General features: G+C 33.3%; 1 protein-coding gene, 2 long non-coding RNA genes and 1 pseudogene across 3 annotated transcripts; 3 read left to right on the top strand and 1 right to left on the bottom strand.

Moving 5' to 3' along the window:
* The first annotated feature begins 15,239 nt into the window (after positions 1-15,239).
* On the top strand, positions 15,240-31,430 carry LOC134700493 (uncharacterized). Its single transcript, XR_010103897.1, has 3 exons — positions 15,240-15,332; positions 28,683-28,744; positions 31,368-31,430. It is a non-coding gene; the product is annotated as an uncharacterized LOC134700493 (long non-coding RNA).
* Positions 31,431-46,231: 14,801 nt separating this feature from the next.
* Positions 46,232-49,416, top strand: LOC134700465 (uncharacterized). The gene is made up of 3 exons (XR_010103882.1): positions 46,232-46,410; positions 46,966-46,989; positions 49,349-49,416. It is a non-coding gene; the product is annotated as an uncharacterized LOC134700465 (long non-coding RNA).
* Positions 49,417-51,377: 1,961 nt separating this feature from the next.
* LOC134700543 (ankyrin repeat domain-containing protein 17-like) lies at positions 51,378-68,607 on the top strand. Its single transcript, XM_063561924.1, has 8 exons — positions 51,378-51,497; positions 52,059-52,157; positions 52,548-52,649; positions 53,039-53,143; positions 53,782-53,889; positions 58,758-58,829; positions 66,695-66,746; positions 68,591-68,607. Exons 1-8 carry the CDS (start codon positions 51,378-51,380, stop codon positions 68,605-68,607), a joined length of 675 nt encoding a protein of 224 aa, XP_063417994.1.
* Positions 68,608-69,359: 752 nt separating this feature from the next.
* On the bottom strand, positions 69,360-71,319 carry LOC134700541 (uncharacterized; annotated as a pseudogene).
* Positions 71,320-72,089: the final 770 nt, after the last annotated feature.

The following is a 72,089-nucleotide window of genomic DNA, read 5'->3' as shown; positions in this document are numbered from 1 at the left end:
TAAAAGATGGAAAACATAGCCTTAGAATATGACTTATCAACACACCTGGATATATAAATCGTCTAGAATATATAAGACTTCGATCGTCTTCTATATATAAGACTTCGATCGTCTTCTATATAAATACACAAATTAAATTAAAACATCGTGAATATAAATAGCCGGGAAGTCGAAAAGTAACGACAAAACGGTAAATAAAGTATCCTCGAAAATAAGTTTGTTTAAAGTATTTTCATTGAAGTTCGTAGGTTTTACCTGACCTGATCCAAAACGCATTCTTAATCCTGACAGTACCTAGTAAAAAGGTAAACGACGAAAAAACAATAGTAGTCAACCTCACGAAATTTACTACAATGAGACCAAATGACACAATCGACATCAAGGTACGATTTACGCAGTACGCAGACTTTGCTCTTGTTTTTCTGCTCGTGGAATTTACGAATTGGGTAGCAACTCTGTTTTCGTGTTGACGGACTAATAGTACACGTAAAGTAAAGATTACTATTCTCTCAAATTTACTATAAGGACCCTTGTTATGACTATATACTCTTTTTTTCTCGAAAATTGAGGTAGTAAATAAAGAATTAAGTATCGCAGCCATCTGGTTTGGGATCTTCATCCCCTTATTACTTATACGAAGCACCTGGGTTACCTTACAATTTGCGTGTTGTTATTTTGTTTATTATTGTGTTTTGTTTGTGTTTTGTATTTTTTATAGTTCAATTTAGTGTGCCAAAAAATATGAAAACTTAAATTTCATGACTTTATATACAAAACAATGACATGATTCAATAAATTGTACCTTTTTTTAGGACTATTTTTAAGCCAAAAGAAACCCCAAAAAACTGACTTTATGTAAAAGTTAAAAAAAAAAGAGGGGTGTGATGAAGGATGAGGGTGTGATAAAGGTTATGCGATAAAGGGAAGGGATGTGATAAAGGGTATGCGATAAAGGGTAGGGATGTGATACAGGGTATGCGATTTTGGGTGCGCATCAAAGTTGCGCGATATGGATTGAACAGCAGGCTATTTATCAAATATGCAAAACTACTGTATTTACGACTAAACATAGATAAATACTCATAATAGACATACATACTATGATAGTTAGTCCAATCACCATTTTGGACAATTTTATGTTTGGGTCGAGCATCGCAATATTAAAGGCCATTGGTAATTAACGAGCTAAATAAGGAAAACGTTTAGAAAGCGGACATGAAAGTATGGTAAATTATGATGCACTATTCAAAAACGAAATCAGAATCATAAAAAAAAAATTGGTTGTTTGTGTTAGCGATGGTTTAAACATTTCTCTTTGCAGAGTTTTATTCAAAAACACTACATAAATAGGACAGCTTCAACTGGTAGTTAGAAATGTATAATTTCGGAAATTTTCAGGATTACAGTAAATCTCTATTTATTGTCATGAACCATTCAGTATGATCATTTCTGTAAAACTGTTGACTTTATAAATCAGTTTAGTTAACGTCAGGAGATGGCATATAGTGACTGATTGTAATTCTTTGTTAATTGTTGTTAATATTTGTTATTGTACTAACTTTTTTAATATCGAACTCTTTGTTGTCGTATTCCTGTGTGTTTCCTGGTTTCGCAATGGCTATATCGCCGCTGGGATTCCACAATGTCGTAAATGACTTTTTTACTAAAATTAATCGTCTTGGCCAAAGGTAATCTTTGATCTTCCAAAATAGCATACAGTTATACCAATCAAATTATTTGAAATAAGGCATTTGACAAAACTGCCTACCCCACTTGTTTTTAAAGTTTGCATTCAAAATGTTGTGTACATGTATGTTAACTTGAGAAAAAAAAATTTGTATGGTCATACTGGATAGCAACCACTTGTACATTTCCACATTTCTGTTTAGGTTTTAAGTAATACACGTACGTCTTAGATTTAACTGCCATTTACAAAATTTTAAAATTCAATTACTATATGTTGGGAGCATGCATTTTAACTACATTTTCAATGCCTGTTTGTTAGAGATGTTTTTGCTGTAAATTTTATCCTCTTTATTATTTCAAAAGCCTTGCGACGATATGTATAAAAAGGTAGATCCATCAAAACACGACTAACATCCCTGCATGTTTGATATTCCCGTGCTTGTATTTTCTTTCATGATTTTCTTGATAGAGGATTACTGCTCAAAAGGAAGCTATTAAACCAAGAGTTCCAACTGGTGAAGTTGAAATCATCCCTTCGTAAATTTTACGGACGCATTCCCGAGTTGGTTGACCCGTATGGAATAACCGTTTCACAAATGATATTGGATATGTTCCTTATGTCGTAACTACAATCCCCTTCCCTTTCATGAATGTGACCTACCGAATAAGACAATTTACCGGATTTGTAACCAAATAAGCAACACGACGGGTACCACATGTGGAGCAGGATCTGCTTACCCTTCAGGAGCACCTGAGATCACCCCTAGTTTTTGGTGGGGTTCGTGTTGTTTATTCTTGAGTTTTAAATGTTGTGACATGTGTACTATTGTTGTTCTGTTTGTCTTCTTCATTTTTTAGCCATGGCGTTGTCAATTTGTTTTAGATTAATTAGTTTGACTGTCCCTTTGGTATCTTTCGTCCCTCTTTTTTTTGAATCTCCCAATTTAGGAACGTCTAGCCTTTTTTAGTTTCATGTGCTGCTTTTTCGTGTGAATGTGTTTTTTTTTTTATTTCAGTGCAGTGTCTTTTTGCTAAACTAGTATAACTTTGTGTATGGTATTGTTAATACTCGAAAAGAACTAGAAAGGAATTGATTAATCCATACACCAGTGATATGTTATTCGTCTTGGTTATGACTATATACTCTTTTTTTCTCGAAAATTGAGATAGCAAATACAGTCTTTATTATCGTAGCCATCTGGTTTGAGATGAAATACCGCTGCATCCCCCTATGAAAACTTAACTTTTTCCGGTTGTTTGACGGAGTGTCCATGTCCATGGGACTTGGTTTATCTATAGCAAGTGTCGTGGACAGGGCCTGAAGCTAATTTCCCCTTTCTGAGTACTTGGCTCGCAATCAACCAAATGTCTGCTAAACTGGAATAATTTGTGTACATCAACGTCATGGTTAGTGTGACGTTACACAACAATCAAAACGTTCTACTGAATACTGATGATATTTAAACTGTATATGCTTTTGATTTACGTTAACGTTTAGGTTTGTATACGCTGTAAGATATTGGATAATCAAAGTGTATATGTCTTTATTTTACGTCAACGTTAAGGTTTGTATACGCTGTAAGATATTGGATGATCAAAGTGTATATGCCTTTGTTTTACGTCAACGTTAAGGTTTGTATACGCTGTAAATAGTTATCAGAGGTACCAGGATTATAATTTAATCCGCCATACGCACGTTTCGTCTACATAAGACTCATAAGTGACGCTCATATAAAAATTTGTTAACTGGAAATTTATAAAAATGACCACATTATTGGTATTCATGTCAGCACCGACGTGTTGACTACTGGGCTGGTGATACCCTCGAGGACGAAACGTCCACCAGCAGTGGCATCGACCCAGTGGTGTAGATAGTTATCAAAGGTATTAGGATTATAATTTAGTACGCCATACGCGCGTTTCGTCTACATAAGACTAAACAGTGTCGTTCATATCAAAATATTTATCAAGCTAAACAAGTAAAAAGTTGAAGAGCATTGAGGATCCAAAATTCCAAAAAGTTATACCAAATACGGTAAGGTAATCTATGCCTGGGATAAGAAAATCCTTATTTTTTTTCGAAAAATTCAATGTTTTGTAAACTGGAAATTTATAAAAATGACCACATTATTGGTATTCATGTCAGCACCGACGTGTTGACTACTGGGCTGGCTGGTGATACCCTCGGGGACGAAACGTCCACCAGCAGTGGCATATTCAAGATATTCATGTAATTGTAGTTTTTCCGAATATATTCATGGACACATTTCCCGTGTTATAACAGGAGACCTGAACAGTCTTTAAGACCAAGAGTTAAAATCAATCCTCCGTAAACATTGTAAAGGAGCTAAATATCGTCCCCGTCAATTATTAATTGGAATAAGTGTCCTTATATCACCCACGACCCACTTCATACTTACTGTATCAAATAGATAAAACGGGAAAAAGCTGACAAAAATTTTTGGACTCTTTTTTATATTAGTAATACAAATAGTTGGTATACGTATTCAATATTTTAAAGAACATTTTCCTATTAAAAATAAACCAATCAAACCTATTTCTCGTATCAAACATAAACTAAAATAACTAGCCAAGGAATTTGTTTTTGTCGATCAAACATATTCTTTATATTCTTTATCAAGCTCAAAGGTGTCAGTATTCACCTCAGAAACTAACAAAACCTTTGAATAGACTTATTTAGAAGGAATATAGTTACGATACTGTTGTCATGTCATTAAAGATTGCATATTTTAGCGTTAATATTGATTCCCTTATAGGGTCTTTGCATCGGAACTAAACACATGTATTCAAAAACCAGTTGTTGGCATGACACGGGTTATGTTCTTCTAATATATGTTATAATGGTATGAAACTAAACCCCTAACGGAAATTATTGTGCCTGATGTTCATATGATGAAACCACAATCTTTCAGTCAGTTTAATTGAAGTCTGGAGCTGGCATGTCAATTAACTGCTAGTAGTCTGTTATTATCTATGTATTATTGTCATTTTGTTTATTTTCTTTGGTTATATTTTCTGACATCGGACTTCTCTCGTACTGAATTTTTAATGTGCGTATTGTTATGCGTTTACTTTTCTACATTGGCTAGAGGGATAGGGGGAGGGATGATATCTCACAAGCGTGTTTAACCCCGTCGCATTTTTTGAAATTTTTTGTACAATTTTGAAATTAGTATGGCGTTCATTATCACTGAACTAGTATATATTTGTGTAGGGGCCAGCTGAAAGACGCCCCCGGGTGCGGGAATTTCTCGCTACATTGAAGACCTGTTGGTGACCTTCTGCTGATGTTTTTTCTATGGTCGTCTATTTGACATATTCCCCATTTCAATTCTCAATTTTACTTTGATCATCCAATATCTTACAGCGTATACAAACCTAAACGTTGACGTAAAATAAAGGCATATACACTTTGATCATCCAACATTTTGTATTTATAAATGTATTTTTATTTGAAACAGGGTCATATCCGCTATAATCAAAATGGTTTTATTTTTCTGTTAACAAGATATCTTCCAATGGAGTAATCAAATATTTGAATCGAAGTAACAGAATGACGGACAGACCAACACGTAATATATTAAAGCTTTTAATGTATTTGTCGTGATCAATCATCAGGTTAATTGCATCGTATTAAAAAAACAATATAAAAATATGCGTTCAACAAGAAACGACAAATATGTCAAACTTTAACACGTTTAATTATAATTTCAGAACATTACATTACAGCGTAAACAGTATATACTTATATTATAAAATACAACTTCTCATAATTGGACAATTGAAAATTAAAACTGAAAGGTAGTATTAGTCTGCATAGCTCAAATGCGAAAACATACCTTTAAATGTACAGTTTAGTTTTGTTTCTTAGTGTATCGAAATTCACCATATAGAATATAATAGTTATTATAAAAATTAAAACAGATACAGCCAAATAAAAAAAAATGCTGGTTTTAAAAAAAGAATATCTAAATCTATATAAGTTGATTTGTGATTAAAACAAAATGTGGTTGTAGATTGAATAAAATTGCATGTTTACAAAGGGAAGAGCGGTATCATACATGTAATATGATTGGATGACAAATTAGATTCTACAATAAATATGATCTCACCAACTGTATATTAACAAATTGTAGTAGTCAGCTTACAAATGCACAAGTACTGCTTCAGTTTGAGAATGTTTAGCGATTAAACGATAAAGAGTAGTCATATTTTAGAGTCCTACACAGTAACTTAACATACTTTGTAAAATAAATTAACAAGTATATGTACCATGTGTTAACCATATAGACTATCTGACAACCATATATACCATATGTTAAACAAACATACCCAACGGTCTTTTTGTGCTTGTTGTTATGGGTATTTTGTTTTAATTTTAGGTACATTCCTATGCAATAATCAGAAAGAAAGAAAAGAGTGTAAATTGTCTTCAAGGACAGTCTCTTTATGGTAATTGAAGAAAAATATCAATTGATTTATCCTTTTTATTTAAAAAAAAACACATAAAAGGCTACATCCATCTTGTTTCTAGTCATAATTTGTACCTGCTACATTTAAAAGTAACACATGTCCTTATTGGTGGATGGCATTATGTTCATTATAGTTTAAATTTTTTGCAACCTATATTTAAAATATAAATTGAGAAAGTATCCTTTTATTTGTTTTTATTTGAACTTGTATATACATTGTAATGATTCCTGTTTCTCCTTCTTCTTTGATTTGCAACTTTGGTATACCATTTTAACTGTTGGCATTAGCCTTGTCAACAGCTGCTAGAAGTGATTAGGTTACACATGCAATACATATGTTACATGTTTTTTGTAAAAATGTTTTAGCACTGAAAACTTGATTGATCCACCTCCTTTAAAACCAATTTTTAATCTTTAACTTTATTTACAGGACATATTTAGCAAGACCAGAAGTTTTACAGAAGTGTCTTTATCCTATGTATGATCCTAATCCACGAGTTATATGGCCCTCTGTAGCTCCACAAAGTTTGGTATGTAATATAATACTTCTCTTTTAATTTAATTTAATTAAGCGTATACAAATGTCATATCTGAAGTACCCTGAAAAGTCGTTTTTTTATGCTCCACCTAGCGGCATTATATTTTTCAGTTTGTGCGTCCATTTGTCTGCATGTTAAAGTTTTTGAAGAAGTTGAAGTCCAATTAACTTGAAACTTAGTACACATCCTATGCTATGATCTTTCTAATTTAAATGCCAAAGAGTTTTCCCCCAAATTTTGAGGTCCACTGTAGTAGTTTGGGTGGGACATCTGTATTCTATGGACACATTCTTGTTTGTAAAAATACTTACTTCTTTACCTGTCGTAAGTGTATTAAATTATACATCCTCACACACTTTATCGGATTTCTGTCTATTCAAGATATTCAGTTATTTTTGTTTTTTTAGGTGTTGTGGTATGGGTATAACCAGAGATCAATAATTGACCAATCAAAACAGAATGAGGCTTGGTAGGAAGTCAGTAAAATTAGAGAGTATGACAAGGAACTAGGGTCAAAGGTCCCCAAACTAAGGAGGTAACCATACATACTATATAGTGATATTAAATAGATATAGATATAAAGTTAAAGCTCATATTTGTCTCATTTTGTTGTTTTGTGAAACATGAAGAAATTATTATACCAAACAACCATTAAACATGATAACCACTGAAAAATAACATAAAAGATTGAAGGCAAATATACAGTTATGACTTTTGTGAATTCTGCTCCATGATTCCACATAGCTGTTACCATCTATAAAAATTGTAATATATTTAATAAAAAGTTATAATAATTACTGTAAAGTTTCAATTGTAACCAATTTAACCGTCTCCATATTACCTTCAACAATGAGCAAAACCCATACCCCATAGTCAGCTATGAAAGACCTTGAAATGTCAAATGTAAAACAACTAAAACGAAAAAAAATAACTAAAATTTTTATACCGGTATCTAAAAGTAAATATGTAACACAGCAACAGCAATAAGGAAGGGTACTTGTACATCCCAACAACAAAAAGACACTAAGTACAGATCTGAAAGTTCTTGCAGACTTGGGACAGACACATACATATAGAATGTTGCGGAATTAAACATGTAAGTGGGATTTCAACCCTCCCCTAACTTTGAAAGTATAAAAGAAGAATGAAGTATAAAAAGCAGTCAAAAAAGGCTTAACTCATCAGATGTATACAAATAGAAATATATCTAACAAAAACAAAGGTACTTGTACATTCCAACAACAAAAAGTAAAAATAGGTGCCAGACAAGTTGTATCACCACATTAGATGTCCAATGGGACAAGTGAGTTGATAATTATCAAATTATAATTTATTTCCTTTATTATTATTGATGGTTTGATGGTAGCAAATTAAGTTTATTGGCTACATGTTAGCCATTCAATGCCATCAGAGCTCAAAATTAATTATTTTTACCTTCATTATAAAGAAATTGACAGAAACCAACGTCAAATCATGCATTTAAAATCTGTCATAAGTTGCCTTTGTTTGCTAATACATTTTCATAGCATCAATTTTGAATTGACACCATGAAAATTGATAACATATCCAATGAAATTGAACAATGTTGCATTAGAATGATTAATTGATTGATTGATTTTTGGTTGGTTGTTATTGCTGATAATATATGACTGCTGTTATTTTATTTCAGAAAACTTGCCTCATTTGAAAGAGAAGCACTAGGAGTTGGACTGATTCTTCCCTCAGAACTTGGTGTTGATTGTATACCAGAATGAGGTCAATATTCAGGACAAACTTTGCTGGACTAATTTATGATATATATCTACAGATTTTAAAACAGGATAGACACTTTAACATTCCATCTTGTCTTATGGATGTAAATAGGTGAAATAAAAAAATACTGAATTGAAATTGATACTATAAGTTGGAAGTTAAAAAAACCAAAATAAGCTAAAAATATTCATAGGTTATGGAGCTCCTTATCAAGAAATAGATTTTTTTTTTAAATTGCAAGAAAACTTTTTAAGGCTGACTAAGACTTTGATATTTTTGCATTGGTATTATTTGGTGGGTCTCGAAAGAACATAATTCTAAAATCTCCTTAAATATTGGTGTATGACTATTAAAGTCTTATATGAACATTAAAATTGGTGTTATGGAGCAAAATAATTCATCCTGTGTTGAAGGAAAAAAACATCAAATTATCTTTTTACATGGTAGATTAAAAGTAATTATTATTATAATAATGCAGTATACTGCAATTTAAAGTCATATAATTAGTTTACAGGTCAGCACTGTGAATTTATATAATTTGAACTCTAATAGAGGAATATAAATATTTTCAATTGATGAAATATTTTTGACAATATGTGCAATATTTAATTGTTGATGTAATCATGTGTATGTATGTACTTCTGTGATAAATAATAAAGTTTATTATGTCTGCTATGTTAAAGTGTCAATCAGTGACACTTAAATGCTGGCCTGTGAATTCCAAACTTTTTCTTAATTCTGCTAGCAACATACAATTGAGTAGTGGTATGTGAATATCAAGGTTGTCCCTGATTCTGCTAGCAACAGACAATTGAGTAGTGGTATGTGAATATCAAGGTTGTCCTGTAGATTCGATTTTTTTCCTTGATTGTGCCAACACCTGAATATATTTAGAGGCGTTCTGTGAATTCCATAAAGAAGGACAAAAGATACCAGAGTCACAGTCAAACTCATAAATCAAAAATAAACTGACAACGCCATGGCTAAAAATGAAAAAGACAAACAGACAAACAATAGAACACATGACACAACATAGAAAACTAAAGCATAAGCAACACCAACCCCACCAAAAACTAGGGGGGATCTCAGGTGCTCCGGTAGGGTGAGCAGATCCTGCTCCACATGTGGCACTGGTCGTGTTGCTTATGTTATAACACATTTGGTAAATAGTCTAATTTGGTAGGTCACATTCATGAAAGGGAAGGGGATATTAGTTACGACGTAAGGAACATATCCGATACTATTGTGAAACTGTTATTCCATAACCGTCAACCAACTTGTAATGGCATTCGTAAAATTTACGAAGGGATGATTTCAACTTCACCATTTGGAACTCTTGGTTTAATAGCTGCCTTGTGAGCAGCAACCCTCTACCAAGACAATCATGATAGGAAATGCAAGCAGAGCATATCGTATCAATTGGGAAATATATACCCATTATGCAGGTGCTGCTGGAATGTTGCTACTTAGAAATGGAAAGTTCACAATCGGAATAGTTATCAAAGGTACCAGGACTATAATTTAGTACGCCAGACACACATTTAGTCTTCATAAGACTCATCAGTGACGCTCATATCAAAATATTTTTAAAGCCAAAAGAGGTACAAAGTTGAACAGCATTGAGGATCGAAAATTCCAAAAAAGTTGTGCCAAATACGGCTAAGGTAATCCTTGCCTTGGATAAGAAAATCCTTAGTTTTTCGAAAAAGTTTTGTAAACAGAAAATTTATAAAAATGACCACATTATTGATATACTGGGCTGGTGATACCCTCGGGGACGAAATGTCCAAAGCTGAAATCATATCTGTTTTCGTAAAGTTTTGTTTTCAACCGACCCTCATTGTCAATTTCTAGATGTTAGTCAAGATATGAGCCCGACTTAACTGTATCTGTAGTATCCTTTATCTCTAGTTCGATGGGATAGATGCGTTCCACAAAGTCACCAAATTTTGAATTCTTTAGTGAAAGAACATCATCTATATAGCGGAAAGTAGAGTTAAAGGATATCGCTAACTTCTTGTCTTTCTTCCTAAGAAGTTCCTGTATGAAGTAAGCCTCATACTAATAAAGAAACAAGTCGACAAGAAGAGGGTCACAATTTGTTTCCACTGGAATGCCGACAGTTGAAAAACATGTCCTCCGAACGTAACAAATATGTTGTCAATCAAGAAATCAAGCATCTTGATAATGTCAGTTTCAGAGAATTTTTTGTTTGAATCAGAGTGATCCTTTACAGAGTAGGAATTATCCCTCTTTAAGACAAGATACTTGTATCTACCTACGTTGGCCATTCTTAAGTTACACCAAAAAGGTTATCTTGATATAAAATTTAAAGGTGTCCAGTAAAACCCGAAGTAACGTCCTCCGTGATTCTGCTCAACTAATATCAGCACAATTGATAATCGATAATTGTAAAACGAGGAACACTTGCAGTAATTAATTACATGACGTTTTCTCCCTTTCGAATGATGTGTTTGAGCTTTTGGTTTTGCCATTTGATAAGGAAATATCTGTTTTACATTTTCGGCGATTATTTTTTTATAAAAAGTACAAAGATTATTAATGTTATATATTTCACAAAAATGTTGCATTGGTTACACATGATTATACAGCGTCACCATTTGGTTTAGATTTTTTTTCGAATCGCCTTAAAACATAATGCAGGGAAAGTTTAAATAGAGATGTTGAACCAACTCAAAATTGCAATACATGAAAATATTCGTGACAACCACGCTCGATTCAAACAAAACAAACTATGTGCAGATCAATTAGAAACGTGAAGTATCATTCTTAAACAAGCCTGAATATATATGGAAGTGTTTAACGACCTTGACTGGCCTTTCAGCCCTCGCACGGTCGGCTCGGTGCCCGAAGGCGTTTGGTGAGCTTTAAATGATTTGATGCCATGTGTCAGGAACAAGTAGTGGAGGTCGCAATATGTAGGCCGCCATCTTGGTTTTGGTGAGTAGATTTTTGTTTGTTTACTATTTTTATGATTTTCTTCACTAACGGCTGCTTTCAGGGCCAGTTTGGTCAGCTTGGCAGCCCGCTAGCCTCGATGAAGGAGTACTGGTAGATGATCTCGGACGTAGTTACAAAGATGACAGGAAGCGTTATCAAGACCAAAGCCGTGAGGCAGTGAAATGAAGGTCGTATCACCCAACAGCCTAGGATACAGCCCTCGGACGTTAATCGGCATGACACTCCCCATAATATACAATGGTTTTGGAGGCATGTTAACGCGGGTACGCCAACTACTACGTCTCTCTGTACGGCATGGATTGGTTTCTGTCATCTTAAGTAGTAAGTCGTTGAACATCTAACTGTATACCCTCATCGAAGATAGCGGGTAAAGGAGAGCTGGCCCAGCACGTCCGTTCAGCTGTAATGACTGAGACGTGACTGAATGGATTGATGGATTGGAAGCCTGAAAGAGTTCAATTCATCACTTTATTCTGTTTTTGTCGACTTTGCTAAAACCTCCGACAACTTAGATAGAGGTGTGTTGTGGCAGTTGATGAGACACTATGGCATTCCTCTGACAAGTTAGATAGAGGTGTGTTGTGGCAGTTGATGAGACACTATGGCATTCCTCTGACAACTTAGATAGAGGTGTGTTGTGGCAGTTGATGAGACACTATGGCATTCCTCTGACAACTTAGATAGATGTGTGTTGTGGCAGTTGATGAGACACTATGGCATTCCTCTGACAACTTAGATAGAGGTGTGTTGTGGCAGTTGATGAGACACTATGGCATTCCTCTGACAACTTAGATAGAGGTGTGTTGTGGCAGTGGATGAGACACTATGGCATTCATGAATATTTGTTACAATCATCTGAAACACCTATACATCTGAAACACCTATACATCTGAAACACCTATACATCTGAAACACCTCTACAGGAATGCAGAGTAAGATCATCCACGGAGGCGAACAAATAGAGGCATTTGATATTACAACTGGGTAAATATAAAAAAAAAAAAAAGTTGTAGTATGATTGCCAATGAGACAACTGTCCACAAGAGACCAAAATGACACAGACATTAACAACTACAGGTCACCGTACGGCCTTCAACAATTACAAGACTGTCTTTTTTCACCTATGCTATTCCTCCTGTCAGTTGACTGGATCATGAAGCATGCCACAGACGACAGAATAAACGGTATTCAATGGACTATGTTCACCCAGCTGAATGACCTACACTTTGCCGATGACGTTGTGTTGCTGTCCCAAAACCACCACCAAATGCAGGACAAACTAGCAGGATGAAAAGAGAGCATCAGAAACAGGCCTTTCCATAAATCCCAACAAAATCAATGTTTTAAAGTCAAATACAAGGTCTCTATATAGCAAGTCTGATGGTTAACACCAAATCTTAAGAAAAAATGGTTTCTTTTACATACATTGGAAGCGTAGTGGATAATTTTGGCGGCTCAGATCGATAAAGATGAAAAAAAATCAGAATTGGCAAAGCTAGAACTGCATTTAATATGATGGGATCAATTTAATTTGGAAAGCGCGAAACATCACTCACGACACCAAAATACGCGTTATAATTCCAATGTGAAAACCATACTCTTATTATTGAGCTGAGACTTGGAAAACAACAAAAAGTCTGTTTCAAAACTCCAAGTCTTCATCAACAACAGTCTCAGGTTCATGCTTAACATCAGATGGTCTGAGATGATTTCAAACAAAGATCTATGAGTAAAAAAGATCAACCAATATCCAGTTGATGAAGAGGGAAAAAAAAGAGAAAATGGCGATGGAAAGGACACACACTTAGGAAGCCAAACAACATTACAAGGCAATACATGTATATGATTTAGCAGGTAAGGGAGCCTTAAAATAGACAATATATCAATCTTTCGACTTTCAAATGAATTACAAAAAAGAAAAATATCAGTGAATTTTAAAGTTAGAAAGAACATCCTGTCGATGCCGTTTACTTTCACTTTTATATTACTTTGATAAAAAAAAACTACCTTCAAGCGAAGAGATAGTTAAAGGATTTTTTTAAATTCAAAATAGATGCTTAATCTTGTTTTTGCTATTGGAATTCCTAAAAAAAAAAAATATATATATCTTGACACACTATGTGTTGAACACAATTAGTAAGTTCTTATGTTCATGATATTCAAAAAATAAACAATTTTTATTGTTATGAGTAACAATGCCTAGTGTTTTCGGCATGTAGACACAGGGGTTTCCAGAAACCCGCTATCCACACCTTGAGGTCAAACTCCATTGTTATTTGTAGCGATAGATCTATTCAGTTTACACTTGTTTCAGACATATAGGAACTCAGTCGAAGTATAACAATAGAACTGGGGTCAGTTAAAACGAAGATAAATATATTTGAATGTCCATCTAACAACGAAGTATAACAATAGAACTGGGGTTTAAAACGCAGATAAATATATTTGAATGTCCATCTAACAACGAAGTAGACATAACTTCCTTATTCTTTTAATATGCACAGGTATCATTGATTATACGACATTTGAATGATCCAGTCAGGTAATTAAGACAATAAATATATATTCATGTTTCCGCATGCCAAACCCTGCACTAAAAACATAAAACTTTCGACATACACTTTTTTTTTTAGAAGAATAGTTTAGTTATCAAAATTTAAAAAAAGGTACTCAAAATTAAAATGGCATAGTATACTTATAGTAAAGATTTCGTTTATAGAAAATCACCACTTAGAGTGTTCTTTTAGTAGAAGGCGACTTCCGGAATGCTTTGAACTCACCGACAGGACATTTACCTTATCCTCCGTCTCGTTTCCCCACAAATCCGTAATTTTACTATAATTCATGGTAAATTCTCCATTTAATGTTGTTTTAGTAAATTTGTTGAAATATTACAAAGAGAAAAAAATATGAAAATAATTGAAATGAAAAGAAAATGGATTTTTGAAAAAAAAAGGAGGAGGACAAAAAAAAACTTGTCCTGTCTCCAAGTACATTTAGACTCATATAAGTAAAAGTCCACATAAGAATCAAACAAAATGTGATTCATTGACGAACACCTGCACATTTATATTTCTTGTATTTTATTCAGAATGAAAAGTTTTAATTTTATTCGTGGTCATGACATACATGAGTAATCAGTGGTGTAGCAACTAAGCAGACGAGCGTTTTCTTTGAATCTAACCTATAAAATAAAAGGCTAATATAAACGCTTGTTTTGTATCTAACCAATCCTGCACAAGTCTTATACGACCGCTTGTTATATATAATAATGACTATTTATTAAAATGTCCAAAAGACATGGCAACAAAAAAGAAAAGAATAAAGTAAAGTAGGGCAAACAAAAAGAAGAGAGAATAATTGGTTGCTATAAAACATAGAGCATAAATAGAAAACAAATAAAGGACCCCATACAGATCCTCATTAACAATAAGATTTTAAATTTGTTTTTTAAATTTCTTTGTTCCGCTCATCACCATGCCATCAATATTTACTTAAGACTCCAACATTTTACCTTGCAATAAGTGAATAAACAGATAAAGGGTAATGCATGCAGCTTACTTCATTCTAACAACAGCTACCTTTGCAATTTAAATATGAAAAACATGACTCAACTGTTTGCATTATTTCATAAAGATTCGCATTATAAGTAAATGCTAACATATGAAAAATCACAAACTAGTTTGCATTATGTACAAAAGCCTTTTAAAAGTTGATCTTTGGTATCGGTTCAATAAACATATATATGTTATATTGCATTGATGGGTCTTGTATTACATACTAGATACCCGTATGTAGAAATGAAGTGTCGACAATCGGCAATGTTTATAAAGGAAACGAAAATGGAAATTCTCTTTAACCAACAGGACTACTTTTAAAGGTAATTTTAGTAAGCTCTCTTGAATATTTTTTTGAAATATCAATATGATATGAAGTTGTTTTCCATTTGTTTGATGTTTTTAGCTTTTGGTTTTGCCTTTTGATGAGGGACTCTCGAGGGCCATCATGGGGTTTTTGATTATGTGATTACTTGGCCGTTTTTTTAATGATTATTTGATTATTAAGCCAAATATTTCATGATTATTTGATTACTTAGGACTGTATTTTTAGTTTATGATTATTTGATTACTAAATATAAGCAAATATTTAATGATTATGTGATTATATTGGCAAAAAAATGGTGATTATGTGATTACTAGGACCCCCCCCCCCACGAGGGGCCTCACTCTCCGATTTAAAATTTTCTTTGAGTTCGGCAGTTTGGTTACTTCTTTTTCATTATTCAGACAGAACTTTAGGTAAAGTTATTTTCTATAATTGTGTTTTACATTAAATGACCTTTATGAGTAAAATATTATTGTAGATTTTTGTGAACATGGGCGTATCAGGGATATATCTTCTTTTGAAACATGTGTTTTAAGTTTTAATTTTTTTTTTAATATTGAGCGCCTGCTTCAAATAATTTACACCTCTATTTCCTCCTCCCTCTATGAAAGCCTCCATCTGCTACTGCATGGTGCTAAATACCATATGTTACAAGTATGTTTACCCTTTGAGCACCTCATTCTGGAATATGAGAAGACAACTATTCAAGTTATTATTTTACTAAGTTATTTAAATCATAGTATATCAAATAGAAAAGTCTTACAGGTATTTCAATCGTCTTTGTGTATCGCGCAATGAATGATTTGAAATAACTATCGGTGCTATTTCAATGGGTTGCTAACACTGAAAGGTTAATCTATTTAAAGGTCCAACTAAATAAGAATACATACTTCCTAATTCATTGCACACGCAATGTGAATGATCCAGTAAAGTGACCTAGACAAAAAAGTCCCAAATGAAACCTACCGAATTAGACTTATTACCGGATTTGTACTAACATGAGCTACACGACGGGTGCCAAATGTGGAACAGGATCTGTTTACCCTTCCGGAGCACCTGATATAAACCTCAGTTTTTATGGGGTTGCTCAGTGTTTAGTTTTCTATGTTGTTTTATGTACTATTATTTGTCCGTTGGTCTTTTCATTTTTAGCCATGGCGTTGTCAGTTTGTTTTTGGCTTATGAGTTTGAATGATCCTCTGGTATCTTTCGCCTCTCTTTTATTGATTTATTTCCTCTGGATGACAACACTTACACTAAAACAACAATTAAAACTTTTCACAAATCATTCGTCTTTTTCTGAGGTATAATAGTTAAACATTGTTCATTAAAAAAAAAATTTAAAAAGTAAACAACATTGACATGACATAAAATGCTTAGTTAAGAGAAAATCAGCATCCATCCAGAGTACTATTTGTAGTAGCAGGCGCCTTCCGGAGTGTCATTGAACTTATAGACAGGACATTTTTTTTTTGCCCTCCACCTTATTTCAAAATCCCTTATTTTTTGTTTTCTTTTAATTGTAATTATTTTTTTTTGTGTTTTTCTGTGTTATAATTCCATAAATTGTCGACAGCGGTCACTTTTAATTTATTTGTATAAGTATTGCCGATTGACGACCAAATGATAGATTTTTCTTAATTTTTTCTATGTGATCTTCATACTGCAAAGCAAATAATGTTTTGGAATGCAACATTTTTTGTTTTCTTTCAAGAAAACTGTTCGCATGATCACATTTAGTACTAGTACAATTCAGACTCATTTAATATATCTTAAAAGAGGTGGATGTTTTTTTTCTGAGGGACATCAAAAGCCATTTCTTAGGCCCGATTGGCTCAAATAACTATCTGAAGGGTGTCCATATTTGTTTCTGATGGATCTTTTGTTGTCTTAATATGTAAAATTGAGGAAATACTGGCACAGTTTGGCATCTGAGGGGTTTAGAAAAAAAAAAGCATGAGATTGATTGAAATTTGCCTGAAATTTTTCTTAGGGGTCTTTGACAAGGTATAATCCCCCCCCCCTGCTTTTCATATATTAAATGGAATGTCCCATTACGAAATTGTTTCTATGCAGCTTTTTTGTTTACCAAATAAGACTATGGATCAGTCAATATACAAGACTCAGGGCGGGTCCAGGATTTTTCACACGAGGGTGCGGCGTTATTTCAGAAAACGAAATCTATCTACTACTGACGAGCGGAAACTCAACTTTGCTGACTATGCGGTATGGGCTTTGCTCATTGTTGAAGGCCGTACGGTGACCTATAGTTGTTAATGTTTGTGTCATTTTGTTTTTTTGTGGATAGTTGTCTCATTGGCAATCATACCACATCTTCTTTTTTTTATATTTTGGAATTTATAGACGATGTTACTTTAAATATTGAAAACTCAAAACAAACAGATGTACTTATAATGGACTTCTCTAAAGCTTTTGATAAAGTCAGTCATAACTTGTTAACACTCAAACTAAATTACTATGGGATACATGGGAAAGCAAATGCATGGATACAGGGCTTTTTATCATGTCGCACCCAAGCAGTTATTCTAGAGGGTGAGACTTCAGGCTATGTCCATGTGAGGTCAGGAGTGCCTCAAGGATCTGTTCTGGGTCCAAGTCTATTTTTATTTGAAACCCTACAAAAAGACCTTGACACACTAGGCATTTGGGAAAATACATGGAAAATGGCTTTTCACCCTGACAATTAAGTGTATTAATGTTATGTCCATCAACCGAAATAAAAATCCATTCGCATATAACTACACTCTATACATGGCCACATTCTTGAACATGTTGATAAGGCAAAATACCTAGGCGTGACAATTCAATCAGACCTAAAATAGCAGTCACATAAACACCATCTGTAACAAGAATGTGTCCTAAGTACACGGATGCCCCACTCGCACTATCATTTTCCATGTTCAATGGACCGTGAAATTGGGTAGAAAATCTAATTTGGCATTAAAATTAGAAAGATCATATCATAAGCAACAAGTGTACTCAGTTTCAAGTTAATTGAACTTCAGCTTCATCAAAAACTACCTTGACCAAAAACTTTAACCTGAAACTCGCACTTTCATTTTCTATGTTCAGTGGACCATGAAATTGGGGTCAAATGTCTAATTTGGCTTTAAAATTAGAAAGATTATATCATAAGCAACAAGTGTACTAAGTTTCAAATTGATTGGACTTCAGCTTCATCAAAAACTACCTCGACCAAAAACTTTAACCTGGAGCGGGACGAACGAACGGACGAACGAACGGAGGCACAGACCAGAAAACATAATGCCCCTCTACTATCGTAGGTGGGCCATAACAAAGCCAACAGTACAAGTTTTACTGGGAAGGAATCTTAACATCAGTTTCACCTCAGTAAAGGAACAGGCATATAAATCTTTAGTAAGACCATCACTAGAATATGCCTATTCAGTCTGGAACCCTTACTTTACTGAGGATATTAACAAAATAGAAAAAGTACAGAGAAGGGCTGCTAGATATGTCACTAACCGAAACAGAAACACCTCAAGCGTTAGTGACATGATAGAACATCTAACATGGGGAGACCTACCACACAGAAGAACAGAAAACAGTTTTTGCCGCAATATGTATCACATAATCAAAAACCCCATGAGAAGCTCCTTTTATAAGGTGTATTTGTAAATGCTTTTTTGTTCCGACGTTGGAAAGTTCCGGGCGGAAAGAAGTAACTAGTCGAAAAGTTCCGGAGGAACTTATTAACAGTTATTTTGTTTTCCTCTGGTTTAAAAGTTCCACCGGAACAAAGTGTCTAGTTGAAAAGTTCCAACGGAACATATCAACTAGTTAGAAAGTTCCTTTTTGCCAAATTAATCAAAACCGGAACTAACAAACTAGCACATAAGTTCCAACGGAACTTTTCAAAAAGTTCCATTTGGAGAATTGATGCAAAGTAAAAGCGCAACATATTATATTTGAACATTTCAAAGGGGAACCAAGATACTGATTACAAAAGTCAAAAGGAACTTATCAACTAGCCACAAAGTTCCTCTTTGGCAAATAAGTCAAAACCGGAACTAACAAACTAGCCCAAAAGGTTCCAACGGAACTTATCAACCATTGTCAACCAGTCACAAAGTCAAAGGCGGATTTAGGGGGGGGGGGGGGGGGGGGCTGCCTCCCCCCTTTTTGGGAAAACATTTGGTTGCTTATATAGGGAATCACTGAAGCGTGACTGGAGCGGGCCCCCTCTTAGGTCAGTCAGTGGGCCCCCACTTATGAAAATTTCTGGATCCGCCACTGAAAGTTCCATTTGAAGAATTGATGTAAAGTAAATGCGCAACATATCATCTTTGAACCTTTTCAAAGGGGAACAAAGATACCAGCCACAAAAGTCAAACGGAACTTATTAAGGTAGCACAATACAAAGATTTTTCATCCCCAATCAGACACCTTTAAACTGATGTAATTCCTCTCATCCTTTTTTAAATTTAATAAATGAGGTACCAAAAGAAAGAAGAAGGATATATCTTTCAAATTATGATAATTTCATTATGAAATAATTATTACATAGTATCCCAAAATATTTTATCGAATCTTGTACAACACAGTTTGACCTCAAAAACTGTGTCTCAGATTTTTTCCTAAATGTATTTCATTCTCTCATAAATCTTCAATGAAGTTTGCAACATCAATTCACAAGAGATCACTAAATTTAATTTGGTATAAAATTTGTTCTATTGATGTTTTTGGAAATCTGAGACACAGTTTAGGAGGTCAAGCTGTGTTGTACAAGAATCTATAAAATGTTTTGTGATGCTATGAATAACAAAGAAGCTAATTTCATTCAAGTGTGGACATCACAATATAGCAACTGATTACATAACAATTAATTATGTAATAATTATATGTCATAATGAAATTGTCACAATTTGAAAGATTAATCTTTCTTCTTTCTTTTGGTACCTCATTTATAAAATTTAAAGAAGGATGAAATGAAATACATGTACATCAGTTTAAAGTTGTCTGATTGGGAGTGAAAACATCTTTGTAGTGTGCTACCTTAACTAGTCACAAAGTTCCTCTTTGTTAGGGTTAGGGTTAGGGTTTGGGTTTACTATTCAACTAGCTACATTGTTCCGGGACTTTTCAACTAGCTACTTTTTTCCGGAACTTTTCGACTTTTTTTCCATCGGAACGAAATAACTAGTTGAAAAGTTCCGCCGGAACAAAGTAACTGACGGAACATTACATATTTAGAGCGGATTTTTTTTCAAAATTTTATAATCATATAAATCGTGAGAACAATGAGAAACTGTTTTGACGATCGTGTAGCGTACGCCCTCTACGTACCCCTGGATCAACCAGTACGACTGCAACCTGTCTTACTTTAAAAAAAATCCTATCAGAAAAATTTCCGGAAACAAGTCCTGTAACGAGTTGTATATTATGCATAGTACAATAGTTTCCCGCCACTTGTCAAAGTATGTTTCCTGTAACGATTGGATAGAAAATGGTAAGAATAGACGGTTTTGTCAAACATACTCGAAGATATATCAAATATGTTGTGAATACACAAAGAAGTATGTTAAAATAAGATGTGCAAGTTGAAATGCTGGTCCCAGCTGGTGCAGTAGTGGTCCTAGTTCCAAACAACAGTAAAATATACACATGTAATTAATGTAATACTAAATAGTCATAGTTTACAAGCAGTGGCGGATCCACTGACTGCCTAAGAGGGGGCCCACTTCCACTCATGCTCCAGTGATTCCCTAAATAACCAAGTTTTTCCCACAAAAAAGGGGGAGGGGGACCCCATGCCCCCCCACACACCAATGGCACTGGCTACACTTGAAACCAGTGTCAGTGACATACCTCGTGTTACTGCCTGCAAAAGAATAGCTACAAAGATTTCAGAATTAATACAACTATTCATTATCTTTTAAATTTTGTCTGTTACACTAAGAAAGGTAGCATTTCTTTCATTCATTTAAAATTACTTATTTGTTTACTTTTTTTCATGATAAAGGCCGATCGTTAACAAAAAGAAAATGACTCCTGAGTGTTGGTACTAGTATATTTTATATGGTCTTTCTGGTTGTTGTAATACTAGATTTTCATCTGTGCTGTATGACTTCCATCTAATTCAAGTTGTATCGCCTACTTGTGGTTTTGACAGTGGAAGAATAAACGCACCCAAATTGTAGTGGTCATTTACAGTACCTCAAAATGCACCTTGCTACATTTTTGATAATTTACTAAAGTGTTATAATTTGAGGCCACCGTACAGCATTCAACAATGAGCAAAAACCCATACCGTACAGTTTAGTAGTAAATACAGTAGTTTTGAATATTTGATTAAAAAATCCATATCGCGCAACTTTAATGCACACCCTTTATCGCATACCCTTTATCACACCCCTACTTTTCATATTTTTGGCACACTATATATGCAACTATAAAAATTACAAAACACACAAAAAAATACAATAATAAACAAAATATTTTTAAAACAACAGCACGCAAATTGTAAGGTAACCCAGGTGCTTTGAATAAGTAATTGAGCAGTCCTTTTAAGGCCAAAGACAAAAGTAGAACTGGAAGTAACCCAGTGCTATGGATAAAAAAACAGTTCATATAATATAATACTCCTGTTGAAATATATGATAAAGCGTATAAAACATGGCAAAATCTGTATCACATGCCCTCGACCAATATCATCCCTCAGGCTTAAAGGCCCTTGGGCTGATATTGGTGTCTCGGGATGATACGACATATGATACAGATTTTGCCATGTATTATTCTCTATAATATGTATGCGATATTGTATCATTGAATTGTTTATGAATAAAAATGTTCAAGTTGTATAATCAGGGGTTCAAATTTACTTTAAGCAATGGAAGGTCCAGGACCTTTGACCAAAGATACATTGTACTTAAAGGTCCTCCATTATTCATAGAAAGGTCCATTTTTATATAAAATTCAATTTATAAAACACCCATCATATCTTACTACATTTACTTCATTTTTGGAAAGTTTCTTAAGGCATTGGCCTCTAACCGGAAGTGAGACAGACTATCTTACTTTAGGAAGTGTGTCCTACTTCTAGATAATGTAGTACTGGTGTTTGAAAACTAATAATAGAAAGATGCTTTTGAAATTTTGAGCTATTTTGATAGCATACAGCTTGAATTAAAATGTACTGAATTTGCATCGATTAATGAAATGATTCAAGTTCGTTTTGAAAATGGCAATCACAAATACTACTACGCGGATTCTGCGCTATGCAGAAAGTAAAATCAATACACACACATGACAGCAGTTTCTACGTTATGCTTTTATCGGTATTCTCCAGACATGCGTCAGGGCCCATATGCATAAAGCTACTTAAGGTAAGATTTTCCTTAGTAAACACTGAAGTTAAGGAAACTCCGCCCTTTTTTATCTGAGTGGTGTGCTTAAAAAATCTTAAACTAAGTAATTCCTAAGGGACGACATCAAAAGATCGATGTAGGATAAAAAACTTAAATCAAATAGTTTGGGGGTGGGGGGGTTAAAATTCTGCAAGTTTTGTATATCTAAAATCGATTTTTACATATATCCTTATTGGTAAATCAATTTTCCCCAAATTAAGTTAAGAGGGGTGTGTGGGGGTCAGTGAAAAAACTGTGAATTAAGTTTTTTATCCTACATTGAACTTTTGATGTCGTCCCTTATTTTTAAAGTAATATCTTAGTTGTTTTAAGTCACGCCCACAAAACTTAAGTGGTATGCATAAAACTCCTTATACTAAGGAAACGCATAAGATAACACTTAAGTCTAAGGTACCTATAGAGCTACCTTAAATTTTCGAAAATAGTTTAAAATCAGTTGAAAGTTTGCGTTTTTTGTAGAACATTAATATGTTACCTACAATTTGATTGATTAATATATATATATATCAGTAATAATAACATTAATGGTACCAATTTTTCTGCACCAGATGCGCATTTCGACAAAACATGTCTCTTCAGTGATGCTCGTGGCCAAAATATTTGAAATCCAAAGCTTATATAAAAAATGAAGAGCTAATTAAATACTAATTATTCATTTATTTATTGCTAAATAATAAGTAAGTATTAAAGATCATCATTATTTTCTTCAAATCACGTATACATTGTAATCAAGAGATAACAGTGGGTAGTTATATATATACTATTTCCCAATCTCGTTGTTATGTATACCAAAAAGTACTCAGTTTTTACACACATGTAATTCATGGTACTATTTTTCTTTTGTTTACTCTGCACATTTGTTTTAAAATAGTTAAAATACACCTCATGGTATCAATTGTAACTGTTAGTTAAAACAGAATTAAGGAATGAAGAGAGAGCATGCAAAACCACATTTTATATATATGTGTGTTGGGGTTCTTTTTTATGGGGGTGGGTGGGGGGGGATGAGGTGGTCAGTGCGTCATTTGAATTTTCAATTCAGTTTTATTCTAAAGACGTAGGGCATACCCTTAAACAAAAAATTCACTTACAGGGAGAATATATTTCATGTAATAATTTGTTTTAGTAAAGATTGTAGGACTTTTGAAAATTATCCTAATTTGTATATGGATTACTGGAAAAAAAATCTACCCTCCCCCTTTTTTGTTGTGAAAGGGAAGCAATCACAATGTTAATTTCACATCAAAATAGATTTTTTTTTACCATAAGCAAATATAAGCAAGGAAGATGGAAAGGGAGATGGCAGCGGATAATAAGCTGAAGGATAAGTGAACATTTTATTGAAAAAAGTGTTTTGTAAAATTATTTGTTATTACAGTCATGCTTACAATGCTACACTCAGTCTTGTGCTACGCCACTGAAACCGTGATCATGTTTTGTTAGAGTTTAACATGCTTACAATGCTACACTCAGTCTTGTGCTACGCCACTGAAACCGTGATCATGTTTTGTTAGAGTTTAACATGCTTACAATGCTACACTCAGTCTTGTGCTACGCCACTGAAACCGTGATCATGTTTTGTTAGAGTTTAACATGCTTACAATGCTACACTCAGTCTTGTGCTACGCCACTGAAACCGTGATCATGTTTTGTTAGAGTTTAACATGCTTACAATGCTACACTCAGTCTTGTGCTACGCCACTGAAACCGTGATCATGTTTTGTCAGAGTTTAACATGCTTACAATGCTACACTCAGTCTTGTGCTACGCCACTGAAACCGTGATCATGTTTTGTTAGAGTTTAACATGCTTACAATGCGACACTCAGTCTTGTGCTACGCCACTGAAACAGTGATCATGTTTTGTTGAGTTTAAAAAATGTTGTAAAGATAATTAAATCCTTTCTAACACAAATGATGCAAACCGCTAAGCGCGCACATGTTTTGATCGTTTCATTCTCTAACACAAATGATGCAAACCGCTAAGCGCGCACATGTTTTGATCGTTTCATTCTCTAACACAAATGATGCAAACCGCTAAGCGCGCACATGTTTTGATCGTTTCATTCAAACATACGTTTGCAAAGTTTCCATAAACTTTGACAAACTATACAAACGCTAAAAATGCGTCTGCAGTTTGTCGCTTGTTAGTAATACGTAAAAACGCTGTATTTGTTTCTATCTTCAACTTGATAAAACAAAGTATTTGTTTCTACCTTTGTAAACAAGTCTGTTACCAGCAACATGTGCTTGCTTTATTGAAAGTTCAAACAGGGACATTAAAGACTTATTAAACATGTAAAACGATGTATTTGTTTCTACTTATGTAGTGTTTAGAAAACGTTTTGGTTAGAAAGAAATGCGACCTAAGCATGCTAAGTAGAGGAAAGTTTTGGATTACCGAAATATTTTTTTCAATGCTCATCTGTCAAAACATCTAGCATAAAAAGCGTTGTCTTATTTGTGCCAATTGTTCATCATTATACTTATAACTATGTTATGTTTTATTTCATTGTTTTACATACCTTTATCAAATAAAACCCAGCTCTTTAAAATGAAAGCATGCATTGATCAATAAATTTAAATAATCATAACAAACTTTTACGCGGGTGAGTACATGTGATGAGCTAATATATATCATACGGTAATTAGAGAAAGGTTCCGATTTAAGTATTCCTTAGTTAAGTGAAAACTTAAGTAAGTTTATGCATACCATTTAAATATTTGACTTAACTAAGGAAATTCTTGGTGAAATCTAAGTTTAAGGAATACTTAAGTTAAGATGTTTTATGCATACGGCCCCAGATCCATACATGTATATGTGTGCCTCCAAAAGTGAGTACTATATTCCTAGTTTTTGTCGAGCCTGCAACTTTTGTTGCAGAAAGCTCGACATAGGGATAGTGATACAGCGGCGGCGTTATCTTACTTCTTTAAAGCTTTATATTTTAGAAGGTGGAAGACCTGGATGCTTCATACTTTGTATATGGATGCCTCATGTTACAAAGTTTCTGTCAGTCACATGTCCAATGTCCTTGACCTCATTTTCATGGTTTAGTGACTACTTGAAAAAAAAGTTAAGATTTTTTGTAATGTTAAATTCTCTCTTATTATAAGTAATAGGATAACTATATTTGGTATGTGTGTACATTGCAAGGTCCTCATGCCTGTCAGGCAGTTTTCACTTGATCTCAAACTCATTTCATGGAGCAGTGAACAAGGTTAAGTTTTGGTGGTCAAGTCCATATCTCAGATACTATAAGCAATAGGTCTAGTATCTTCAGTGTATGGAAGCACTGTAAGGTGTACATGTCCAACTGGCAGGTGTCATCTGACCTTGACCACATTTTCATGGTTCATTGGTCAATGTTTAGTTTTCTTGGTTAATGTTAAGTTTAGGTGACAGTTGTAATAAAGCTTTATATTTAGGACTATCAACATAATATCAATGATAAGTAAAGAAGGCGAGACATATATCAGCGTGTGCACTCTTGTTAAGGTTTCCTACCTTTCTCCGGTTGAAGAGAAAATTAATATGAATGAATGGACATTTTACGACGCTGACTACGATTTTTACAAATGTTAAATGAATACGTAGAAGTCAGAGAGTATCGAATGTATCATGGTATATCATCTCATGTCAGCCCACAACAAACTCGACCTTTTCCATATTTGGCATTAGAAAATTAGAAAATCAGACTAGAACAAAATTTGTAATTATACTTTTTGCTATTAAGACTCCTAAACAAAGTTTTTGCTCAGTTCTTAAATTATTTTTCTCCTTGTGGTCTATTTAGGTGAATTTTGAGGGGCAAACAGAAGGGATGAATTTACTATAGAACCCTATGGGATTTTTTTTTTTAATTTTCAAATGACTATAACTTGAAAACAGTAAGTGACAGACACACATGGTTTTTAGTAATGACATAGATGCCAACCATTACGATTTTTCCGTAGTTTTTCTGATTTTGCGATACAAACTACGCTGTTACGGTCAAAGTCGAATAGTTACGGATTCCCAATCATTGCCGTTCAATTTTGTAAATCGCGGATTTTTATCATTACTTTTCCGTCCTGGTCCGGTATTTAGAAAACGACAATGTAATGTTTCCGGTTTCTCAGGAGTTATCAACCTATTGATGGGAACTAACTGACTTCCGAAGAGGAAAACTTGATGAAGTAGCTTACCCCCTTTCTCTACTTCTCCTTGACAAAACGAAAATGTACGAGTCGAGAACATCTGAACAATTAATGAATGGAATTCATACTACAGACAACATGTTGAACGACAAATTTTAGTGCACATCATTTTGCAACCACTCGTCAGTAATTTTTATTGGTAAATGCAAGTTTTTGAATGATTACTGAAAACTTTTAAAAAATACGGAAAATTTGATAGTTTGTTACTGATTGTCTCAAAAGGGGTTGGCATCTATGTAATGATTGCACGACCATAAAACAAATCAAATTTAATTTAGGTTGAGTCCATGGGGTCACCCCACCCAACCCCTCATGTTTGAGAACTTAAAAACAGTCAAGATCCCCACCTCTAAACCATATATATTCTTATACGGTAAAATATATCAAATCAAATGAAAAAAAAGGCGAGTCCCCGAGGGTCACTCCGAACCCCTTTTTGTTTGAGAACTTGTTAACAGTTGAGATCCCCACCCATAAACCATATATATTTTTGTATGGGACAATGAAATAAATCAAATGAAATATAGAGGAACTCCAGAGGGGTCAGTCACCCCAACCCTTTCTTTTTGAAAACTTTTAAACAGTCAAGATCCCTACCCCTAAACCATATATATTTTTGTATGTGGCAACAAAACAAATCAAATGAAATAAAGTGGGAGTCCCTTTGGGTCAGCCCCACCCCACTTGTTTGAGAACTTGGAAATGGTCAAGATCCCCTACCCTTAACCATATATATTCTTGTACTGGACAATAAAACAAATCATATGAAATAGAAGGCGAGTCCGCAGGTGTCACTCACACCCCCTTGTTGTTTGAGAACTTGTAAACTGTTGAGATCCCCACCCATAAACCATATATATTTTTGTATGATTTTTGTATGGGGCAAACAAACAAATCAAATGAAATAAAGTTGGAGTCCCTTTGGGTCAGCCCCACCCCACGTGTTTGAGAACTTGTAAATGGTCAAGATCCCCTACCCTTAACCATATATATTCTTGTACTGGATAATAAAACAAATCATATGAAATAGAAGGGGAGTCCGCAGGTGTCACTCACACCCCCTTGTTGTTTGAGAACTCGTAAACTGTTGAGATCCCCATAAACCATATATATTTTTGTATGGGACAATAAAATAAATCAAATGAAATATAGAAGAAGTCCACAGGGGTGACCCCACCCCCTTCTTTTTGAAAACATGTAAACGGTTGTGATCCCCTACCCTTAACCATATATATATGTATTGGATAATAAAACAAATCAGATGAAATAAAAGGCTAGTCCCCTAGGGTCACTCTTATCCCTATCTCCTGTCTGTTTAAGAACTTGTAAACTGTCAAGATCCCCACCCCTGAATCATGAATATTGCTGTACATGATATCAAGAAGATTTGAATGACACACAGGTGTAATACCTAGACGTCACTTGTGCATATATCACTTTACCAAACCAGACCAATTTGTATTGGACGTTGCTCAACATGCTCAATGTCAGGCGACCGTGGGAATGACTTATTTTGAGTGCTTTGTTTGGGTGACTTCGTCATGTTCGTAGCAGCATCCTGTTACAATTATTTCTTGTTTACAGTTTTTTTTTTTTTATAAGTAGGAAAAAAAGTTAACTACGCAATCTACACGTCAAGTTACTTGTCACAAGCTAAAAAAGTATATATATATATGTTCAGAAAGGGTTCAACCGATATTTATCTGAAACTGTAATTGAGCTATTTTATATTTTCAGTTTAAAGATCTACTGTCCATTTATATTTGATTCAAGTCCAGTCGATTTATAATTTAGTAAAGGTAAGTGAATATTATAGTCAAATTGTTTTGGAACATTTGGTTATTTATTTTATCAAATGAAATGCAGAACTAAATTTCAATCGTTAACATTCTTAAAGGGGAGATAATTCTAAGGAGTATTACACCAGCACTCATTTCTGTTCTTTTTTGTCCGCACCATATCTAAACATGATTTGAAATTATTCAAGCTACTCTTCCAATCTTTCCATGAGTAATTAATTGCTTTAGGGAGTCCAAACTAAACAAACCATTGCAATCATTACAAAGAAGTCACTTGTGGTGTATGAATTGAAGATTGGATGTTAATGTCAATGAGACAGCAACCATTCAATGAAAGAGGTCAAAATTGTATTCAACCAATGAACACTTTGTTCTTACAGGGATGATTCCACTATACAGTTTAAGGCCGCTTAGCAGCCCTTAAATCGGCCAGCGTCCCCCAAAATGTTTGTGAATATAAATTCCCAATTCAGGAAAATAAAATAAAAGTCGGTATTTTCGGAAAAACTATAATTTTTCATAGTTTGTCGTCAAAACGTAGTAAAAACCGGATAAGAATGCTGACAACAATCACATTTTATTAACAATGATTTAAGTATGTCAACATGAGTAAAACAATTTTAGCAGCCAGTTTCAATTGATTACAATATTATGGGAGTATTTGATCTCGTAAAAGTAGATCGCCCAGCAGGTTATGTAATTTGATGAAAGCTTGTTTTGTAAAAGAAATTATTTTATATTTTACTCTTTCATCAAAAGACAAAAGTTTGAGCGTTTTTGAAAATAATGTTGATGATAGACCATTCATGAAATGCCCCCTACCCCTCCAAAATATACTATGTCATCATTATGGAACTGTTTCAAAAGATATGAAAATGATCCGAATAATTTTAAAACTCACTGGTTCAATTGCTTTAAATATCTTATCAATTAAGTATATAAACTTTTGTAATTGATTTTCTGAATTCAACAATTGGCCAGTTCAATTTGAAATCCATTTGAATCAAGGTAAGTTAATAAAGATGATCTGTTGAAAAAATACCCAATGGATGACTTTTTCAGTGGTTAATATCTCATATAATTTTTCTTTGTACTTATGGTCGCCTGTTACCCCACTTCCACGTTGAGCAAGAGCATATTTCTGTTTCCTTACCAGTTCATTTTAGGGTCCTCTTCGTTTTCCGTGTTTCAACTATTTCGATTTCTTTGAATTACAGACAATGATTTCGATTTAATTACTAAAGTGTTGGGAGTAATGTATGTACATTGTATATTTATCAGATATCCTATAAAGGATATCAGATATCTTATAAATTATATGAGATAGCTTATACACTATATAAGATATCTTATAAACTATATAAGATATATTATAAACTATATAAGATATCTTATAAACTATATAATATATAAACTTTATAAGATATCGTATATATACTATGTAAGATATCTTATAATCGATATTAGATATCTTCTATATTATATAAGATAGCCAGTGACAACTCTACAACAGATTTATCCATCGGATCACCAGCAGTGATGGTGATACCTGGCTGTGTACATTATGTATATACAACTCGTCTAAACATCAACCCAACAATGTTAGATCTGAAAATCTGCTTTTGCTAATTTTTTGTTCTTTCCTCACCGTGATTCTAACCCATGCTTCTGAGATATCATGACACCAAATTTCCTGCACGGTAGCCGTCCCACTAGACCACAGGATTATATAAGTTATAAAGTATATAAGATATCTCATAAAGTATATAAGATATCTTATAAAGTTTATTCATGTATTACAACTTCCCTGATCTCAATCCAATAACTTCTTCAATCAGTGTACAGGCGAAATTTAATAAACATTTTCCGTTTTTACAGCAAAATGATATTAGTTAGTCTTAGATTGTATGCATAAAAAATTCCCAATAGGGATATACAAATTCCCAATTTGATGTTCAAGGGACCCATTTGAAAACACCTGGAATCATCCCTGACTTATTATTGAGCAACACAAGTGCCGAATGTGGAGCACCTGAGATAGCTCTCAACTTTTGATGGGTTTCCTGTTGCTCAGTCTTTAATTGTTATGCCCCACCTACGATAGTAGAGGGGCATTATGTTTTCTGGTCTGTGCGTCCGTCTGTCCTTCCGTCCGTCCGTCCATCCGTTCAGGTTAAAGTTTTTGGTCAAGGTAGTTTTTAATGAAGTTGAAGTCCAATCAACTTGAAACTTAGTTCACATGTGCTCCATGGTATGATCTTTCTAATTTTAATGCCAAATTAGAGTTTTGACCCCAATTTCACGGTTCACTGAACATAGAAAATGATAGTGCAAATTTCAGGTTAAAGTTTTTGGTCAAGGTAGTTTTTGATGAAGTTGAAGTCCAATCAACTTGAAACTTAGTATACATGTTCCATGTGATATGATCTTTCTAATTTAAATGCCAAATTATAGTTTTTATCCCAATTTTTAGGTCCACTAAACACAGAAAAAGATAGTGTGAGTGGGGCATCTGTGTACTATGGACACATTCTTGTTAATTTTGTGTTTTGTGTACTGTTGTTTGTCTTTTTCTTATTTAACCATGTTTTTAGTTTGAACTTCTATTATTTATATTTATTAGATCCATGTCCAGTCAATGTGATCCTTGTCCAGTCAAGTTGTTATTATAGTCCATGTGATCCTTAAGCTTGTCCAGCCAAGTTGTTATTATAGGTAAGTGTACAGTATATGTGAACTATATAGGATCATTTACTATTGAAATTTGTTTCCAATGTAAAATATTCAAACTCTATAAGGGGAGATAATCAACATATAGTTTTTACATTCAAAATACCATAACTCCAATGTTTTTATAGTAAACAAGACACATGACATCATTACAGTGTTATTTGCCTTCAAAAATAGATCGGTTGAACTTAAGCATTGAACTTGTGCTAAAGAAAAATAAAGTGAGATAAATGTCAATGAGACAGCAACCCAACAAGTCAAGAATGGAGATGTGTACAGGTCAATATATAGGAGACGTATACAGGTCAATATATAGGAGACCTGTACAGGTCAATATATAGGAGACGCGTACAGGTCAATATATAGGAGACGTGTACAGGTCAATATGTAGGAGATGTGTACAGGTCAATATATAGGAGACCTGTACAGGTCAATATATAGGAGATGTGTACAGGTCAATATATAGGAGATGTGTACAGGTCAATATATAGGACGTGTACAGGTCAATATATAGAGACCTGTAAAGGTCAATATATAGGAGACGTGTACAGGTCAATATATAGGAGACGTGTACAGGTCAATATGTAGGAGATGTGTACAGGTCAATATATAGGAGATGTGTACAGGTCAATATATAGGAGATGTGTACAGGTCAATATATAGGAGATGTGTACAGGTCAATATATAGGAGATGTGTACAGGTCAATAAATAGGAGATGTGTACCGGTCAATATGTAGGAGATGTGTACAGGTCAATATATAGGAGATGTGTACAGGTCAATATATAGGAGATATGTACAGGTCAATATATAGGAGATGTGTACAGGTCAATATATAGGACGTGTACAGGTCAATATATAGGAGACCTGTACAGGTCAATATATAGGAGACGTGTACAGGTCAATATATAGGAGATGTGTACAGGTCAATATATAGGAGATATGTACCGGTCAATATATAGGAGATGTGTACAGGTCAATATTTGGAGATGTGTAAAGGTCAAGGTATATGAGATGTGTACAGGTCAATATATAGGAGATGTGTACAGGTCAATATATAGTCAACAATTCAAAAATAACCTCATTTGACAAGGTCTACATTTTTATGAAGCTGGCCATAACATTTAGGATTTATTCATGTTAATGAAATAATTGCGCATTATACCTTTTTATCGCTCCGCGGGTGAACTATGATGTTGTGATTGGTTTAAAGCCGTCACATGGTGACCCCAAATGGATCCGTATGGGGTTAGTTAATTTCATATGGGTTCATGACATCTGTCTATTGTTAATGGTGACGTCATCTATTGATGTTGTTGTATTTCATTGTTTATTTTTCTACAAAATGCAACAGGAAAAGTCCCATGTGCAATAAATTTGCTATATCCTATATACGGTTCACTACTGACCCCCTTTGGCCCCAACCCCTATGGATTTTAATAACCCTCTAGTCTATGGATCCGTAGGGGGTCAGTAGCAAACCATATAACTTTAATATAATTGTAAGTTTATTTTATTGAAACAGGGAGATAATACACACACATTGATATATTTATACAGGGAGATAACACACACACATTGATATGTTTCACTGGTAGACCTATTTGGCAAATGACCGCGATTTTTGGCAAATCTCCGCGGAACGGATAATAAATAGAGGTTTATCGTAAATTTTCCGTTTTACAGAATATTTTGCGGTTCTCCGGAGATTTTCCGTGTCTCAGGGAATTATCCCTTTGTCCGATTAAACTGGTGTGTATTGAGTCAGTGATAGAACCAGTGATGCGTGAGCGACGGTTATTAATAGATCGTTGTTTAATCCGTTATCTGTGAGCAGCGGTTATTAATAGATCGTTGTGATTATATACACTGTTTACAGTCAGATCAAAATAACCGTCTTATTACCCTTTTCAGTTGAGAAATAAAAATCGGTGGTTTTGATATTAAAGTTACTTGCAATTTAAATATCGAATTTAGTTCAATAAAGAATAATCTATTTAAATGTGACCAATGAACAGGAAAATGCACGTGGTAACTTTGCAATACTACAAATATGTTCACCTTACAAAATTCTTCTTTATTGTCATGTTAAGATAAATCAGCTCCTGTAAAAACAGTAAAAACAGGGTCTTAATTACTGCAAATGCCGTAATCCGACATAATGTCATACTGATTTGACACTTGTCTAGTGTGAGTAACACCTGCTGTGATATTTTTGCAATACAACATGGACAAGCGGAAGGTCATAAATCAATCTGTTGATCCGAATTTAACTTTACCTGTACAGATATTTATTTATGGAGGATATCATAGATACATTTAATAAATTGTATTGTATTCAATGGAGATAATTTAAATACACAATATAATTTATTTAGACATATTTGCAGGTATACATTGAACATGTTTATTCCAAGGTTTGATATTGAATGCTTTTTTTTTTTTTTTTTTTTTATCAAACTTTGATCTGATCAGTCTCGTAGATTATAAACGAGTTATTCGTTTATAGTTACACATTGTTACTCTTTTATGTCTTTTTCTTTGTGCTATTAAAAAAAACCTCCCAATTTTCCACATCAGATCGACATTTATATATATATGAATACTGGAAATCTTTTTTCCGTCCGACACCACGCTCCCCACAAGAGCCCCAAGATATAATCATACCTGTCAATCACTAGCCGCAAGTTGAACATTTTGGTCAGCCTTCCTCGTGCTTTCAATGATGACATCGTTGCGAATTTTTTTTTTAAAATTGACATGTGAAAAGAATAAAGTGATGGGAAGTTTATTTTACGACCTATCAGAACTTCTTGTGATTCTAATAAGATTTTTCTTAGGCCGCATTTCTTTCTAACAAGAATTTTGTAAACGTTGTGTCGCGTGTGTTACTGTTTTCTAAACGATACACGAGTAGAAACAAATACATCGTTTGATAAATCTTTAATGACCCTGTTTGAATTTTCAATAATGCATGCACATATTGTTGGTAATTTGGTAATCAGACTTTTTTACAACCGTAGAAACAAATACTTCGTTTAATCAGGTTGAAGTTAGAAACAAATGGAGCGTTTGTATTAACAAACGACAAACTGCAGAAGCATTTTTAGCGTTTGCATAGTTTGTCAAAGTTTATGTAAACTTTGCAAACGTATGTTTGAAAGAAATGATCAAAACATGTGCGAGCTTAGCCGTTTGCATCGTTTGTGTTAGAAAGAAATGCATCTTTAATGAGTCTGAATCCGTAACCGTCAAAATAGCATGCTTTACAAAAAGATCAGCCAATTCAAACGTTTCTTTACACAAAGATGATTTTAAGTACGACATACTTTACATGTAAATTAAACATTTATTTAAGTAAATTTGTTTGTGTATCTACCTTTTTTGTATCTATCAATTTGGTTACAGGGTTGTACCGTGTGGTGCGTTTTCAGATTCATTTCTCAACAACTTCCTGTGAACCGAAATATTTTGGCAGGGGTATCAACGGCGGCAAGCTTACAGTTTAACTTGCTTAAATTTTATTTAAGTCAGTTTATTGAAATAAATTTGAAAATGGAAATGGGGAATGTGTCAAAGAGATAGCAACCCGACCATAGAAAAACAGCAGCAGAAGGTCACCAACGGGTCTTCAATGTAGCGAGAAACTCCCGCACCCGAAGGCGTCCTTCAGTTGGCCCCTAAACAAATATATACTAGTTCAGTGATAATGAACGCCATACTAATTTCCAAATTGTACACAAGAGACTAAAATTAAAATAATACAAGACTAACAAAGGCCAGAGGCTCCTGACTTGGGACAGGCGGGAAAATGCGGCGGGGTTAAACATGTTTATGAGATCTCAACCCCCCCCCCCCCCTTTACCTCTAGCCAATGTAGAAAAGTAAACGCATAACAATACGCACATTTAAAATTCAGTTCTAAAGAAGTCAGAGTCTGATGTCAGAAGATTTAACCAGATAAAATAAACAAAATGACATTGTTTTTGCAGTAGATTAATTCAGACATTAACGTACTTTGGCTTCCCATTTGTTCCACTGTGTAGGATAACTTATTTACGCATTACATCATTAATAATTACCAATATTAAAATGCTGAAATGCAAGTTGTATACTTATTATTTTACTAATTTGCGTTTTGGTTCCGTTCAAATTTGCTGTTATATCATGTATAGATTCCTTGATTTTCATAACTTATCTAGTTTCAGTTGTTAAATACTAGTCAGTAAAGAGCTAAATATTTTGCCTTCCAGCAGAGCCAACAATTAAGCATCAGACGTATACGTGATACATTAATCATATATATATGAAATATTAGTAATGGACTCCTAGACTTTTTCTCCTTTTATAGACGACTATGCAGTATGGGCTGTGCTCATTGTTGAAGGCCGTACGGTGACCTACATGTATATTGTTAATTTCTGTGGCATATGGTCTCTTATCCAGAGTTTTCTCATTGGCAATCACACCACACCTTTTTTTTAAACGGACTCATTTAGCATTTGTTATATTCTCAACGGTTGAGAAAAACTCCATGGATGACAAGTCAACTGGGGTTTTGAGTTGAACATTTTGATGGTGTATGTTTATAAGGGTTTGAATAGGATTTATATAGAAGAAGAGAGAATATATATGGACAAAAAGTGCACAACAAAGGGCCAAAAAAGTAAATAAAATAGACAACAAGAAAACAAAGAATATAGAATAATGTCAGGGGAAAAATATGAAGACTACAGACAAATTACTTACAACTATAAGACAATATTCAAGACCCTCGTGTGTTCAAATACAATCTGTATACACTATAGTATATATCTTGCTATAAAGTTCCGTTCTCAATGTTATTTGCTCGAGCATGACTGTCTGATTCTATTTAATTTTTAAATTGATGTCCAGTGGCAAACATTTCTAGAGTCGTGTCATTCAGGAAGTAAATACGAGAAAAAATGAATCTGTTCATGCGCAGGTTGGTTAAAATAGAGCTCCCTACATATATCTTGTTTAAAAAAATATTTATTTTTCTCAGCTATCTTCAAGGCACTATCTTCTGCTGTTACATGAAATTGTGATACTATGAAATTGACTGATAAGATTTTATTTTAGATTGCCAAAGTTTGAAGTAGTAGAGACCATTTCCGTGACCTGTGTTTGTTGCACTCTGTGGGTAAAATCCAGTAGTTTTTTTTTAGCCTACTGAGATTTTAATAACTTATTTTCGAATGATGGAACCATATCAAAATAATAAATTGAACACGGGTTTGACAGTCAGTAAACTGTCACACAAGAAATAGATTGAATGTTGCATGTACACAAGTCCAATTTGTAATGTTGTCTTTACGTCTTTCCACATTCTTTTTTTTTCAAAATTCGGGATCCGCTTTCGAATATATTATGGGAGTCTGTCAATGGAGCTAGAGATACATTTAACGACCTTGACTGGCTACACAACCCTTGCACAGTAGATAAATACATCATACACAGATACACTGGCTGGTTAAAGGGACAATAAACCAGAAGTGTAAATTGCCCCAGGTATTTTAAGTATATTGTGTGTAATGTGTCAACAGCCACGTGTTAGTGAATTCAAAGATAATTCAAAATGATCTAATTCACGTAGTAATCTACCATGCAGCTACACATCATCGCATATCGCAAATAACTAGCTTTGCATTGTAAGATATTTAATTATACCCCTGCTTTGAAAAAAAAGGGGGTATACTGTTTTACCTCTCTCTGTATTTCCATCAGTCCATCCGTCCATCCGTCCGTCAGTCTGTCAGTCAGCCCGTCCGTCCCATGAATATTTTTCGTCACATTTTTTTGGAACTACACTACCAGGATTTCTGAAATTTGGTTTCAGGCTTGATATAAGTCAGCTATACTTGGAACTTGATGCGTTTTCAGATAAATCACTCAACAACTTCCTGTTTACCGAACACTTGATTGATTTTACACATGATAGCTAAGTTGAAAATTTTTCTCAGGAACTACAATACAAGGATTTCTGAAATTTGGTTTAATATAAGTCAGCTATACCGTGGTAACCAAGGTCTGTCGTTTTTAACTGTTTATATGGGAATTGGTGAAAAAGTCATAGTTCAAAGTCATAAATGAGCGTAAATAAGTGTTCCGTGAAAATTGTTTTAGAAAATCTAATTTGTTCATAATTCTTTTATGTAATAAAATTCGTACCTTCCCTTGTCTGATCACCAGCATGGCTAAAGGTATTACTCCCAAATGTATTGTGAGGTGACACGTTCAGGTATTCTAGTGATTTCCTGTCGGACTTGCAAGTTCATGCATCACTTCACTTCTAAGGGTATTGATCAGTGTATACGACCGATAACTTGAAACTTTCCATTTTGAACTATCAGGTGTATAGTATAAATCTCTGTCTTGCGTGACTGATATACTAGTCATTACTAAACGCATAAGCTGGTGTAAAGAATATTATTTATAAAAATCTAAATAATTCCAAAAAAAAAAGATTTGATAAAATAAAAATCTGTTTTCACATTTTTTCCAAGGGTAAATTTGGGGAAATGTAAGTACTCGTTCTCAAAAGTGAAGGACAGTTTGAAACATACAAGAAATATTGATTTAACAAAAATATACGCACTTATCGACCATTCTTTTATACGCCTTGATGGAAAGTTACGGAACTATAGATAGTTGCAATTCAAAATTATATAAATTGCTTGTTACACCCTCAGCTGCCACTATATGTAATGCTAAAATTGAAAGAAAAAAATTGTTTTCGACTTGTCGCGAAAAAAATAGTTTGTTTTTCGCCACAGGCGAAAAAAAAAGTTTGTACAGTAAAAAAAACCATAGCCCCCCCCCCCCAGAAAATCAAATGGTTGCTGCCTAATGTACAATGATGTGAACATGGTTCTGAAAGTACATTATGCCAAATTTCCTGTTCCGACATGCATGTTATATATGCCACTGGACAAAAAACACTAATTATCCCCAAGGGATGTGAATATTTTGCTGGAAAACTATTGAGTATCAAAGTTTCAAATTAATTTTGGGGATTTATTTTCCTTCTTGGTATTCAATATTCAATAACAGAAAAAAGAATAAACTGCTTGTCTGCTAAATAGGGGTATTTTATAGTTATATTAAAAAATAGGGATATATGACATTAAATTGGTTCTGTCTTTTTTTAAACATCGTTAAAAAGATGTGTGTCAAAGGTGAACGACACAAGAACCCTGTAATACTAGTACGAGAGAATAGCATGTAAACATTCCTTCTCAATAATATGGTTGTATTGGAAATCTTGTCATACAGATTGACAACTCATGGTCCGATATGCATGTAATATTTGCCACATGACGCCCATAGTTCTTTCTACCATCATCATCTTATTCTTTGATATTGCTGTAAACATCGATGGTTCACACCCAAACAAAATGGGAGTAATGTACCTTCTGATAGCTTCTCCGTGTTATACACTTGTGAAACTTAATATATAGACGAAATTTCGGTATTGAAATGAATCTGCATCTCACAAACAGGATTTTTAAATAACGATTTTGAGCAATCGTTGTAGGTTCATGCATATTCATATGGTGCTTTTCTTTAGCGCCAATTGGAAAAAACGTATCTTTAAATAAAGTTTGCAGTATTAAACATATTCCTCAGAAATCAGTTATCATAAAACCATACGAGTTATGATAAACCTTGATAAAACCCAGTTCTGTTATCATAAAACATAAAAGAATGCACTATGTAAACTGGAGTAAAATTATGAGACAGTTCTAAGCACTGTACATGTACTATAGTAAAGTTGTAAGTCTGTTCTGTCACAAAACTTGTAAGCGATGGTCCATGCAGTTATATTCATGTCTGGAAATGTCCTTGGCTGTTTATCCAAAAGATATAGTCTGGTTTTTTTCTGTTTCCCATCGTTTTTTTTGAGAAATGCATTTAAGAGTGAATCGTTAACTGGGTAAAGACCAGTGGCAAATATCTCTCTGTACGTTCTGTCGATTTGGGAAGATATTTTCTAATTCATTTGAAAATATCTATATGTGTTTGCAATGTTCAATGCTTGGACTTTGAAAAGGCGCTAATAAAGCTATCTAAATATTATTTTGATAAAAAGCGGTAATACAACAAATTTAATTTTTCAAACAAATAATTCTGTAAACATCGCGTGTGAGGGTTTACACGGAGTTAAAAGAAAAGACAACAGGGCAAATCTGATGAAAAAAAAATCCAGAAAATTCATAGTAACAGGAAATTAAACAGTAATTGAAACCCCCTCCTCAAACAAATGTACCTCATGACCTGTATTATGCTGAGGTACAATTTTTTGGGTGAAAAAAATATAGAATGCTGGAAGTGTTTCGATGTGCTATTGGAAAATCCTTTGAAAAAATGGGTAGGGTTCACCAGGCCACGGCTTAGGTAGCACTTCAAAGAAAATATAGTTACAATTGAGCCACAGAATGTTAAATAACCTTCCAACCCTGGCCTTCTAATACGTTAGGCCAACTGTTAGTGTCATACATGCAAAACTAAAGACCTATCTACGGAGTGCTACCATACTCACATGCTCCCGATACTAGTATGCTGAAGAAGTAATGAAATTAATAGAACCAGAGCCGGATTTAGTGGGGAATGGGGTTGATAATAGTTTTTAATAGTCTTGATTTGATTGATTGATATACATGGAAGTTTTTAACGACACTGACTCAATGACTGGCTATACAACACATAGAAGTTTTTGACGACATTGACTGCCTAAACAGCCCTTTGAGTTTCTCAGTCGGCTATAAAGGGGGAATGACACGGTGTCCGCCCCCTTTTGTTGAAAAATAAATATTGATTATATAGGGAATCACTTAGGAATGACTGGAGCTGGTCCTCTCATGAAATTATCAGTTAGTCTCCCCTCTCCTTATGTATAAAAAAAATCTGGATCTGCCACTGAAAACAAGTTTAATAAATTAAAAAAAAGAATGTGTCACTAGTATACACGGATGCCCAATCCGCACTATCCTTTTCTATGTTTAACAGACCTGGGACTTTCTTTACTTAGTATAGAAAGTCCCTGAGTGGACTGAGGAAATGAGGTAATTCTAATTTGGCATTAAATTTAGAAAGATCATATCATTGTGAACATGTGTACTAAGTTTAAAATTGATCATTGTTGATTGGATATCAACTTCATCAAACACTACCTCGACCAAAAACTTCAACCTGAAGCGGGACAGACGGACGAACGAACAAACGAACAAACAGACCAGAAACAATGCTGAGAATGGAACATCCTAAGTATATATTTTTAATCTTTATTGCAAAATTGCACCCATAAGGGTCAAGCAATATAAACAAACATTTGTAAATACAATGTAATATAAGGTAAATTAATCTTCTACACTCCCACTCCTGAAACACAAACAAAATTAAAAGTCATCTGATTGCAATCTTATAACTGTCAATACTGATGAAGTCGCTTTATCATTGATTTATAAGACACCTTCGAAAATGTTTTATATTATTTTATTTGTATATTTTCCTATAGACTTTTAAGGAACCTCCGTTGTCCTTAAAAAAAATCCCTTCCATAATATCCAAAACTTCATCGTTGATTTGAAAAAAAAATGATTTTCGATTTTCGATTATCAATTGAAATGAACCTACTAGAGCCTCAACTTTCAAGCGCACAATAATGTCAATCATTACACATCACTTTAACCCTGAATTGACATTCCACAATCGGTCAGTAACATCACCTGTGTTTATAGTTACAAGGGTATTTCCCGCCGTTGGAAAATCCTGTGCAGTCGACACAATTGATTTCTAACATTCTCTATTATGAGCGAGGTCAAGTTTTAGATCAAGTTAATTACATATATTTTTAACGTTAATTATTTAATTATTAAAAAAAAACGTATCATCATTTCTTTTCTTTTCTTTTTTTTGTTGCTAGTATAGTAAATAAATCTCAATCCCGGAATGTAGATACACTTAACATTAGACCTGGAAGTGTCTTCTTATAAATGGAGAAACTGTCTTTCACATTAAAATTTAAAAGAATATTATCGCTCAGGCATATTTTAAATTTTGTAATAAGATGATTGATTGTTGGTTGTTTAACTTCCAGTGGCAAATATTCCATAAATGTCAGGACGAACTTAGTTTTAAGATCGAACTCTTAAAAAATAATTGAAAAACAGTAATGATGACAGAAGAACTTTGATGCGTGTGAAATATAACCATCCAATCTTTTAAATATAACTTATTTATATTTCAAAAAGTAACAGATTAGTTTACAAGACGTGCATTGACGTACTTTCATATCTTTAAAATGGAACTTCTTTGTCTAAAAGACAACCCACGAGTTGTCGAAATCCAGTTGTATGCATACTATATACATACATGTGCATATTATGCATCGACGATCGTTGTATTACGTTACTTACTTCTACACCAATTGACCCCTGATATCAACTAAGGTTAGAACTTCCTCCAGGCCGTTCATTTTATTTTTGTTCCAATAAACGGTTCTTCAATCAATTATAATTTCTGAAGTATTTACGATGAAAGCTATTCTCAAATCGTCTTACACAATGATAAAATTGTATTTATACCACAATTGAAAAGTAATTTAATAAAACAAATGGCAGATGAACTGATTAATTATAAAGATGAATGTATGTCCATATGCTCATATATATACACATTCGGACTAAAATTCGCAACTTGTTATTATCTCATCGTAGCATATTGTTAATTTTGCTAATATATGCCTTCAACCCAAAGAGGTATAAATGTGCATTTCATTCTGAAAGATTAATGGATCAGCAGGTGATCAAGACCGTTTTAAAAATTCCTATTTGCCAATGAAGTTTAAATGATCTGCGGCCTCAGACATACACATGTATTATTCCATCATAAAAGTAAACCTTTAACCCCCAGAAATATATAATCTGTTTCTCTCTAAATTTACAGAAACATTATGTGATAAATTTTTTTAAATTCCTTCTATCTCAATCCATTAATGATACTAGTAGTTCTGTAAACTTCTACATATATCACAATCTGTACCTCAATACAACCGTCCCTCACACTTAACGGATTATACAACGATAAATTAATGATTGAACGTCGCTCACGCATAACGGATTATACAACCGACCTTTTAATAACCGTCGCTCACGCATCACTGGTTCTATCAATGACTCAATACACACCCGTTTTATCGGACAAACGGATAATTCCCTGAGACACAGAAAATCTCCGGAGAACCGCAAAATATTCTGTAAAACGGAAAATTTACGATGAACCTCTATTTATTATCTGTTCCGCGGAGATTGGCCAAAAAACACCGAATATTTTACAAAAATCGCGGTGATTTTCCAAATAGGTCTGCCAGTGTTTATACAGGGAGATAACCCACAAACATTGATATGTTTATATTGGGAGATCACCCTCAAACATTGATATGTTTATACAGGGAGATAACCCACAAACATTGATATGTTTATACAGGGAAATAACCCACAAACATTGATATATTTATAAGAAACAGGGAGATAACACTCAAACATTTATATATTTATACAGGGAGATAACACAAACATTGATATGTTTATAAGAAACAGGGAGATAACCCACACACATTGATATGTTTATAAGATACAGGGAGATAACACTCAAACATTTATATGTTTATACAGGGAGATAACCCACAAACATTGATATGTTTATAAGAAACAGGGAGATAACACTCAAACATTTATATATTTATACATGAAGATAACCTACAAACATTGATATATATGTTTATAAGAAACAGTGAGATAACACACAAACATTGATATGTTTATAAGAAACAGGGAGATAACCCACAAACATTGATATGTTAATAAGATACAGGGAGATAATTCACAAACATTGATATGTTTATACAGGAAGATAACACACAAAGATTGATATGTTTATAAGAAAGGGAGATAATACACAAACATTGATATGAGATAAAACACAAACATTGATATGTTTATACAAGGAGACAACACACAAACATTGATATATTTATAAGAAACTTTCATAACAGTTAACTATAAATAGAAGTACCAATGAAGTATTTTTAAGTGATACATATATTTTACATATTTCAGGCTTAAACAAGTAAATATGATTTATAGTTAATTTTCACAGATGCTTTATATATAGATGATGGCACAACCTTATACTTATAAAATAGGCTGACCTCAGAGGTACATTCATCAGTATTTATCTAATTAGTATGTATCGTATTTTTAGCTCACCTGGCCTAAAAGGCCATGTGAGCTTTTCTCATCACTTGGCGTCCGTCATCGTCGTCGTCGTCTTTAACAATTTTAAACATCTTCTCCTCTGAAACTACTGAATGGATTTGAATGAAACTTAGCATGATTGTTCCTTAGGTTATCCTGCACAAAGTGTGTGCTTCGATTTTTGATCCGTCAAAAAACATGGCCGCCGTTACTTAAAATAGAACATAGGGGTCAAATGCAGTTTTTGGCTTATATCTCAAAAACGTAAGCATTTAGAGCAAATCTGACATGGGATAACAATGTTTATTAGGTCAAGATCTATACGCCCTGAAATTTTCAGTTGAATCAAACAAACCATTGTTGGGTTGCTGCCACTTAATTGGTAATTTTAAGGAAATTTTGCAGTTTTTGGTCATTTTCTTGAATATTATTATAGATACAGATAAACTGTTAACAGCAAAAATGTTAAGCAAAGTAAGATCTACAAATAAGTTAATATGACCAAAATTGTCAATTGACCTCTTAAGGAGTTATTGCCCTTTAAAGACTTTTTTCACAATTTGTTCATCATGTTGAATTACTTTGAAAAATCTTCTCCTTTGAAACTGCTGTATCAATTTCAGCCAAACTAAGGCTAAATGAGTTTTAGAGTTTTAGAGTATCTTGTATAAATTTTATATTTCATTTCCTTGTATGTCAAGAAACATAGCTCCTATGGCTAAAATAGAACACAGGAGAAAATGATTTGTTTTTGCTTTTGAAGAAAATAGGACGATTCAAAGAACATTTAAATAAATTGAAAAGCCAAAATAATCATTGATGAGAGATTAAACCAAAAAAATTCAGGTGAGCGATTCAGGCTCTTCCTCTTGTTTAAGATTGCATAACATTTTTTTTTCTCATAAAAACTGCCTCGTTAATCTTCACAGTGTTGTGGTATTGTGTTAACCTTAAGTGTGGGAGGTGGTGGGTTTGAACCCTGGACAGTTCAACCAAAGACTTGAAAATTAATATTTGCTGCTTCTCTAAAATGAGGTAAATCAATACAGACGAAGCAGTTTTCACATCTACCATGCAGTCACTTCCTGTTTGCCGATAGTTTGAAATTATACAACACTCATTGTACAATGAAACTTTCTTTGAACTTTTCTTGGCTTCTATAGAAGGGAATGATTTTATATTAGATGAACAGTTTGACAAATTTGAGTTGTAGCGTGTTAGCAATTTTTTTTCGGCTGTGCAGCTTTTCCCTGTTTGTCAATAGTTTGAAATTTTGCAACACTCATTGTACAACGATAATTTTCATGTAAGTTTCTTGGCTCTTATAATTTTATGGAATGATCATTTTTGCTTCAGTAAATATGTTACCTCAATCAATTGCATGCAGCGACACAGATCTATTTGTCTTGTTCGAAGTTATGGTTCCACAGCATAGGCTAGTGCCATTTTTGAAAAGAGCTTTTAGTTAAGGACCAAGCAACAACCTAAAATATGGCAATATAACACACCATTACATTATTCTTACTTTAATTTTCATAGTTTTAAATTAGTGTGGGCCCAATGGTCAGGGACCTTTCATTTCTGTGAGAGAACCTTTGAATTTTGGAAAACAAAGGTCCATGGCCTACAATCCGTTACATTAGTACTTATTTTAAGACCATTGAATTTCTTGAGGAGGGCCTTTCACTCGAAACTTCAAATGGTCCAGGACTTAACATATGTTTAGGCAAATTGTAAAACTTACTTATAGCTTCAATCCTGTAAATACATTAAGTATGTTAAGAGGGAGTGGGTATCTGTGATCATTTTTTATTGTATAAAAATAAGGAAATGTGGTATGATAAACAACAATACAATTATTCCTAGACTATAGGACAAAGATATAAACAATGACAGTTTGTCCAACAGCCTTCAACAATGAGCAAAACCCATACCATATAATCATAAGGAAGTGTGGTTAGATAAACAATGATACAACTATTTTTAGATCAAAGGACAAAGATATAAACAATTACATGTCGTCTAACAGCCTTCAACAATGAGCAAAACCCATGCCATATGATAATTAGGAGTTGTGGTATGATTAACAATGATGCAATTATTCCTAGACGATAGGACAAAGATATAAACAATTTCATGCTGTCCAACAGCCTTCGACAATGAGCAAAACCCATACCATATGATAAAAAAGAGGTGTGGTATGATTAACAATGATACCATTATTCCTAGACCATAGGACACATTTATAAACAATTACAGGCTGTCCAACAGTCTTCAACAAGGAGCAAAACCCGTGCCATATAATTATCTATAAATAGCCTTGGTATGATAAATCTTAAATATTTCAAAAGAAAAAATCCACTGCTGAAAACAACAATGAAGGAAAAACAAAGATTGTACACAACTTCTAACTACATCCACTATGTTATAGGAAAAGCACATAGAAAATAAAAAAAAAACTAGTTGAATTTATTGTGACTGTTCTAGTAGATTATCAATAGTGTTTTAAGAAAATGTTTCTTGATATTTTTTATGTGTGCCTTAAAGCTGATAAAAAAACCTTTTGAAATTCTTAGACCTGGGAAAGTGCAACAGATGTTCTGGTGTTCCATGGAAAGAGTCACATTCTGCTTGTAGAATACATTTGTACATCATTTTGGTATGTTATCAAATCTTCAAGGTTTTTTTTAGTTCAGTTCATTAACTTCTAATAGTGCAGTCTTATTGCCAGAAAAGTTGAGATAAATCACTGTTTCAATGCTATTATTATTCAATTAAAATTAGTATCTAATAGAGGGACGAAAGATACCAAAGGGACAGTCAAACTCATAAATCTAAAACAAACTGACAACGCCATGGCTAAAAATGAAAAAGACAAACAGAAAAACAATAGTACACATGACACAACATAGAAAACTAAAGGATAAACAACACAAACCCCCCCCCCCCCCAAAAAAAAATAGGGAGGATCCCAGGTGCCCCGGAAGGGTAAGCAGATCCTGTTCCACATGTGGCACCCGTCGTGTTGCTTATGTGATTACAAATTCGGTAAATAGTCTAATTCGGTAGGTCTCATTAATATATAAAAATATTAGGTCAGTATATTACATCCAATAATGATCATGTATTTTTAATTGGCAGTAACTAAAATACATGTACCTCAATGATAACTCAACAGTATATATCGAATATAATTTTTCTTTTCTATTTTTAGGATATAATGGAGGATTGGCATGAGGTAAGATTTACTTAATAGTCTCCTTGTGTGGTTTTGTTCCCCATTAGTGTACAATTAGATAAAAACTAGTAGAATTCTTAGTGAACTACCAAACTACTTATTCCAAAAACAAAAAAATACAAAACTGGGACAAAGCAAGGTGCACTCTAAAACATTTCTACTCATTACACGGGTGGCACAAACAGCATTTGAATCAGTATTCAGTAACTGATGACAAACAAAAATGCAGTTTAAGAAATTTAGGGAATACTTTTCAAGTATGAATGTACATGATGTATGAGGGGTGGGCAGCTTTTGAGGGAGATGGGAGGTGGGGGCGGGAGGTTGGAGAGAAAAAAAAATATCCTTAAAGGGGGTGGTGGGAGATAGTGTATTATTTATGTAGTACCTTCAGAATCCTTGTTTACAATTTCAAATATGTAACTGTAAGAAGGTCTGAAGAGTTATTTGAAAAAAATATTTGGACAATTTTTCTACATAAAAAAAAAATTAAAAATACGAAGTTATCTCCCCTTGCCATTGTTAAGTTCATGTGAGTTAAGTAAGACAAGTCTATTGTATGGTATACAGAGCTGACTGATACAACATACTTTTTTTCTTGTTTGGTTACATTCTCATTGCTTTTTAATATCCCACATCTACATTCATTCAGTCTACATACATTTATATATGTATCTCTTTATGTAAAGTAATAGAGAGATTTCTACTAACTGATATTAAAAAGGATGAGAAAGTACCTAGGGGCAATTAAAGGACTAAGTAAATGAAACACAACTACATGTACATGTCTTTAAAAGGACAAAAGTAGGGGCAATTAAAGGACTAAGTGAATGAAAAACACAACTGCATGTCTTAAAAAGGACAAAAGTAGGGGCAATTAAAGGACTAAGTGTATAACGTGTCTTTAAAAGGACAAAGGTCAAAGTCCAGAAAATACTACAAGAAAGAAAAATCAAGGATATGCCAAATCTAGTCCATGATTCTATAAAAAAATAATTTTTGAAGGTTAACAATTTTTGTCAAGTCGCAGAAAGCTCGACATAGGGATAGTGATCCAAAAGCCGCTAATGTCTTAAAAACTTCATATTTTAGAAGGTTGAAGACCTGGATGCTTCATACTTTGTATATAGATGCCTCATGTTATGAAGTTTCCGTCAGTCACATGTCCAATGTCCTTGACCTCATTTCCATGGTTCAGTGACTACTTGAAAACAATATTTTTTGTAATGTTAAATTCTCTCTTATTATAAGTTATAGGATTACCATATTTGGTATGTGTGTACCTTACAAGGTATTCATGCCAGTTAGACAGTTTTCACTTGACCTTGACCTCATTCCATGAAAAAGTGAACAAGGTTAAGTTTTGGTGGTCAGGTCCATATCTCAGATACTATAAGCAATAGATCTAGTATATATTCAGTGTATGGATGGACTGTAAAGTGTATATGTCCAACTGGCAGGTGTCATCTGACCTTGAACTCATTTTCATGGTTCAGTGGTTACAGTAAGGTTTTTGTGTTTTGGTCTGTTTTTCTTATACTGTATGCAATAGGTCTACCATATTTGGTGTATGGAATGATTGTAAGGTGTACATGTCTAGCTGGCAGGTGTCATCTGACCGTGACCTCATTTTCATGGTTCAGTGGTCAAAAGTTCAGTTTTTGAGTTTTGGTCTTTTTATTTAATACATATTGCAATATATGTCAACTATATTTGCTGTATGGAAATATTCTATGATGTATATGTCAATCGCACAGGTTTTATTTGACCTTGACCTCATTTTCACGGTTCATTGCTCAGAGTTAAGTTTTTGTGTTTTGGTCTGGTTTTCTTAAACTATAACCAATAGGTCAACTATATCTGTTGTTTGGAAGAATTGTTAGCTGTACATGCCTTGACCTCATTTTCATGGTTCATTGGTCAATGTTTAGTTTTCTTGGTTAATGTTAAGTTTATGTGACAGTTGTGATAAAGCTTTTTATTTAGGACTATCAACATAATATCAATGATTAGTAAAGAAGGCGAGACATTTCAGTGTGTGCACTCTTGGTGTTTTTCTTTATAATATAAAATGCATAAATCCCAACAATTATATGATATTTAAAGAATTCCTCTCTGTCTGTTATTTGAAGGTAGGAAACTACTGATTTATGAAGGCATTGCTAAACAGAAGAAAACATAATTATTACCTAATTTAACAGTAAGGACATTCATTACAATATATTTTTATTACGGTTTACTTACAGAAACTTACTACAGCTGCTGGGAATAGAGATATAGAAGCCTTAAAATTATGTCTACAGAATGGTGCAGACATTGATTATCAAGATTAAATGTAATTTCTATGTTATACTTACAGAAACTTACTACAGCTGCTGGGAATGGAGATATAGAAGCCTTAAAATTAAGCCTACAGAATGGTGCAGAAATTGATTATCAAGATGTAAGTAAAATAGTCACATTCAAAACTACCTTATTTTAATAATTCATAGAAAAATCATTTGAAGATACAGCATTTTATGGTACATGTACAAAAAAGACACAAAACTACATGTAACTTAAAATTAAAGCACAGTGAAATAGTGAAAACTATAAGTAACTTCAAAATGTTGAATATTGTACATAAACACACGACAACAATTTACTTTAGAACTATAATAACAGAAGTATAAAAAATATAAAAACAAGTTGCTTCAGAACATAACAGATTGTACATAAGCAGTATAAAACAAACAAAGTTCTAAAAATTACTTCAGAACAGAACAAATCGTACACAAGCAGTATTAAACACACAACTACAAGTTACTTCAGAACTGAACAAATTGTACATAAGAAATATAAAACACACAGCTACAAATTACTTCAGAACATAACAGATTGTACATTAGCATAATAAAACACACAACTACGAGTTACTACAAAACATAACAGATTGTACATTAGCATAATAAAACACACAACTACGAGTTACTACAAAACATAACAGATTGTACATTAGCGGTATATAAAACACATAGCAAGTTATTTCAGAACATAACAGATTGTACATAAGCAGTATAATATACTCAACCACAGGTTACTTCTGAACATAACAGATTGTACATCAGCAGTATAAAATCAGAACATAACAGATTGTACACAATCAGCAGTATAAAAAACACAGCTACAAGTTACTTGAGAACATAACAGATTGTACATCAGCAGTATAAATATACAACTGCAAGTTACCTTAGAACATAACAGATTGTACACAAGCAGTATTAAACACACAACTACAAGATACTTCAGAACAGAACAAATTGTATACAAGCAGTATAAAACACACAACTACAAGTTACTTCAGAACATAACAAATTGTACACAAGCAGTATAAAACATACAAAAACAAGTTACTTCAGAACATAACAGATTGTACACAAGCAGTATAAAACATACAAATACAAGGTACTTCAGAACATAACATTGTACACAAGCAGTATGAAACAGAAAACTACATGTTATTTCAGAACATAACAGATTATACACAAGCAGTATAAAACACATAACTACAAGTTTCTTCAGAACATAACAGATTGTACACAAGCAGTATAAAACACATAACAAGAAGTTACTTCATAACATAACAGATTGTACATTACCAGTATAAAACACACAACTACATGTTACTTCAGAACATAATATAATAATATATCTGTATGGAAACTGATATTTATATCATTATACTGAATTTGATATTAAATCAAAATCTGTTTTATATTTAACAGTTTAAGTGAGAGAAAAAAAAATGCATAAAGGTATTTTTCTCTCTCATTAATTGTTTTTGTTTGTTTTGAATTATAGTTGATAAAGTTCTTACTTTGAATATTTACAAGAACATTTTTTACACCAAGGTGTAAAACAAATATCACACATGTATGTTATTGCTTCACTTTGACCACATTCCTTAATATATACAAAATTATGTTGTTGATTAGACAGGTTTAATGAATAACAAATATTTGTCAGAATTATATAAAGTGGGGTCTCGTTTTGTTTGTCTACTCGCACTAAATCAGGAAATGTAACTATTATTATATTTCTTTGAAAAAGTTACTTTTTAAAAAAATTATCATTATTCTGAATCATGTTAATCAGACAGAATTAATCATTATATCAACAAATACTTGTTAGGATTATATAAAGTGAGATATCATTTTACTCAGAGAATTGTAATGAATCCATTGATGTAAATATTTTATTCATTTCTTAAAAAAAAATAAAAAAAATTAACATGACAGTTCTGATGGAAGTTTGACATCTCACAAAAAAAACAGTTTTGACCACTGATTCATGTGATATTTAGTTTATATTTATTACACAACATTGTCCAGTTTATCAGACAAGTTTTAATGTCAGTTGTATTATTCCAGGATATAGGAGGGACAGCATTAATGAAGGCTGCCGAGGGAGGACACCTGGAGATCTGTAGTCTCCTCATTGATAGAAGATGTAAGACCGACATCACAAATGTATGTTATCTACTTAGTCTGATCACATTACTATTAATCTACACTAAATCATGTTGTTAATTATACAGGTTTAATGAACAAATATTTGTAATAATTATATCAAGTGGGGTCTCATCTTACTCATATTATTGTTCTGAATCAAAAAATATAACTTTTTTACAAGTTTCTTAAAAAAAATATTTTATTAAAATGATTAATTATACTGAATCTACACTAATTCCTGTTGTTAATTAGACAGTTTTAATGAACAAATATGTGTAAGAATCATATAAAGTGGGGTCTCATTTTGCTTGTTTTGTTCTACTGAATCCATTGATATAATTATTTTACACATTTCTTGAATTTTTTTTTTTTTTTTAAGATGTCAGGTTTAATGGAAGTTTTGACATTTCACAACAAAACATGTTTATTTATTGTTTATATACAATATAAATACAAGTGTGACTGGTCATTTTATTCAGTTTTGACCACTGATTCATGTGATATATATTTTGTTTATATTTATTACACAACATTGTCCAGTTTATCAGACAAGTTTTGATGTCAGTTGTATTATTCCAGGTTATTGGAGAGACAGCATTAATGAAGGCTGCCATGTTTGGATACCTGGAGATCTGTAGACTCCTCATTGAAAGAGGATGTAAGATCGACATCACAGCAGTATGTTATCTACTTAGTCTGATCACATTACTATTAATCTACACAAAATCATGTTGTTAATTAGACAGGTTTAATAAACAAATATGTGTAAGAATCATATAAAGTGGGGTCTCATTTTACTTGTTTTGTTCTACTGAATCCATTGATATAATTATTTTACACATTTCTTGAAATTTTTTTTTTTTTTAAGATATCAGGTTTAATGGAAGTTTTGACATTTCACAACAGAACATGTTTATTTATTGTTTATATACAATATAAATACAAGTGTGACTGGTCATTTTATTCAGTTTTGAGCAATGATTCATGTGATATATATTTAGTTTATATTTATTACACAACATTGTCCAGTTTATCAGACAAGTTTTGATGTCAGTTGTATTATTCCAGGAGTATGGATGGACAGCATTAATGTGGGCTGCCAGGGAAGGACACCTGGAGATCTGTCGTCTCCTCATTGATAGAGGATGTATGATCGACATCACATCAACAGTATGTTATCTACTTAGTCTGATCACATTACTATTAATCTACACTAAATCATGTTGTTAATTAGACAGGTTTAATAAACAAATATGTGTAAGAATCATATAAAGTGGGGTCTCATTTTGTTTGTTTTGTTCTACTGAATCCATTGATATAATTATTTTACACATTTCTTGAAAAAAATATTTTTTTAAAATATCCGGTTTAATGGAAGTTTTGACATTTCACAACAAAACATGTTTAATTATTGTTTATATACAATATAAATACAAGTGTGACTGGTCATTTTATTCAGTTTTGACCACTGATTCATGTGATATATATTTAGTTTATATTTATTACACAACATTGTCCAGTTTATCAGACAAGTTTTGATGTCAGTTGTATTATTCCAGACGTATGGTGGAGGGACAGCATTAATGGAGGCTGCCAAGGAAGGACACCTGGAGATCTGTCGTCTCCTCATTGATAGAGGATGTAAGATCGACATCACAGATATAGTATGTTATCTACTTAGTCTGATCACATTACTATTAATCTACACTAAATCATGTTGTTAATTAGACAGGTTTAATGAACAAATATGTGTAATACTTATATCAAGTGGGGTCTCATTTTACTCATATTATTGTTCTAAATTAGAAAATATTACTCCTTTTCATGTTTCTTTAAAAAAAATATTTTTTGTAAAATTAACAATTACACTGAATCTACACTAATTCCTTTTGTTAATTAGACAGTTTTAAGAAACAAATATGTGTAAGAATCATATAAAGTGGGGTCTCATTTTACTTGTTTTTTTCTACTGAATCCATTGATATAATTATTTCACACATTTCTTGAAAAAAATATTTTTTTAAGATATCAGGTTTAATGGAAGTTTTTGACATTTCACAACAAAACATGTTTATTTATTGTTTATATACAATATAAATACAAGTGTGACTGGTCATTGTATTCAGTTTTGACCACTGATTCATGTGATATATATTTTGTTTATCATGTTTATATTTATTACACAACATTGTCCAGTTTATCAGAAAAGTTTTAATGTCAGTTGTAGGATATGTTGTATATTATTGATATTGACAACAAAGTATTGTACATTATAGTTACATGTTATTTGGTTATATTATAGAAGGATGAATACACAGCTTTACATCATGCTGCTGAGAGTGGATATCTACAGATCACAAGATGTCTGGTAGAACAAGGAGGTGCCAGTTCCTTGATTAAAACATATAAGGTAATATTTTATAGTATTTACCCAGTGTTCAACTATTAAGTATGAATCACTAAAAAGATGTATAAGATATTGTTGGTCGAATGTTTTTTTTTTCAAGGCTATAATCAAAAGTCATATGATCGTGTTAATTGGACTTAAAATATGAAAATGTTTTATAGACTTGGATGGCTAAATTTTACTATAAAACACATGAACATCATATTTTTACCAAAATCTCCCAACATCTAATGCTTTTATTTAGACCACTTGCACATTTTGGGTGATTAGTTGTACCAGAAATGTTTATTTTTATTCAAAAATGTGTATGGATAAACAATAAGATTGGACTAAAACCAGTTTAAATAAACTGTCAAACAACAATCTGTTGTCTTGACAATTATAGCAAAATTATTAATTGGTATCAAAATATTCTAAGCAATGCGTTCATCGTGTTTTTAATGTTTAAACAGATGCAAACAAAGACTTGAGGTGGGAAATGACAGATAATTTTTTGAATCAAGAAATTAACTAGACAATAGGGGAAATTCGCCTAATTGCAGACAATTTTTAAAATCCGGAAGTTTGGATAACGTAGAGGCCAATTGCGGACATACTGGTGGTTGCACTGGAAAGGAAAGGATAGAGGGGTATCAAACGGACTATTTCCCGTGGTTTTATGTCATCTCTCTTGATTGGTAGATTAGAAATACTAAAAACCCGCAGAAATGCTCAGTCGGGTAAATGCGGACATAGGGAGTTAAAATACGGACCTTATCGTCAAATTGCGGACACTTATTTTTTTAACTGCAAATGCAATTCAAAACGAAATTACTATATCTATATATACGATTACCTTTCATGAATACCCTTTCATAACATCTTAAAGCATGTCTGAGAATAGGTTTCGCACGTAAGGTTGTAAAACACGTGGAAAGGTGAAAAAATAATAATAAAAAGTATAAATATCTCAGAAATGTTAATTATTAAATGATATTAGAAGCAGGAGCTATTTTGTGCTGAAAAATTATTTTGTGACTATTGTCTATCAAGATGCATACATGCAAATATACATGATGCTTTGGTGATCATTTTCAATTTCAAATCGCTTGGTATTCGTTTCTATCATTTTTCAGTTTCATAATCACTTTAGAATAAAGTAGTTCGAGAGGATAAGACGTCTTTGGGCTTGATATTTATTTGGTGACACTACTAAATGAAGAGCCCTGCTGATTGTAATTGTATCTTAATTTCCAATTTTTTTAAATAAAAAAAAATGAATAGCGTATGAAGATCTTGTACTGATTCTTATACAATGGTGTTGTTTCATTCATATTTTACGTAGAATAAGGCACGGACTTCGGATGAATTATAGGACGATGCCTTTAAGATTGTTGTGCACACAGTTTGCCAATATTTGTATAGAAATCGATGCAGTTCTGTCTTTGTTTTTTTCATACAAAAATATATCAAATTTCATTTTGATAGAAGAAAAGTAAATACGGATAAACATGGCAAATTTACATGGTTTAAAATGGCAGTAAGTACCATAGATGGGTTTAGATTGAATTACAAGGCAAGATACAAAATTACTTATCCATCGGCCTGTCTTTTCAAGATTCATTCACCAATTTATCTTAAATGTACTTTGGATACACAACCTTTTTAAATACCAATGGAAGAATCTCCATCAATTTCGATTTTCTTGTGAAACATTTCTGATTTTTTTTTATGACCGATGGTGTCTTTTCTTGACTTTGTCAGTTTCCTAGTTTACGTTTGTTTTCCGATTCATCCGATTTTTTTTTTCATGACAGAGACGGACAGACAGACACATAAATGAATAAACAATGGCATTACTACTTGTACGCTTGCAGGAAGTCAAAAGAGATCATTAAAGCCGATGTAATGGTATTTAATTTGATCATATTTTAAAAAGTTTTATATACTCATTTCTCCAAAAAGAATGTCCATGACATTAATAAGTTCGTCTGCCTCTTCTGTATTTAGAATGTCCAACTTTTTACCTCTTCTACCTAATTGTCTAGCAATAAACACAATGCTGCTTCATTTTCTTTATCTCTTTCAATAATTTCGCATAGTAGTGTTGATACATATACATGTTTTGATAAACATAATAATTTCATGAATAAACAGCAAACAGCATCATTTTCAAACAGTCACTCTTCTTCGAGAACTTGTTGCAATTAAATTTTGGCAAACATTTTATGTACATTTGATTTCATTCCATTTGCTCTTGCAAAAAGTCGGAAACATGTAGACATTCTGTAAAGAGAGAGAGAGCAATAGATAGACTTAAAAACCCAGCCTTGAGAAGGACGTTTTTCAGTTTTTGACCAAGTGAAGATGGGTGCAATTGGGTGTCGATTCTAAACATGCATGTATTTTAAGTCCTTGACTGACTAATCAGCCCTTATGTATTTGATGTGGGGTTCGTGCTGTTTATTCTTTAGTTTTCTATGTTGTGTAACGCAATGGCTAAAAATGAAACAGGCAAACAGTTAAACAATGTGTACTATGGTTTTCCATAAAATAGACCATTCATGAAATACAATGTCATCATTATTGAACTATTTCAAAAGTTTTGAAGATGATCCAAATAATTTTAAAGAACACTGGTTCAATGCTTTAAATATCTTATCAATCAAGTATATGAACTTTTGTAATTGCTTTTCTGAATTCGACAATTGACATGTTAAATTTGAAATCCATTTGAATTCAGGTAAATTTATAGAGATGACCTGCTGTTGAAAAAATACCCGATGAATGATTTTTTTCAGTGGTTTATGTTAGCTGAAATATATGTTTTTGTAATAGGCCTAGGTAACTATAGCTAAGATGATAGACTAGTGCATCATGTTCAATGATGTTCATGTAATGACAGTAGCCCATCCAGAATTATTCAAAATGTTACAACTTACATGAACATCAGTGTACAGGTTAAACTTAATAATATACATTTTCCGTTTTTCAGGAAAATAATGTTATTTCGTCTTAGATTTTATGCTTAAAAAATTCCCAATTAGAATAAAAATTCCAAATTAGAATAAAAATTCCTAATTTGATGTTCAAGGGACCCATTTGAAAACACCTGGAATCATCCCTGAGATATAGGAGGGTGTAGATAGGGTATACAGATATAGGAGGGTGTTGATAGGGTATACAGATATAGGAGGGTGTGGATAGGGTATACAGATATAGGAGGGTGTAGATAGGGTATACAGATATAGGAGGGTGTGGATGGGGTATACAGATATAGGAGGGTGTGGATGGGGTATACAGATATAGGAGAGTGTGGATACTGGATAGGGTATACAGATATAGGAGGGTGTGGATAGGGTATACAGATATAGGAGAGGGTGGATAGTGTTTACAGATATAGGAGAGTGTGGATGGGGTATACAGATATAGGAGGGTGTGGATAGGGTATACAGACATAGGAGGGTGTGTATGGGGTATGCATATCTAGGAGGGTGTGTATATGTTTACAGATATAGGAGGATGTGTATGGACTATACATATATAGGAGGGTGTGGATGGGATATACAGATATAGAAGGGTTTGGATGGGATATACAGATATAGAAGGGTGTGGATGGGATATACAGATATAGGAGGGTGTGGATGGGGTATACAGATATAGGAGGGTGTGGATGGGGTATACAGATATAAAAGAGTGTGGATGGGATATACAGATATAGAAGGGTGTGGATGGGATATACATATATAGGAGGGTGTGGATGGGATATACAGATAGAGAAGGGTGTGGATGGGGTTTACAGATATAGGAGGGTAAGGATGGGGTATACAGATATAGGAGGGTGTGGATGGATATACAGATATAGAAGGATGTGTATGGGCTATATAGATATAGGAGGGTGTGTATATAGATGATAATTAAGGCAATGTATGTAAAGACAACTGTTTAGCCATTATATTCATATACAACAAATGTATTTCCACCCACGGAGTTGTCACATGATAATATGACGTCAAAAAATGAACAAGTACAAAAGTACGGATGTTACGTTCCAGCGACAATCTCAACAGTGGATGGGCTATTCAAATATAGGAGACTTTGGATAGGGTATAAAGACATAGGAGGGTGTTGAGGGGTTTTACAGATATAGGAGGGTAGGGAAGGGGTATACAGATATAGGAGGGTAGGGAAGGGGTATACAGATATAGGAGGGTGGGGAGGGGGTATACATATATAGGAGGGTGTGAGTGGGATATTCAGATGTTAGAGGGTGTGGGTGGGGAATACAGGTAGAGGAGGATGTGGATGGGGTATACAAATATAGAAGGTTGTGGATGGGTACACTAATGCAGGAGGGAGTGAATGGGTTTATACAGATATAGGAGGATGTAGAGGGTTTATCGAGATACATGTATAGGCAAACAGTTAATGAATAGAGAATTATTCGATACAATAAAATAATAATTCGATACAATAATATAAAGAATAGAGAATAATATAAGAATATAAAGAACTCAATAATCATGATACATTTGTAATGTGTCCAAAAAATATAAAAAGATAGTTAAGGATGAAATCCCCCCATATCCCACACCCTTTGTGTAGATATAAGGATGCATTTATCATTCTTGAAACTGCAACAAAAATCAAGACCAAAAGGGGACAGATGAAGCATTTATTCATATCCTTTATAAAAAAGAGTTAAAAGCCTATTTGAAGTCTTCAGAAAATTGTGAACAATAATCTGAATGTTGTCTAAAGAGATATATGAATGAAAATGTTATGGTTAGCATATATGTAAAGATAAAATAAAACACCACCCAGCTACTAATTGTAAGATATGTAAAAAAGATGAAAGCAATATAAAGATTTATCTGTTACGTGTATTTCAGGGTAAGACTCCATACGACACAGCAGCAGAAGGGATGAACGGACAGTATAAAGAAGTGATGGAATACTTACAGGTACAAATATAGTGTTGAATTACAAATGCTACAAGTAGAAAATAAGTTACAAAATAAAAAGAAATACAAAACCAAGAAAACAAATGCTGCTAAACCAAGATTCTTCAGGAGAAAAATCTTTAAACAATTAACCATAAATCTTGAAAAAAAAATCAAATTGTAATGCAATTATTTGTTAACACAATTTTGATTGGACAACATCATATATTTGGGAACTTTAACTAGCTAAGCCATCATTTTTCAATTCACTAATTTATTGTTATGTGATTTCTTCAATAATCAACAAAATTTATAGATGTCTTCTATTTCATTCTACATGTTCTAGAGTGAACGAGGCGAGAGCAAGTTTTTTTAAATTCGATTTATGATATTCTTTCACAGACAGTATGTCGACAATTAACTGTGTTTTTTTTTTTAATTTTATGTAGAATGCTTAAGAATGGAGATAACTGTATTGTATTTTAGGCTTTGCCTTCGTAAAACTTTGCAAGTATCCTTTACCTAGTTGACTACTCAGTTATCACTAGGCTTTTAACATTCAGGTTGTGAGTTTGTGTTCTTCGTGTGGCATGACTACCTAAATTCACTTCAGCAATTGGGTTTCCACACATTTTTTTTGTATTGCTGTCCCAAGTCAGGAGCCTGAAATCCAGTGGTTGTCTTTTGTTGCTGTGTTACCTATTTGTTTTGCGTTCATTTTTTTGTGACAAAAATGTTGGTTATTGATTTGGGGATGTACGGCGGCCGGGCGGCAACCAAATGTTGTCCGTGCATTTACTCATGAACCGTTCAACCAAAGCTTTTCAAATTTTAATATGTTGTTACAGACAACAAAATAAAGGTCAAGTTCTATAATGACGATTTTGACTTTTACCCTTCAGGAGTTATGGTTCTTGAAAGATTGAAAAATGGCATTTCCAGTCGTGTCCATGCATTTACGCATGAACTGTTCAACCAAAGCTTCCCAAATTTTAATATGTTGTTACTGATGACAAAATAGAGGTCAAGTTCAATAATGACGATTTTAACTTTCACCCTTCATCAGTTATGGTTCTTGTGATATTGGTAGGACACAAATAAATGTTAATAAATCCGGTTTGCTGTCGTTGTGACAGCCTCTTGTTTTGTTTGAATTTTTTTACATTTGTCGTTTTGGGGCCTTTTATAGCTTTGCTTATTGTTAAAGGCTGTACGGTGACCTACATTTGTTAATTTCTGTGTCATTTGGTCTCTTGTGAAGAGTTGTCTCTGTCTTGATATAGAAGTTCCTTTATTATATAAGTTCCAAATGGAAAAAGTATTTTGGAATATTATTTCCAGTGGAATAAATATAACAGTATATGTTCCTAACCAAATAAATGATATAGAATTTTTTTTCCCAACAGGAACAGCTATTATGACATTGTTTATGACAAAGTTTTCTAGTGGAACATTATTTAGGCCGAACAAATATCTCATTGGCAATCATACCACATCATCTTTTTAGCTCACCTGGCCCAAAGGGCCAAGTGAGCTTTTCCCATCACTTGGCGTCCAGCGTCCGGCGTCGTTAACTTTTACAAAAATCTTCTCCTGAAACTACTGGGCCAAATTAAATCAAACTTGGCCACAATCATCATTGGGGTATCTAGTTTAAAAAATGTGTCCGGTGACCCCGCCATCGAACCAAGATGGCCGCCATGGCTAAAAAATATAACATAGGGGTAAAATGCAGTTTTTGGCTTATAACTCAAAAACCAAAGCATTTAAGCAAAATCTGACAAGTGGTAAAATTGTTTATCAGGTCAAGATCTATCTGCCCTGAAATTTTCAGATGAATTGGACAACCCGTTGTTGGGTTGCTGCCCCTGAAATTCGGCGAATTGGTCATTTGAGGGAAATTTGGCTGTTTTTTGGTTATTATCTAGAGTATTATTATAGATAGAGATAAACTGTAAACAGCAATAATGTTCAGCAAAGTAAGATTTACAAATAAGTCAACAAGACCAAAATGGTCAGTTGACCCCTTTAGGAGTTATGCTCTTTATAGTCAATTTTTCACCATTTTTCGTAAATCATAGTTATCTTTTACAAAAATCTTCTCCTCTGAAACTACTATGCCAAATTAATCCAAACTTGGCCACAATCATCTTTGGGGTATGTAGTTTAAAAAATGTGTCTTGTGACCCGGCCATTCATCCAAGATGGCCTCCAATGCTAAAAATAGAACATAGAGGTAAAATGCAGTTTTTGGCTTATAACTAAAAAACCGAAGCATTTAGAGAAAATCTGATGAAGTAAAATTGTTTATCAGGTCAAGATCTATCTGCCCTGAAATTTTCAGATAAATCGGACAACCCGATGTTGGGTTGCTGCACCTGAATTGGTATTTTTAAGGAATTTTGCTGTTTTTGGTTATTATCTTGAATATTATTATAGATAGAGATAAACTGTAAACAGCAATTATGTTCAACAAAGTAAGATTTACAAATAAGTCAACATGACCGAAATGGTCAATTGACCCCCTAAGGAGTTATTGTCCTTTACAGTCAATTTTTAACAATTTTCCACTGAAACTACTGGGCCAAGTTCATTATAGATAGAGATAATTGTAAGCAGCAAGAATGTTCAGTAAAGTAAGATGTACAAACACATCACCATCATCAAAACACAATTTTGTTATCAATCCATCTGCGTCCTTTGTTTAATATTCTCATAGACCAAGGTGAGCGACACAGGCTCTTTAGAGCCTCTAGTTTATATTTAAGATTTTGATTTAATATTTGGTATATATAGTTTTACCATGACAAAATTACAGATCTATCCGATGATTTTTAGCTCACCTCTCCCAAAGGGCAAAGTGAGCTTTTCCCATCACTTGGCGCCCGATGTCAGGTGTCGTCGTTGTCCTGCGTCCTTCGTCGTTAACTTTTACACAAATATTCTCCTCTGAAACTACCAGCCCAAATTTTACCAAACATGGCCACAATCATCATTGGGGTAGCTAGTTTAAAAAATTTGTAAGGGTTCCGCGGAACCCAGTGTCTCGCCTATTTTTGCTGTAAATTGCAGGCTCAACAACAATGAGGAAAAAAATCAATAAAAATATTCCACTTGTTACTATTTTATGATTGTAAGAAAATCTAAGTCCATTTAAAAGTAAATTACAGAAAAAACGGAGTAATCTTTTTACAAACTTTACTTCTGGATACAATATTATGATCATAAATAAGCTTCTGTCCAAGTTTGGTACAAACCCAGGATAGTTTAAGAAAGTTATTAAAATTTTTAAAAATTTAACCACAAGGTGAATGTAATAGTTCCCTGGAGAAAAACTAAGTCCATTTAAAAGTAAAATATGGAAAAAATGGATTTATTTATTTCCAAAATTTACTTCTGGATACTATCTTATGATCATAAACAAGCTTCTGTCCAAGTTTGGTACAAACCCAGGATAGTTTAAGAAAGTTATTAAAATTTTTAAAAATTTAACCACAAGGTGAATGTAATAGTTCCCTGGAGAAAAACTAAGTCCATTTAAAAGTAAAATATGGAAAAAATGGATTTATTTATTTCCAAAATTTACTTCTGGATACTATCTTATGATCATAAACAAGCTTCTGTCCAAGTTTGGTACAAACCCAGGATAGTTTAAGAAAGTTCTAAAACCTTTAACCACAGAGTGAATGTAATGTTTCCCCGCAGAAAAAACTAAGTCCATTTATAAGTAAAATATGGAATAAATGGAATTTTATTTTTTCAAAATTTACTTCTGGATATTATCTGATGATCATAAACAAGCTTCTGTCCAAGTTTGGTACAAACCCAGGATAGTTTGAGAAAGTTATTAAAATTCTAAAAACTTTAACCACAGAGTGAATGTTTTGTTTCCCTGCAGAAAAAACTAAGTCCATTTATAGTAAAATACGGAAAAAATGGAATTTTATTTTTACAAAATTTACTTCTGGATACTATCTAATGATCATAAACAAGCTTCTGTCAAAGTTTGGTAGAAATCCAGTATAGTTTAAGAAAGTTATTAAAATTTCAAAAACTTTAACCACAGAGTGAATATTTGTTGACGACGCCGACGCCGACGGAATGTAGGATCGCTTAGTCTCGCTTTTTCGACTAAGTCCGATGACCAAGTCAACCAACCAAGATGGCCGCCATGGCTAAAAATAGAACATAGGGGTAAAATGCGGTTTTTGGCTTATTACTCAAAAACCAAAGCATTTAGAGCAAATCTGACAGGGGTTTAATTGTTCATCAGGTCAAGATCTATCTGCCCTGAAATTTTCAGATGAATCGGACAACCCGTTGTTGGGTTGCTTCCCCTAAATTGGTAATTTTTAAGGAAATTTTGCTGTTTTTGGTTATTATCTTGATTACTATTATAGATAGAGATAACCTGTAAGCAGCAAGAATGTTCAGTAAAGTAAGATGTACAAACACATCACCATCACCAAAACACAATTTTGTCATGAATCTATCTGCTACTTTTGTTTAATATTCTCATATACCAAGGTGAGCGACACAGGCTCTTTAGAGCCTCTAGTTTGAAAAGTTATCGCCCTTTGACATAGGAATTTCAAGCAAGTAATCAGTATTCCACACATTTTTTTTTGTCATGCTTTAAGATTATGATTTGATATTTGGTATATAGTTTGACCATGAAAAGTTACAGATCAAGTTCAAATTTTATTCCGGACTGATGATTTTGTTCTCAATTTTTGTCCTTGGACTTGAAATCATTTTTTCAAAAAGCTTTTTTTTATTATGCTTGAAGATATTGATTTGATATTTGGTACATAGTGTTACCGTGACAAGTTATAGTTCAAGATCAAATGTTATTTTGGTTCTGATAATCAGTTTGCAGAGTTATGGTTCTTGGGATTCACGCAAAACTCAGTTTACCACATCTTATTCCGTCATGGTTGAAGATATTGATGTAATATTTGTTATATAGTTAACAACATGACAATTAATAGATCAAATTATAATTTTGTTTCGACAAAATGAATAGTTAACAGTGGCTGTATTGCAATGCAATAGTCTCAAAATGCTTGTTTTCTTTTTTTTTGTCTCTTATCTAAAAAACAAACCTTATGAGATATGAAAAAACTGTTTAAAGCAGGAGAGATCAATAAAAACATGATCTAAAAATGTCAACCTGACCAAAAACAATGGACCATAGGAGTTAGGCAGCAACCATTTGATTTTCTGGGGGGGGGGGGGGGGGGGGCTATGGTTTTTTTTTGGAAAAAAAGTTTGTTTCCAGTTTTTGGAGAGAAAAAATAATTTGTTTTTGACCCTGAGAAAAAAAAATGTTTGTTTCACCCTTAGATGCTACTATATTTAATGCTAAAATTGAAAGAAAAAAAATTGTTTTCGACTTGTCGCCAAAAAAATAGATTGTCTTTCGCTGAAGGCGGAAAAAAAATTTGTCCAGAAAAAAAACCCATAGCCCCCCAGAAAATCAAATGGTTGCTACCTTTTTGACCTTAAGGATGTTTGCCATTTCATGTTTTGGAATTTTTGTCAGATTTTCGAAATCCTCTGGTTTTATCCATTTGAATGCCTTAAAAAAATTTGCCCATGGACCCCAATATTTCTTTTTATAAATCTTTTGCATGTATAAATATAAGCCATTTGTAAAAGTCTTATAAAATCTTATTTATTTTTTAACAGTTTTTGAGAACTTTAACTGGTCAATGACAAAGCTATGAAAAATCAAGAGATAACATCTTCCTGCCAAAATTCCATTGGCTAATATTTTGAAAACAAGCACATTGACCCCCATATTTTGTTTTCTTTTTTGAATCCTCAATTAGTCCCCTATCAGGGGTGTGGAAATGCTATGCCCGACTCACCCGACTCGTACATGTATTTGAACAACCGGACAATTAATTATTTTTGTCTTGGTTGCCCGTGGACAAGTAAAAAATTATACAAAACAAAGTTCAAATCCAACAACAACATTTATAAGTAAAACTAATTTCAAAACGTATAAAGATGTTTAATTTATGTAAAAGAAACCATTGTTTAGCAAGTAACTCATCAATGTTCATGACGATTAATATTACGTGAGACCGGAAATAGATCGATTACCAAAATAAATTAAAATAAGTATGCGAACCCGAGTCGCGTAACATTGCATTGGCTTTGTCCATTGACCCAGGATTGTCGATTAGGTTTTATCCATCATTTACCAGAAGTGTCATTTCTTTAAATTTTGTATCGAGATTCAGATTGATAATTACTTAATAAAAATTTGGGCAAGCAAGACAAAAAGAGTCATGAGTCGAGTAGAAAACCTTAAATGTAAATGGAGGACACAGAGTATTAAAAAAAAACGGAAGCGAGAATTTTAGACATCGTGGATATCAGATTGCCCCTGGCTATCTATGACTATGGAAATTCGGGAAAACACATTAAGTTTTTGTCTTATTTATAGATGAAAGGTCAACATTGTGTGTTGTCAAAGTGGTAAATAGAAGGAACGCTTTAATTGCCCGTCAATACAATAACAAATAATCAAGAAAAATACAAGTGTGTCAGTTGAGAGAAACACCACAAAATCAATAGTTTAACTATTATTTAGTTTACATTTCTTCAATCACTGTACTCAAATTAAGTATATTATGTACCTACTGGCTACAATTTTTATTCAAAAACTGCTGCAAAATTGTCCTTTACATGTCATTTCATTGGTTGGTTTGCTGTTAGGTTTCTGTCCCATTGATGTTAACCCATTTCCTACTTTCCTACACATATAACATGTATAAACAAATAAATTTCATTTGTTTGTGATGCACAGCAGTACTAAGTAAGAATCATATATTAGCTAACAAGAAATACTTCAATATTTATTGGGATCATCAGGGCAAGTAAATTTTTTTCCGGACAAGTACAATTGTAGGTTTCACTTGCCCGGGGACAAGTGCTCACAACAAATATTTCCACACCCCTGCCTATCATTATATACTAGTTTTATGGAAAGTTATTTATTTTGAAACTGAGCAGCAAACATCCTTAAATGACATTTTTTTACAAATTTTAATGCTTTTCCAATATCCATGAAAACAATGATTGAGAAGTAAAACTAAAAACTGCAAAAATAATCGGAAATGCAAGGTCTATAAAACTGCTGATACAACCTTAAGAACTGGATGACTTATAAAGGAATTATAGCCTTAAAATACAAAATATGACTGCCATATAAATAGAACATGAGGGTCAAATGCATTGATTGTGTTTGTCTTGCTAATGGATGTTAAAGAACCAACAATCAATCAATCATTAATTGTCTTATATCTTGAAAACCATAACTGATTGAAAAACTATCTCTCAGGAGCAAAAATACTCTGATTGTCAAGATCTACATACCTCCTATATTTACCAAATAATCTTGTTACACTGCTTCCAACAATGAGTTTATGAGGTGCATTCAACTCCAATCTTGAATTGACCAGCCGAAGGTCCATGGTTACCTAAGGCTACTCAGGCTTCCTCCGCCAATAAAAACTGACTGCAATGATGAAGCAAATAATTCTGAAAGTTGTGTTAACCACCGTCAATCAATCCATCAATGAATCCAATTTAGTTTTGGCAGAAATGTCAAGGTGAGCGATACAAGTTCGATTGAGCCTCTTGTTTATTTTCATTTCTGTGTTTTATCTTTAAAACTTTAATACTTGGTCAAAATGATCAGTAAGACAGGTTTTTCCTGCATAATGTGATATTTGTGTTTGGACAGAAATACCTGCAAGGAGATTTTACAAATTCAAAAACAACATGTTCCCTTTAAACTTTTAAATATTTTAATAGTTCTTCAAGTGATATTGGTGAAGATATATTTACAGTGCATATTACTCATTTTTCAGACTGTCATGTCAGAGAAATCTTCAGGTGTAACTGCTGGACAAGGGAGAGAAGGTAATTTTTATTGACTTTTATTTCATTAGTTTTAACACATTTTTATGATTATACCCCACTCTAGGAATTGCGGAATGACAACATAAAATTGAGAATGGAAATGGGGAATGTGTCAAAGAGACAACAACCCGACCAAATAAAAAAACAACAGCAGAAGGTCACCAACAGGTCTTCAATGTAGCGAGAAATTCCCGCACCCGGAGGCGTCCTACAGCTGGCCCCTAAACAAATATATACTAGTTCAGTAATAATGAACGCCATACTAATTTCCAAATTGTACACAAGAAACTCAAATTAAAATAATACAAGACTAACAAAGGTCAGAGGCTCCTGACTTGGGACAGGCGCAAAAATGCGGCGGGGTTAAACATGTTTGTGAGATCTCAACCCTACCCCTATATCTCTAACCAATGTAGAAAAGTAAACGCATAACAATACGCACATTAAAATTCAGTTCGAGGGAAGTCCGAATATGATGTCAGAAGATGTAACCGAAGAAAATAAACAAAATGACAATAATACCTAAATAACAACAGACTACTAGCAGTTAACTGACATGCCAGCTCCAGACTTCAATTAAACTGACTGAAAGATTATGATTTCATCATATGAACATCAGGCACAATCCTTCCCGTTAGAGGTTTAGTATCATAACATCATAACATATATGAGAAGAACATAACCCGTGTCATGCCAACAACGGTTTTTAGAATAAATGTGTTAAATTCCGACGAAAAAACCTTATCAGTGACTCAATATTAACGCCAAAATATGCAATCTTTAATGACTTGACAACAGTATCGTAATTATATCCCTTCTTAATAAGTCTATTCAAAGGTTTTGTAAGTTTCTGAGGTGAATACTGACACCTTTGTGCTTTATAAAGAATATTTCCATAAAAAATGGGATGTGAAATACCTGAACGTATAAGAAGTCTGCATGTTGAGCTATATTTACATAAATTTCTCTCATTAAAAGCTAAAACACTGTTACATACACGAGCGAATCGTACAAGTTGAGATATATAAACACCGTAAGATGGTGACAAGGGAACGTCACCATCTAAAAACGGATAATTAACGATAAGAAATGAAAAATCATCCCTTTTATCATAAATTTTAGTATTCAGCTTTTCGTTAGTGATATAGATATCCAGATCGAGGAAAGGGCAGTGGTCATTGTTAGTATTAGCTTTATTTAAAGTAAGTTCAGCAGGATAAATTTCATTAATATACATACTGAAGTCGTCATTATTGAGAGCCAAAATATCATCCAAATATCTAAAAGTATTATCAAATTTGTTTATCAGATGTTGTTTTGATGGGTCTTTGCTTATTTTTGTCATAAATTGTGACTTGACAACAGTATGCAGAATGACAACATGTTTACTGTACGACTTTATCCAATCAATTGCATTGTATTGATGAGGCTTAAATTAAAATTTTGTTTGTTTGCCCTTTACCGAACGACCCTTTAAATTCGTTCCGCCTGAAAATCTTTTATTTGTATTTACCAGCCAGATTTTATTTTATTTTTCCGTTCCTACAAAAAATCTTATATTTGTATTTCCTGCTCAAAACTTTTTTACCGGAATCCTCGGGTTTTATCTTTCCCGTATAAGGTCTTGTCCGTTTTGTATCACGTGAGTGTTTGACATGAACACTCAGAGTTTCATAGCATTTGTTTGAAATCGATGTTGAAAGCTTTGAAATCATGATACGACGAACGTTACTCTGTGTCTTTATACTTGAAGAGTAGGGTTCATTCAAAAAAAAGTTCCTCCAATACAAAATTATCAACGTGTGTACAAAATATTTTGTAAATGGATGTTGTTTACTATGTAGGAATGGCCTTTAAATAGAACAAAAGAATCGAAGCTCTTTGATAGAGAAGGCGATAAATGTGTACTGTAATGATTACTTTAGTGACAAAAATTTTAAAAGTTAAAAGAAACAAACAAAATTCACATTTTCTTCTCAATCACGAAGTGTTTTATTTAAAAAAACAACAACATTTGCATAAGTTTTCAATTTATCTAGTACATAGTTAAGCAGAATAGTTAGATATCAAGTCGACGACATGGGTATCTTTCAAGTTGGATGGAAAAAATGCATAATATCCGATTTAAAAAACAAAATTACCTCGGAAGGAAAACATATCAATCTATCAGTTCAGTAATTTTTGTGTCTGCCCTTCCATTTTGTGACTCAAGAAAAAATTCCAAAAAATTAGTAACAATAGTATCAAAAGGAGAAAATCGAGTGCACCTTTTTATGTTTGGGCGTGTTTGAGTTGAATATTTTGTCTTGATATCGTACAAAGCAAGAATATTTCATACATCGTCTCGCTTCAGATTCTATCATTTTTATTTATCAAAGCTACAGGTTGACTTTATAACATAAAACAATCACAATACTAAAAGATGCAATTATATATGGGTCAAGTGAAGTACCTATCTAATGAATCACAAAAACAGAGAAGGTGGGTTCAAATAGCTTAATTAGAGATTAATCACTATAATACTAAGATACTAACAAACTATGACGCTATAGTGTCAGCAGCTTTCTAATATATAAAGTTTTCAATCCAACTTTTACCAGTATATGAAAAATGTTACTCCTCTGAAGCACGAGGACAAAATTCGTCACGGAAATTAAACTGAACAAAAGGACGGACTTCATTGAACAGATAGCGTCTTCTCTCCTCTGTCAGCCCTGCTGGCTGAATTACTTCTGGAAGTGTCGTGAGCAACTCCGGTAGGTTTGTGCTCTTTTCTCCGGTTGATCAAGAGTTTCTCTTGCAAATAAGACTTCTACTTCGTCACTGGTAAATCTGAAGTGATGGAATTTTCCTATACCTCTTAGTGGTTTAAAATATTTAGTGAAGAAATTATCCCATCTGTACCACTTTAAATTGTTTTCGTCATCGTCATTTTCATGAAAAACTTCTGACCTATGGCATTTGGCAGAATTGTCAACAATTTTAACCAGTTGCAAAACAGTGTTTACGTCCGACTTTCTAAATTTTTTTTTCAACATGCCAAAACATGCGTCACATAAACATTTTGTGTGCCCAGCAATCATAAAATGCAAATTAATAGTTTTGTGTAAACCCTTTGCGCACCTCCATAACAGATAATGTAAGGTAGTTTTATTTTTGTTTTGTCCTACGGAATTAACAGCATGGACATGACACGCCTTTTCACCGTAAGTATTACCATGCAGATAATGGTGGAGCATACTTAAAACAGCATTGGGTCCATGTGTCCCACTTCCATTTTCTCCGATTGTTTGTTGCTTGTCAATCAAATAATTAGTTTGCATTGAAAAGTTTTCATCGCAAACTCCAAATATTTGAACCTTTCGAGGTGTTAAAAAGTAAAGAGCTCCAACTTGTTGAGACGAATGTGGCAAGTTTACATATTGTGAAAAGTCAAAAGTGTAATGAACATTTTTTTTTAACATGGAGTGTTATACTTTCCTATTGGAAACTTTAATTCATCATGTGATCTTTGTGTTCATAATTTATAATACTCGCGCTCCGTCCGCGCAGACTGTTTATGGTCAATTAATTTTTGAGTTGTCACTAATTTCGCGTCTTCTGAAATAGATCCGGAAATTTCCTCCCTCAACTGAAAGCACGTTTTACACAGATTCGTCTTTGGTTTCATAAATTGAATATGAGGGACACATGCATTCCAAACTTCTTTAAATACGGTTAGTTGAACATATTGTTTTTCTGAGTTTACGCATGAACTAACATATTTGGAGTGTACATATTTCTTGCTTTCGCTACAAGGTAGCAGAATAGGAGGGGTATTGTCGGTTACCCGAGGCGCAGCCGGGAGAGGGAGACCAAATTCATCAGCATACCGCTTGATAAATTTTATCGTATTTTCAATCACTTCAAATGAATGTCCGTGATTCGATTTTCTTCCACTAAGACCATGTGATCGAGGGGTTACGCCATTTGCATTTAAGTGCTGTTTTAAACTTTTAAATTCGCTCCTCCCAATGTTATAAATATTTCTCCATTTGAACTCGCATATCTCAACTCCTTGAAAAGAATATCGGTATCGTTTTCGTTCTCTCCTTCCTCCTCTGAAAACCGAGTCTGTTATTTCTAAGTTTTCTAATTTTGAAAGCAAGTATATGTCACGCTCTTCTTTTGTAAATTCACAAACAGATAATAAAACATCATAGGCCTGTTCTCTGAATGTGGAAAGTTTTGTTAAACATTTTTTTGTACAATTACAGTCGTTAGCAAATAAAGCATTTATTCGAAGTCGGGAAGGATCCTCTAATTCATCATTTTGATTAAGAAAACATGTATTTTCCGATTGATCTTGAATGACGGAAGTGGAATAAAATTCCCAGGTCTAAGCTTGATTTGTGTCACATATATTTTCAATATCAGATTCATCATTTTCAATATCGGAATCGCTGTTATCAGACACATTCAGTTCATTATTGCTTGATGCCAAAACCTCTGGTATTGGCCCTATATATTGTTCAAAATAGGCAACTGCTTCATTTTCTAGTTCTTCGCATCCTATGTTATTGAACCAGTCCATTTCAGAAATTTACTACAACATTAAAAAGGAATGAAATTAAAGACAAATTGAACCAACAGAATTTTTCTATACGACTGGTTGTCGCGCTTTACGCCATTATAGTTCACCAGTGATTTGTGACAGGTAGATCAAAATCTCAAATACTATCTACTTAAATTATAGTAGTTCAAATTTCAAAATAAACGGGTTTTTAAGATGAAATTTTGGTTTATTATTTATAAATCCGACATCACAGTTTACATCTTTCAAAATTGTTACCTTAATCACGCAGACGGACGGACGGACGCAAAATTGTAAGACCCACGGATGCATAGATCGGGAATTGCATTGCCCTGTGAATACTAATTTTAAAGTTGTCGGCATACATGGAAAAGGAGGTTTAAAAGGTTTTATTTTGAAAGTTATTAGTTTTCGAAATATATGTACACATGTATTATGCAAATGTTTCCCTCTTACTTTCAATTTCTAAATAGAAATGTCATTGAACTAAATTACACGCAAAACATTTCTAAATATCTGAATAGATCAGAACAGAATTGCACGCAAATAGTACAAAATCCACCTACAGCACATCTTGGTCTTTGTTTGATATTGTATATTTGTGTTGTTGTTTCTTTTTAGATTTTCCAAAATGCAACGGTACAATGATATGAATAACTTTTGACTGAATTTCGTTTTTGCGTGTGTAACTGTCATTACTGTGTGTAAGCAAAGTTTTGCAATACAGCACAAATTTCGTTTTAAACTACTAGAAATAGTATTTCAGAATA

The sequence above is a fragment of the Mytilus trossulus genome, unplaced genomic scaffold, assembly GCF_036588685.1.
Source record: "Mytilus trossulus isolate FHL-02 unplaced genomic scaffold, PNRI_Mtr1.1.1.hap1 h1tg000158l__unscaffolded, whole genome shotgun sequence".
NCBI lineage: Eukaryota > Metazoa > Mollusca > Bivalvia > Mytilida > Mytilidae > Mytilus > Mytilus trossulus.
Note: the sequence above shows the minus strand (reverse complement) of the source record. Positions and strands in the feature narration are given on the sequence as shown.

Excerpts from the sequence above, each read along its gene's own strand:
- LOC134700543 (XM_063561924.1), top strand. The coding sequence starts at position 51,378 with ATGTCAGTTGTATTATTCCAGGATATAGGAGGGACAGCATTAATGAAG. Across the intron at positions 52,650-53,038 it reads TGATCGACATCACATCAACA|ACGTATGGTGGAGGGACAGC; the intron begins GTATGTTATCTA and ends GTATTATTCCAG. Across the intron at positions 53,144-53,781 it reads AGATCGACATCACAGATATA|AAGGATGAATACACAGCTTT; the intron begins GTATGTTATCTA and ends GTTATATTATAG.